Genomic DNA, 60,137 nt, shown 5'->3' with positions numbered 1-60,137 from the left:
GCCATGATGGAGAATGGGGATCAGGTTCACCTGCCAGTGAAACTACCAGAAAAGAGACAAACCAGGGGCTGGGGATACAGCTCAGTTGGTAGAGTGCTTGCCTCACATGCATAGGCCTTGGGTTCAATCCCCAGTACCCCCCCCCACGCCCCCCCAAAAAAAGAGGCAAGTCTTTGAGGCCCTGGATATTGAACAATACAGGACAGTGATTGCAGATAGATGGACATGAGCCCTGTGATTGCCCCAGCTTAATGCCCTGGGAGTTTTCAGGCTGCAGCATGGGAAGGAAAAACTGAAATGTCACCATGAGCACCATGGGCTGAGAGAAGGAGCTAGGAATGGGGAGATCAAGGTGTTGAGTCTCAGGACCAGATAGTAGAGAGGACAGCACTATATAAAGAAAAGCCCCTGGAGAGCTGCCGAGGGTCCCGCTGAGTTCTTGGTAGAATGAGAAGTACTGTATGCATGTGAAGAACCTACCTGAGGCCAGGCAAAGAACCATTAGGAAGGGTGGGCAGAGACAGGGCCTGCTGCTATTCCCGCCAGTCATGGTACTGGGCAGGGTGCCATGGGGATTAGGAGAGTACCCAGAAGGTCTTGCTGCCGCAGTGGCTACTAATTAGCTCCAGAGTGAGCCCTGGGCTGGATATGAAAAAAAAAAAAAAAATCTTGTGAGCAGGGCTCCACAAGATTAAACTATGTCCAAGAAATTCAACTGTATCAGAACAAAGCTCAAAAGAATTTACAGATTATAATAATATCAACACTCAAAAAGATAAAATTCACAGTGTCTGGCATCTAATCAAAGATTATCCAGCCTTGAAGAATTATGCTAAGTAAGGCAGGCATATATGATTCCACTCATATTGAGGCAACTAGAATAGTCAAATTCAGAGACAGAACAGTGGTTAGCAGGGGTTGGGAAGAGGGAATGGGAGCTACTGTCTATGGGTATGGAGTTACAATTTGAGATGAAGAAAAACTTCTGGAGATGGATAACAGTGATGGTTACATATTATGAATGTGCTTAACACCACTGAATTATACACTTTGAAAAAACAGTTAAAATAATTAGTATTATGTTACATTTTACCCCCAAAAAGGTAAAGACATGGAAGATATGAAATAAGATGGAAACAATGTCTGAGATGAAAGATACACTGAGGGATTAATGGTAAATTATACACAACAGATTAATGAATTTGAAGGCAATAGAAACTATATAAATAGAAACTCTATAAAGCTAAATACAGAAAAAAGGATCAAAACAACAACAAAAATGTGGAGGGGGAGAAAAGAGCATCAGTGGGTAGGATATTGGTGGTGGGATAGCTCAAGCAGCTGAACACATGGGTAATCAGAACCCCTGAAGGAAAGAAGAGACTGGAGGCAGAAAACAGATAAAGAGATAATGGCCCAAACTTCCCAAACTTTCTTTTTTTTTTTTCTTCCTAAATTTATTTTTTAGTTGTAGTTTGACAGAATACCTGTACTTTATTTATTTTTATGTAGTGCTGAGGGTTGAACCCAGGGCCTCGTATGTTCTAGGCTAGCGCTCTGCCCCTGCGCTACAATCCAGCCCAAACTTCCCAAACTTAATGCAAATATCCAAGAAGCTCAATAAGTCAAAAGCAGAAGAAACATGAAGAAAACCACACCAAGGCACCTCCTAATCGAATGGCTTAAAATCAGTGACATAGAGCAAATCTTAAAACAGTCAGAAAAGACTTGTTACATGTAAGTAAAAAAGATAAAGACAATAAAGCTGGACACAGTGGCACACACCTGTAATTCCAGCAACTTGGGAGGTTAAGGCAGGAGGGTTACAAGTTCAAGGCCTGCCTCAGCAACTTAGCAAGACACTTAGCAACTTAGTGAGACCCTAACTCAAAAAATAAATTGTAAAAATCAACTATAACAACAATAAAAAAAAAAACTCCAAAGGAATAAAAAAGACAAAATCAAATTTGTTGTTGGAATCAAGTGTTAAAACAGTGCTGGCCAGGCATGGTGGCGCACACCTATAATCCCAGTGGCTTGGGAGGCTGAGGCAGGAGGATCATGAGTTCAAAGCCAGCCTTAGCAAAAGCAAGGCCCTAAGCAACTTAGTGAGACCTTGTCTCTAAATAAAATACAAAATAGGGCTGGGGATGTGGCTCAGTGGTTGAGTGCCCCTGAGTTCAATCCCCAGTAACTAAAAAAAAAAAAAAAGTGGAATAACTTCTTTAAATGATTTAAATTACTAGAAAGAATTAAAAATAATCTGTCAACCTAGAATTCTAGGCCCAGCAAAAATATCTTTCAATGAATGTAGGCAAAATTGAGATATTATAGCATATAAAAGCTGAGAGAGGACTGGGGTTGTGGCTCAGTGGCAGAGTGTGTGCCTGGCATGAGAGAGGCAATGGGTTTGATCCTTGGCACCACATAAAAATCAATCAATAAAACAAAGGTATTGTTTCCATCTACAACTAAAAAAAAAAAAAAAAGTAAAAAAGCTGAGTAAATTCACAAGCAGCGGATCTCCACTATAAGAAATATTTAAGAACATCTTTCAGGTGGATGGAAAATGATATCAGATAGAAATTTGGATCTATATAAAATATTGAAGGCCACTGGAAATGGTAACTATCTGGTTAGGTATGTATATGTAGATTTTTCTCAAATTCTTTATAGACATCTGTGTAAAAATAACAATAGCATATCATGTGGTTTATAATACATGTAAAAATAAAAAATGAGCACCCAAAGGGCTGGAAGGGGAAAAATGTAAGTATATTATTTCAAGTTTTTAATCTTTTTTTTTTTTTTGGTACTTGGTTTTGAACTTGGGTACTCAACCACTAAGCCATATTCCCAGCCCTATTTTGTATATTATTTCAAGAGAGGTTCTCACTGAGTTGCTCAGTACCTTGCTGTTGCTGAGACTGGCTTTGAATTTGTAATCCTCCTGCCTCAGCCCTCTGAATTGCTGGGATTACAGGCATGAGCCACTGTGCCCGGCTCAAGTTTTTTAATGTTTTAAATGAAATGGCATATCACTTGAAGATGGAACATGCTGAGTTAAAGGCATATACTAGAAACTCTAAGGCAACCATTAAATAACAAGTTTTAGCTAATATACCAATAAAGGAAATCATAAGGCCAAGTGTGGTGGTGTATGCCTGTAATCCCAGCAATTCGGAAATCTGAGGTAGGAGATTGCAAGCTTGAGAACAGCCTCAGAAATTGAGTGAGATTCTGTCTAAAAAAAATTTAGGGGATGTAGCTCAAAGTTAGAACACCACTGGGTTTAATCCCCAGGGTCCCTACCCGCCCCCCACCAAAAAGACAAAAAAAAAAACCCAACAACCCAGAAACCCAGAAAGGCACAACATACTTGATTTATCCAAAAGAAGGCAGCAAAAGAAGAAAAAGGAAATAACAAATGGAACAAATAGGAAACAAATAGCAAGATCACAGACCTAAACCTAGCCAAAGCAATAACCACATTAAATATTAAAAGTCTAAAACCACAAAAAGGCAGAGATTTTAAGATTGGATGAAAAAAAAGAAAGACCAAACTATATGCTGCCTATAAGAGAAATATTAGGCTGGATGTGGTGGTATACACCTGTAATCTCAGCAGCTCAGGTGGCTGAGGCAGGAGGATCACAGGTTCAAAGCCAGCCTCAGCAACTTAGTGAGGCCCTGTCTCAAAAAAAGATAAAAGGACTGGGGATGTGGCTCAGTGGTTAAGTGCCTCTGGGTTCAAACCTCAGTATTAAAGAACAAAACAAAAATACCCCCCCCCCCCAAAAAAAAACCCCAACAACAACCATATTTTAAATATAAAAAAAGGAAATAGGTTAAAAGTAAAATGAAGAAAAAGATATACATTAACATTACTCAAAAGAAAGTGAATCTTTTTTTTTTTTTAGTTGTAGTTGGACACAATACCTTTATTTTATTCATTTATTTTTATGTGGTGCTGAGGATCGAACCCAGGGTCTCGCACATGCTAGGCGAGCACTCTACTACTGAGCCACAACCCCAGCCCCGAAAGTGAATCTTAATATTAGACAAAGTAGAACTGATCGAGAACAAAGACCATTACCAGAATAAATTCATTTAAAGGATGATATGTGCCTAACAAAATACATATAGCAAAAATAGAACTATAGCCAGCCATAGCTTGGGAGGCTGAGACAGGAGGATCATGAGTTCAAAGCCACCCTCAGCAACTTAGTGAGGACCTAAGCAACTCAGTAAGACACTGTCTGTAAATAAAATGTAAAAAATGGGCTGGGGATGTGGATCAGTGGTACCCCTGGATACAATCCCTGGTACGAAAAACAACACACACACACACACACACACACACACACACACACACATCCCAAAAAACAAACCCAAAACAACAGGGAGAAACATACAAATCTACAATTATACTCGAGCTTTCAGTACCTGCTCTCACTCACTGATAGAATAAGCAGGTATAAGTACCAAAAGTAAACAAAAAAACTTATGAAAATGAAAACACGAGCCACCAGCTAAGAGAAAAATCTTTGCAAAGCATTAGTCTGATAAACAACTTGTATGCAGAATATATAAAGAACTCTCAGAATAAAAAAACCAAAATCACTCAATAAAAGATAGGCAAAGACTTCAACAGCTACTTCATCAAATAAGTCCATGAAAAGATGCTCAACACAATGTTATCAGGGAAATATAATTTAAAATCACAATGAAGCATTATTATGTTACCCGTTAACTAGGCTAAAATAATAATAATAATAATAAAAACTGGACCATATCGTGTTGGGATGTAGAGAAACTAGAACTCTCATATACTTCTGATGGGAATAGGAAATGGCACAAGCACCTTAGAAAAGAGCTTGATAGCTTTTGACAGGTGCGTGGTAACACTCCTATGAGTCCATCTGCTTGGGAGGCTTAGGAAGGAGGATCACAATTTCAAGGCCAGGGTTGGGGTTGGGCTCAGTGGTAGAGTGCTCGCTTAGCATGTGAGGCACTGGGTTTGATCCTTAACACCACATAAAAATAAATAAATAAAATGGAGTCATTGTGTCCATCTACAACTGAAGAAAAAAAAATTCAAGGCCAGTCTGGGCAGTGACACACTGTCTTAAAATAAAAAGGTTTAGGGATATAGCTCAGAGTTAGAGCACCCCTGAGTACAGATCCCCAGTACAACCTGCACCCTGCCAAAAAATAAAAAAGACCTCAACAGTTTACACTATATCTACCATATGATCTCACCATTCCACTACTTCCCCCATTCACAGCAACTTTACTCGTAATAGCCAAAAGTGGAAAACGATTCAATTGTTCATCAACAAATGAATAGAGATGGGCATGGTGGTGGTTTACATCTGTAATCCCAGTGACTCCAGAGGCTGAGGCAGGAGGATCCCAAGTTCAAAGCCAGCTTCAGTAATTTAGCAAGACCTTAAGCAATATATCAAGACCCTGTCTCAAAAAACAAAAACAAACAAAAAAACTAGGGCTGGGGCTGTGGCTCAGTGGTAGAGCACTTACCTAGCATGTGTGAGATAACTGGGTTTGATCCTCAGTGCCACATAAAAAATAACAAAGATATTGTGTCCATCTACAACTAAAATTTTCTGTTGGGGCTGGGGATGTGGCTCAAGTGGTAGAGCGCTCGCCTGGCATGTGTGAGGCCCGGGTTCGATCCTCAGCACCACATACAAACAAAGATGTTGTGTCTGCCGAGAACTAAAATAAATAAATAAATAAATACATTCTCTCTTTCTCTCCCCCCCTCTCCTCTCTCTTTAAAAAAATAAAAAATAAAATTTTCTGCATACTGTGTGTGTATATATAAAGATTTAAAAATAAAATATACTCTAAACGAAAAAATGGACCAAGTGTGCTGAATGAAGTCAGACCAAAAACAAACACAAACAAAACCAACAATAAACTGCCATTTATTTAAGTTCTAGGAAATACAATCTATTTTTTTTTTTAATGTTTATTTTGTTTTTCAGTTGTAGTTGCACACAGTACCTTTGTTTATATGTGGTGCTGAGGATCGAACCCAGGGCCTCGCACATGCTAGGCGAGCGCTCTACCACTGAGCCACAACCCCAGCCCACAATCTATTTTATAGGGACAGATGAATGGCTCCTTTGGGGTTGAGGGGCTCCACTGCAGGACTATGACTAGGTACAAGGAAACTTGGATATTTTTACTATCCTGATTGTGGTGATAGTTTCCTGGGTATAGGTGTCAACTTATCAAATTGTACAGTTTATGTTCATTACCTATAATTTTGTACACTCCTAGAGGTAAATATAGGTCTTCAAAATAGTGGCTATAGTAGTGGCTGGAAGGACAGGTTAGAGTCCAGCAGAGGATCCTTGACAGCTTGACCTCCACTGGTTGGTGCCTCAGTCACTTTGCCTGTCAAAAGGGGCTAATGATAGATAACTGAGACAAGTTATGTTATTGTGGATCATATTCAAGAGTAAATAGGCTAAGGCATGGAAAGTGGTGTAGCATGATCTGGGACACAGGAAGTACCCCATACATGGCAACCTGACCCCTTCTCACTGCAGATGAGAAACTTGAGGCTAGGAGTAGGGTTTTATGTAACTATTATTTTTGTCTTTGTTATATCCCACCAGGAATTGAACCCAGGGGTGCTCAACCACTGAGCCACATTCCCAGCCCTTTTTGTTTTATTTAGAGACAGGGTCTTGCTGAGTTGCTTAGGGCCTCGTTAAGGTGCTGTGGCTGGTTTTGAACCCATGACCCTCCTCCATCAGCTTTCTGAGTTGCTGGGATTACAGATGTGCACCACAGTACCCAGCAAGAAATTGTTCTTTTCCATCACTCATTCTGATTGAATTCAGGGGTGCTCTACCATTGACTTACATCCTCAGTCTTTTTTTTTTTAATATTTTTTAAGATATTGATGGAACTTTATTTTATTCATTTATTTATAGGTGGTGTTAAGAATCAAACCCAGTGCCTCACACATGCTAGGCAAGTGCTCTACCACTGAGCCACAACTCCAGCCCATCTTTTTTATTTCTTGAGACAGAGGCTTGCTAAGTTGCCCATGCTGGCCTTGAACTTGAGATTGTCCTGTCTCAGCCTCTCTATATATCCTTTTTTTTTTTTTGATGCTAGGGATTGACTCCAAGGCCTTTTCAAGTATGCTAAGCACATGCTTTCCACACTCCCAGCCCTTTGACCTAAATTTCTATTGCTTCATTTGAAGATGCCCTACATGATAGAGGGTAAAATGAGCTGGCAATAAAATATTGGAGCTGGGAATCCAAAACCAGCACTGCTTCCAAAACGCACACCTGATTGCCATTTCCTGCTTGTTGGATCAGAGGGTGGTGCAAATGCTTACAATTTGGTGTGGAGGAGCCGAGCAGATGGCGCAAGACTATGGACTTGTACCAGATAGGAAACAGTGTTGGCCTGAACCCTAGAAAGCCAGAGAGGAGACTGAACATCAAGAGCAACACTGAGTTCATTAGGGAGGCTATCACACATTACACCCCAACCCTTGCATGTGACTTGAGACATCACAACAGGACAATGGCATTTTTATTTACAATTGGACCAAAAAAAGGCATACAGGCATTTAATTAAAAATAATGATGATGATGATTAAAAAAGTCAGAAAAATCGACGATGTTTGAACCCTTTGAGGAGTCCATTTTCCCACTCCCCCCCAAATAAGAATTTCTTAGGGGGAAAAAATGTCAAGATTTGAACTATCAATAGATTCCAAATATCATTCCCTACAGCTTGGTTCCCTTTTCTCCAGCCTGATTCTTGATGGACGCCGCTTGGCACCAAGGAGTTGCTATGTGGTAAGGCTGGGAAGTTTACTGGTTTGACTGATGCGGAGCTGGTAGGGCCCTGGGGGACTCTGGGGTGGAGAAGGGAGGGGTGTATTCCTGGCTTCACCAGCATCCTGAGCTTAGTCTTGTGGTTGGAGCCCAAGGACTGGAGCAAGGGTGAGTGGCTATTACTTAAACACTCATCCCAGGTGGATTTGGTCTCTTACAATTTAAGAGCAAACGTCTGTGACTTCAACAGGGTGGGCATGGGCAAGAAGAGTGGGGGTCTGTGGAGGAGCCAGGCCAGCCACATGAGCAAACTCCTTCCAGCTCAGAGAAACTAAACTTCTTGCTTGTTCCTGGTGGAATTTGGGAAGGAACGACAGAACTTACCATCTTCCTTCTCACAGCAGTTTTCTGGGTGCCCCCAACAAGAACTCAGGTGGGAAGTGGAAGGGATGGGTCCAGCTAAAAGAACTGAGTAAAAACACTGCGGCCAGGGGACGTCAAGAAGGCCTCTGTCCAGCCACCTAAAGGAGGAATGTGAGTTCTCCAGGCTCCTTGCTCTGGCCTGGGAGTGGGGGAGAAGGTCCACCACTACCACATGTGAGAAAGAGTGGCACCCCCTGAGAAGAGGACTGGGGGCAGTCCTGAGGGGTGAGGGCCCCAGCGGCCTCTGCCACCCTTCCCAGACACAGACATGTGGGTGCTTCACTCTGGAAATACTTGGCTCCAGGTCCAGGGTTTCTTGGCACAAGAATAGTTCACTGCTCATCTCTCCTCCTCGTTGGTCAGCGCCTCTGGCTGTTCTTCTCCTGCTGTCTTGGGGAACTGACCGGGTACTTCCAGGGGATCTCCTGCATCCACCAAGGCGTGGGCTTGCTCGTGGTGAAAAGATGACCCAGAGGCCTGGCTGGAAGCCCTGCCTAGAAGCTCTGCCTTGGGCAGCTCTGGGAAGAGGTTGGGAAAGAAAGAGGAGGAAAGGAGAGGGCTGGCAAAGGCTGGTTGGCACTGAGGGTGCTGTCCAGGCTAGAACTGTGCTGTCATGGCATCAATGGTGAGGACAGGCGGCGAGAGGCTTGGAACCCTCACTGCAGCCCTGGCATTGCCTTTTCCAGTGAGTCGTGGGGTGGCCACAGCCCTGAGAAACTGAGGTGGAGACAGTGACCAAAACCCAGTTATCTTGGTGGATTTATCCATCCTGGATCCATTGGTTTAAAAAAAAAACTAAGGAAAAAACAAACCCAAGCCAAAAAGAAATCTGAATAAACACATCAGAGAGTTCCAGTTGGAGGGAACTTTCTTAGCACTGAAGAAAAAACAACCCACTAAAAAAAAGAAAAACAAAAACAAAAAACAAAAAACAAAAAACAAAACCTCATCCCCACAGAACTGCAAGATGAAGAAAAATGCAAGATTTATCTACAGGCCCTCCCACCCTCCACACAGCCCCAGGATCCAGGAACACTGTGCCAGGAGTTACATTCCAAACGAGCAGGAGTTATTTTATTTTGCGTGCCTGCAGTTCCCCACGCAGGGTGGCTTCCTGTCCGAGGATGGAGTGGGCGTGGCCATGGTCCACCCCAATCAGTCAATCTTCACAGCAGCATAGATCTTACGGACAAACATGTAGGCTGCATAGAAGCCGATGGTGCCTGTGAGCAGCCAGAAGGACAAGACCATGAGGGCCGTGTAGCCGAAGTAGAGGAGAGAGGGGATGAACTCGACAATGTCCAGCTGGGGCAGAACAGGGAGAGAAGACAAGAGACAGCGCTTAGGACCAGCAGCATGGCAACGGGTTCCACCCTCTTCCTCACCTCATGGCCAACCGAGCGCCTGACAAAGGGAAGGGGCTCATAGCACAGCTGACCCTCACTGGCACTAACTAGGACTGGTACGTCGCCTGGGCTGCTCATGACCTCAGGGGCCAGGGCCAGAATGTCACAAGACCGAATGGCCACAGCAGTGCTACTTCCTGGTCCTGCACAGACCCCAGCAGAGCACGGCAACACTCCTGGATGGCCGAAGGAACAGGAGGAACTGGGGAGGCAGGCAGGGGAGAGAGCTGTCCACAGCTTCCAGCTTAAGGTCCAGAGCCACCGCTGGCCTGTTTTCTCCCTGAGAGTTCTCATCATTTTTGTTAACATCTCACAGCGTCTTTCATCATAGAGCATTTCAGACTCCTCTGTGAAAGGGACGGAGTTTGGAGGCCTTGGCAGAGAGGATAGGGACTTGTGTTGCAGTGTTTGTTGTGATAAATGAAGCTAATCTGGGGGCCAGCTCATGGGCAGCTACATGATCATACAACTGCCAGGAGCCCGGAAGAAAATAAAGGTCACTGTATGAAATCTTCTCCTACGCCTAAGAGGTGATGGCCAGGTTTTCAGGTTCAGTTACCATCTCTCATCACAAGCACTCTTGTAGCTGCACATGGGGGAGGGATGATGGGGGGAGAGGGGGGCAGGACAGTGTTCAAACCAGAAGAAGGTGAACAAGAAGGCAGGGCTGGAAGGGCCCTGAGAGCTCAGAGGGGCCAAGGCCCTCATTTTACAGACAAGATGACAGGGCCAGAGGAGGCAGCTTTAGACAGAGAAGCAGTCTGAGTAGGAGAGACAGGCGGCAGCTGCCATGAGATCTCTGGCTTTGTTTGCCCAGCACTTAACCATGCTTGAAACGAGAAATCCAAACTTCTCAAACTGTCCAGTTATATCAGCCAGTAGATTCTCTTTTTTTTTGAATTGGGTTTTGGTCATTTGCCACTTACAAGAGATCTCTTCACGTGGGTTGTAGAAAAGGGAGATCCAATTTATTCTGGATGCTCCAAGGACTGTGATTAAGGTCTGAATGTAGAGGTTACAGGGGGCGACCTGCAATCTAAATCAAGAAGGCCCTTGAAATGACAGACACTGTCCAGAAAGAGAATGGGGAGGGTCAGGAAGAAATGTCTTTCTGTTACTGGATGTGCAACAGCAGGGGTCAGCATGTTTTTCTTAAAGGACCAGAATACAATTTTTTAGGTTTTATAAGCCACATGGTCTCTGTGGCAACTATTCAATTGCCACTGCAGTGTGAAAGCAGCCACAGATGATATGCACATGAGAACGGCTGTATTCTAATAAAACTATTTCAGGAACAGCTCTGCTGGTCCATGGGCTGTAGTTTGCTGACCAGCTGCTCAAATTGAAGAGAGAGGCATGGTCACCAGAATGAAAGCAGGGGTATAGCACTGCATTAAACGATCCTCAGAGTCTCTTCTAAAATAGAATTTTTGGGAAAAGGTATTCTAAGCCTCAACCTAAGGACCTACAACTCTATTTTGCAAATGTACTCTGATTGCATACAGAGGACTGCTTGCTTTTAGGCTCTGGAGACCCAAAATACTGTGGTAAGAGTGAGTCTTCAGTGTTTTCCTTGGAGGTGAGGGGCCTCCCAGAGCCTCCTAAACTCTTCCCATAGTCTTTCTGCTTTATGTGTCATGTAGCAGTCTACCAGTACTGTAGCAGTGCCAGGGCCAGAACTGTGGGGATCTGTTTGCATCCTCACTCACGCCACTCAGACAATGAGGTCTGTGAGTCTGCCCTAGTCAGACAGGCTGGGGTCCTGTTCATTAGCCCACACTTACCTGTGTGGGATCCTGCAGAAAGGAGGTGCTTTTTAACTCTCCTATCACCTACTTTTGTTCTTTCCTGTTCTTTTATCTAGTTCCCTGGGAGATACTGTATTATCAGTTTCTCTTACTTCCTATTTAAAAGTGGTACAGGTGACATACTGCCTGTAAGTATTGTCCTGGGGGTATCTTACAGATTTCATATGAAGGCTTGACTCCTACATGTACAGAACACAGATTCTTCTTTCCTAAAAAGGCACATTCTAGAGTAGAAAACAACCCTAGCTGACTGTGGTTCTCCCTGCTCTTAGTGGGAAAGATTCAAACACTGAGATTTCCCCCCAGCATTCTCCTCTCTACCAAGCTGCGTGAGGGCACTAAGGGGATCCCCTCAAGAAGGGTAGTACCTTATTAACAAAATAAAAGATGGCATAGACCAGGACGTAGAATGCAGATCCTCCAGAAACTAGGAAATTTCTCCACCACCAGCGGTAATCCTGAGGAGGAAACAGAGCAGGGGTCACTGCTGTCTCCAGGGCCTCTTCCTGCCACACTGCACAGCTGGCTGAAGGGCTCAAGGCTCACAGTAAGAGTCACATTTAGGTGAGGGAAATATTTTATACCTTTTTTGTGATGGTGGTTACACAACTGTGTACATTTCTAAAAAATGTAGATGTAAATAAAAAGGGTGAATTTTATTATACATAAATTATACCTTGATTTTAAAAAACTCGACAACAGAAAAAGAAAAGTAATAACAATTGATATTTCTTGAATCTCATTAAATTGCTAAAGCTGTCCTCAAACTTGTGATCCTCTTGACTTAGCTGGGAGGTCACCATGCCAGCCTTCATCCCTTTTTTAAATTTTTATTTTGAGAGAGGGTCTAGCCAAGTTGTCCAGGCTGGCCTTGAACTTGCGAACCTAAAGGCTCGCCTATGAATAGCTGGGACTGCAGGCTGCACTATCCAGTTCAGCCTGTCAGGCACTTCATAAGAACTACATAAGAATCAACTCATTCACTACTTACTAGCAGCCCTCCAAGTTAGATCTATTATTATCCCTGTCACTTGGAGGAGCAGCAAAAGACACAGAGGTTAAGCAACCTACTCAAGATCTAGAGCTACTAATGCAGGAGCCAGATTCCAGCCTACGCTGGTAGTTCTAGGGCCAGACTTACCCATTCTGCAAGAGTTTACTCCTAAAGGAAGGGCAGATTACTAATCTGCATCAGATGGGTGGAGAAACTACTACCAGAGAGGACTGGTAGAACACTGATACCATCCTTGTATCAAGTGGAGGGCACTACCTCACACAACTATGCAGTGAGGGAGATATCACCAATCCAGCCTCAAGCTGAGAAATGCAGGCTTGGATAAGGAAGCAACATACTGGTCCAACACTCACGGCCTGAGGCAGGGACCATGGGAAATCCAGACCCAGTTCCCAATGCAGCCTCACTGACCTGTTCCATGCTGGACCCAGCTCCCATACTCCCTGCTTCCTGGCCCCATTCCCCTCACCTCTGCACACAGCTGGAAGTATACCATGACGATGCTGATTTGTGAACAGGACACCACCAGGATGATGAAAACGAGGAACAGGAAGCCAAAGAGGTAATAAAACTGATTCTCCCAGATTGCCTGTGAACACAGCAGAGTAGGCTTCAGCTGGCCTGCCTCTACTCAGCTGTCCCTTCCCTTGGCATCCCACCTCTAACCAGAGCAGTAATGGAGACACCATCGTGACATCATCACAGTCTGTGTGCCTGGCATGTGGCTCTGACTGGCCATTCCTCTCTGGAGTAGGAGGTGAGCCATAATAGTGTTCTTAGGGAGGGGCTAGGGTATGGCTGACTCTGATGTAGGTGGCCCCAGCCTGAACATGGTAGCATGAGGAAATAATCAAAAGTACACAGCAGCCACCGCCACTCAGAGTCAGCTTACCACATTCTGGGTGCTGGGCTCTCTCCTTTATGTTCATCTACAGATACGAGCCCATGTAATCTTGCCTATTTATTTATTTGGTACCAGGGATTGAACCCAGGGGCACTCACCCACATACCCAACCCTTTCTAAAAATTTTTCTATTTTGAGACAGGGCCTCGCTAAATTGCTGAGGGTTGGCTTTGAACTTGTAATCCTCCTGTCTCAGTCTCCCAAACTGCTGGGATTATAGGCATGGATCCCCACACTTGGCAACCTTGCCCTTTTTGAGCTGAGGAAATTAAGGCTGAGCAAGGGTGGTAATTGGTCCAGGGTCACACAGGACAGAATAAAGGGGATTTTCCTGGGAGAGACCTAGGGGCCAAAGGGCAGTCACCTCATCCTCTGACCCTTTTCCTAGGCAGGTCTGGGTGTGCCAGGGTCTTGGTAGGTCTTGGCTGGACCATTACCCTGGAATAGTAGAGACTTGTCCAAAACTGACCACCTGTGCTGGGCACCTGCCCGGCTGGGTCAGCTAGACTTACTGCCAACTTTCCCCCAACACTCCCAGCCAGCAGTCATTATTGTCCCAGCAGCAGCACTTTCTGTATGTCGAGCACCTTGACAGTCCACAAGGATCATGACAACTAGGGATCATTGCCTCCACTTGCCTGAGGTTTTGGGAAATGTTGACAGGTATTCCCGTCTTTATGGGAAAGGCTCAGAATGGAAGCAGATGCAGCAATGCTATTACTCATGGTGCTAGATGATGGAGCATCACTGAAGCAGCTTCCATGTGCGGCACCTTTTACCGCACCAGATGCCATACAGATGTATGTTGGCACATCTCCTCAGTCTTCTGACTTTTAAACTATCCTGACAGCAGCTTTGTGACTTGATTTCAGGGTAAGAATGGGGCTTCCAGAGGTTAAATGACCCATCTGCAATTTCACAGGCAGTGAAGAGGCAGAGTGCTGAGGTGAGAGGGAGGGACCATGCTAAAGAGACAAGGTGGCATGTGGGGGTGGGGACGGGCCAGTACTTACACTGAAGATGAAGAACAGCTCAATGAACATGGCGCCAAAGGGCAGGATCCCAGCCATGAGGATGCTGCAGCAGAGCATGAGTGTTAGAACCGCCTACAACCCAGCCACTGGGAAGCTCAAGCTCCTCCCAAGCCAGTGTGAAGAAAGGGTGGTGGTTCTCAGTCTCCCTGCGCCATTGGGCCACTACAACATTTTGAGAGGGAGGCACGGTGGGCATCATTCTCCCCAGTTCACAGATGGGAAAATGAGGTACAGAGAGGTGAGTGACTCGCTCAAGGTTCAAATGTAGGTCTTAATTTGTCTCATCACACCGTCCTTCTGTCCCCTTCCCTGTCCTGTTTTCTAGGCTGACACTAAGTCTGGTTGCAATCTGGGCCTCTTATCATGGAGTGAAGTTGGGCTTTGTCAAGGCTACTGGTATGGCTGCAGCCACTGCTGGAGTGTAGGACATAGCACCCTGTGGGGCCTTCCTAAGTAGATGTCTCAGGGGAACATTGGCCTTTTCCACCCAGAAGGCCCCTGCCCGAAGACTCACCCCACAAATCGGTTCATGTACCACCGCTGTTCAGGGATCTGCCGGGGAATCTGGTTTGTACGCACAGGGTTGTCGTATGGTTGCTTGCGGAAGCCAAAGTAGTAGCCCAAGTAGACAAGGGGCAGGGAGATCCCAAACCACATACACAGCAGAGCCACCATGGTGGGAAAGGGCACCTGTGGACACAACAGTGTGAGGACCCCATGAGGCCTGATGCCCCATTTGGGGTCCATCCAAGGTGGAAGGTGACCTTTTAGGTTCTAGAGAGGGAGAAGCCACACACACAGCAGGGCTACCATCTTGGAGAAAGTTCTGCAGATGCCCACCCTCTCTCTAGGGCTCCTGGCCAGAATCTCATGGGGCCAAGAATTTCCTGGGGGTGGGGAAAGCAGAGTGCATGTAGCGGGCCATTTGGCTCCCAGTGAAGAAGGAAACTTGGCACCCCAGAAGCTCATTACCCCGGAAGGAAGTGGAGAAGAACAGGGAAGTAAAGGACTGAGAACATAAAGGGAACATAAAAGGGCCAGAATGAGAGGAAATTACAAGTGGTCCATCATATGTAAAGAGAAGTGAAGAAGAAAAGGGAAAAAACAAAAAGCTGCACAAAGCACTTTCAATTTGGTTGAAGTAAAATACCACTAAATGCAAAAAAGCACTTTATATTACTGTATGTACAGCGCTTTTTTGTTACTGGAGATTGAACCTAGGGCTCTTAACTATTGAGCCACATCCCCAGCCCTTTTATTTTTTTCTAAATTTTGAGACAGGGTCTCACTAAGTTGCTTAGGGCCTCACTAAATTGCTGAGGCTGGCTTTGAACTAATAATCCTCCTGCCTCAGCCTTCAGAACAGCTGGGATTACAGGCAGGCATATGCCATGGGCCTGGCTGGACTCCATTTTAATGAAAACATAATATTTACACATATATGAGCCTTTAAAGGACTCAAGCAAAAACTTAACAGTGCCTCCTTGGATGGAGTGTGGGGGATTTTCTTCATCTTCTTTTGTGCAGTTTCATGATTTAAGTTTCTACAAAAATCATGCCAAAAGAAATGAATTAATATACGTAGTATTTAGAATATTATTTATTACAAAGTAAGCACCATATATTTGTTATTATTTTATAGTTTTTAAATTATGTAATTCCATTTAAAATATATCTATAAAAGGAAAGAACAATAAAATAACATATATTAAATATCTACATAATATTTATCTCTGGATGGTTGGATTATGAGTTATTTTTAATTTCCTTAATTTCTCTCTACTTCTCAAAATTTCTATAAGTGTGAATAATATACAATTGGCATCAGGAATAACATGTTGAAGAGAACATAAATGCAGGTATGGGAAAAGAGAGGCGGGCATGACTCTATTTCCTGAGAGCAGTTTCCCAAGCTGCTGGGAAGAACCCCATCCTCTAGCTTCCTGAGCTTGCAGCCTCACCTGGGGACCTTTAACAGGCACCGGCAGTGAAGGGACAGGTGGTTCTACATGCTAAGGCTGGGGTGGCAAATGCCTGACCCCTAGTACCACAGCCCTGCTCTCCTACCCTCCAGAGTCCAAAGCCATACTCAGTGAGCCTCAGTGTGCACAACTCCCATGTATGGCTGCCGGCAACACAACCGATTGGTGCTGGTGGGATCCCCACTCAAAGGATAAGACTACCTATTCCTGCCTACCCTTGCTGCTCTACCTGTAGGGGCTAGCTAGGGCAGGACACCATGTAGGAGAGTCCTATTTTGGGATACTGACCTAGCATATTCATGCCAGGCAGCTCTGCTTTGATTGAGACAAAGGGGAATTCCCCAGCTAGCTGCTGGACCATGAAAACCTCCCTTTAGAGAAGTAAGCTTTGGCCAACTGAGAGCCTAAGAGGCCAGTGCCCAGATACATGCAGAAAATGAGCAGTGCTAGGGAAACCCCAGCCAGCCCTTGGCCCTTAGGGCTGGGAACACAACTCTGGGGACTTAGAAAAGGGAAGGGAAGAGCAGGAAGTTACCCTGGGAGTGGGGCAGAATACCACTGGCCACCCCCTTGCTGGGGAGGGGCTGGGAGGGAGTGGACAGGACACTTACCGCTCCAGATGAGTGCTTTCCCCAGATGAAGCAATTCAATATGAAGCAGATGCCAAAGACCACGCCAGGGTACAGTGTTGCCGTCTGGGAGCAAGAGGGGCCAGGCTGGGGAGCTGTATCCAGGGAGTTCCCACCTGTTCCCAGTGGGGCTTCCTGACTAGCTTCAAATCCTCCTTGTCCTTTGGAACTCAGCTCAAGTATCATTCTTTTTTGAAGCATTCTCCCAAGAATAGTCAGGTCTTGGTGCTATGCCTTCTTAGATCCCTGAAATGGCTCCTTCCTTACTTTCATCCCAGTGAGCAATTATAGATAGTCCCTAAATTACGAAGGTTCTACTTCATTATTTTTTGACTTTATAATGGTGTAAAAGCAACAGACATCCAGGAGAAACCATGCTTGACATTCTGAGGGTTAGGTGTGCTAAACGCATTTTTGAGTTAAGATATTCTCAACTTATGATGGGGTTACTGGGATGTGATCCCGTTTTAAGTCAAGGAGTGCATTTTTGCTACCTGAGAAGGTGCATGCCTGCCTTTCCTCAATAGTGAGTTCCCTGGGAGGAGTGAGATCAGCATGTTCTCTGATGGACTTCCATCACTTAGAACACAGAGCAGAATACATACTCATTAAATAAGAAAATGAATAAACTTTCACAAAACAAGTATGCCTAGGCCCTGGCCCAAACCACCTAGAATGACAGTTAGCTTTGAATCTTAGGGATAGCAAATGCTGGGACAGGCACTATCTCACCCAACCTCACTATAGGTTTAGAAGAAAAGGACTAACATTACCCCCTTTAAAGACAGGGACACTGAAGTTTGAGGGTTGAACAGAGGTTCACATCCAGGCAGTCTGATTCCTAAGCCAGACTGTGGTTTCTAGTCAGTCAGAATCTTCGGCTGTGTGAGTGCAGGGAACCAAAACCTCAGACTTATACATAAGCCTCCTTCTTTCCATGCTGGGGCCAACAGCCAGCCAGGATTTCCAGGCAAGTCACTGACCACAAGGACCACGGCTCCCTACAACCTGGCACTCAACTTCCACTTCCAGTTTCATTTTGGGGCCACAGTCCCTCCCACCTAGTAACCAGTCACTGCTCTTTCATGTTCCTGCCCCTGGGCCTTTATACAATCATCACTTTGGGGTATCTGCTTCCTGCCTAGGCTTCTGCTATCCCAAGGCCCTTACGTGCACAGTCTCTTTCCACCCATACAACCCCAAGAGGTTGATGGAACTATCCCTACTGGAGAAACGAGAAAACAGGCTCAAAGGGCTTCTCATGATTATCAATCTGGGAAAAAACAGATCCGGGACTGGGACTTAATCCCAGAGCCTGCGGCCCTTCTGCTGGCTGCTTCCCTCTGTCTGAAACTCCTCTCTAAGGACCAGCTCAAAGGTCACTTCCTCCTTTCATGTTCTCCTTCAATGCAGGGAATTCCTCTTCTGCCTTCCTGGCTGAAATTTACGGGCTAGGCACTGTGTCAGTCACCAGGAGTATGAACAAGGAGAAATGTTCCATGGAGATGGGACTCAGATCCCCCTAGGTGAGATTCACCCCTAGGACTGCTCCTATTTCTATGATCTTTTCTGTTGCTAAACTCTTTCCCCAATCCCCCGGAGGACAGGGAAAGGCAAGGACCATCCTCACTGCAGAGAAATGAAGGCACCACATTTGGGAAACATGCCGGCAGTCACGTGGGCCTGGCCTCTTCTGTCCTGGTAGGTGATTCTCTCTACTACCCTGTTGGGCATAGTGTTTTCCTATGGCATTGCCAACTGAAATCCCATCATTCTGTGTCCCCTATTTCTTCTCTTGCTTGAGACACTGAACAATGTAGGCTGAGAATAACTGAAATCCATATCCTTACTTTATGAAGGGACAACCAGGGCCCTGAGAGGTCCTTCTGTGAGCCTACAGGTAAAAGCCCAGAACTGCTGACCCTCAGACCTGAGTCCTCCCTGCTCTATCATGCTGCTGTTTAGTCCCTGCCTGATCCCCACCAGGGCCTGCCTATGCTCCTACTGAGGAGCCCAAGAAGGATTCTCTTTGTTCCCATCAAATGCCAGAGGGGGGGTTGGGAAACTTACACAGAAGGCTCCTTTCTTCCATCGATGGCCTTTTAGAGTGCGGTACAGACGGCCAGCAGAAAATCCACCAAACACCCTGTGGGAAAAGGGCAGAGGGGCGCACACCAAGGGGGCCTGTTAGTTAACAGGTAGGAACCTTGTGCCAGCCCATGGGAGCATGCTCACACCTACCCCATAAACATGAAGAGGAAACAGGCTGTGGTCATAAGAGCTCCCCGGCTGGAGGGTGACAGCATCCCAAGCATGGCCACGACTGAGGAGGGAAGGGGGACAGTCAGGGTGGCATATTTGCCAGGTCCCCAGTCCTGCCTTGGGCAGGCTGACAGGATCCTGGGTAGACAGGATTAGGAGAGTCTCCCTGGGCCTTCTCAATATCCCTTCCTCTCTACAGGAAAAGACTAGGTCTTAGCTGGGGCTCACAGGGGTACGGCAGCTTCTGGACCTTGGCTGGCCAAATCTTAACTATAGCTTCTAGTCCACGGATCCAGGTACTTGACTGAGAAATGCCACCTCACTGAATGTGCATTCTTGACTTTGCAAGGGGAAGATTAGTTTCTCCATTTCTCAGATGAGAAAACTGAGGCTTAAAATGATTAGGTGGCTTATCCAAGGCCATAAAGCCTGGAGGCATGAGGCTGAGATACAAATTTAGGCACAGTGACTCTAGAGCTGTTTGTGACTATTATACACTATTATTTTTTGTTTGTTAAAGAGTTCAGTCCAAATCCTGGGTTAAGTGACTTTGGGTCAGTCACTTAACCTGACTGCAAAAGGAAGTCAACCTCACAGCAGTGATATGAGGCTTTACTGATAGAGTGGACATAGTGGGGCTCCATAAATGCAGCTAGAAAGTCATGAGAAGATTACCATTCCCAGGGACTGGGTCTGCTGCTGGGATGCTGCCAGCAGTTGTCTGGCCCAGAGAGGCGGAAACTCCTGCTTCTTGCTGAGTGCTTAGATCACCCCTGGAAGCCCACCCTTTTCAAGGCACATGGAAAAAGAGCTAAGCTTCCAGATCAGGTCCTTGGTCCTCTGGGCCCCAAACTCAGCCTAGTGGCCCACTCACAGATGACGATGAGGATCATACAGAAGAGCTGAATGCCTGAGCCCAGCAGGGAGCTAAGAATCATAGGGTATTGGGGTGGCCTGAAGACGTCACCATGCACCAGCTTCCACCCAGATTCTTCCATGGTATCTTCCTGTAGCAAAGGGCCAGAGAGTGAGACAGGTTTGTGAGGATGAGGACAGCTCCTACTGGAGTCACCCCCAAGGACCCAGGCCCCCAGGACCCCAGACCTGGGTTGAGAGTCCCTCAGGTGTCAATCACTACTGTTCTGACATAGGAGTATAAAGTGATATGAGAAAACGCTTCTCAGAACTGTCATACAGGGAAGGGATGCCACAAACATGATGCTTGTAGTGAATGAAAGAGAAGTCTCCTAATTCTACAAATTTGGTGCATGGAAAAATAATAAAAACATACCAGCACACTGAGATGATAACTTAGTCATTTTTAGGTAGTGAGATTTAGAAGCACTTTATTATTTTTTTTGACTACAAAAGAAATAAATATTTGTGTAAAAAAAAAAAGGTGTATATCTTGAAATTCAAGTAAACAAAAAACAATACTATGGAACAATTTTTTAAAATACAGATAGATATAAAAGTAATGCTCTATACTTAAGCTGTACCACTAAGCTACATCTCCAGTCTGATACCATGTTTTGGTATATTTCCTTTAGTCTTTTATATATGTTTGTGTGCCAAGTATACATATGTTTTAAACATTAAAAATGACACCTTCTGCGTAGTTTTTTATTTTCAGTTGGTATTTGATCATGAGCATCTCAAGTCAATAAACACTTCTTTGAAATTATATTTCAAAGCTGCAATAAATGTTTTCTAGACCAAGTGTTTGGTTCTTTCCTTAGGAAAATTCTACAATTACTGTGGCAAAGCAAGTTGCTATTTTATAGTTTTTGAGAAGTACTATTAAATACTTTTCAGAAAACTACCAAATTTCCCTTCCATGGGAGGAATGGGAAGGTGCTTTTATATTAATCTGGCAAACAATTAGTACTATTAAAAAAATTTGAGAGCTGGGGATGTAGCTTAGTGGAGAGCCCTTGTCTAGCATGTATAAGGTCCTGGGTTTGGTTCTCAATGTCACAAAAAAATCTGTGCCAATTTGATGGTCCAAAACCATTTTCTCATGATTGAATCTGCCAGCTGGGGGGTTATTCCTAAAGCAAAAACAATTTTTCATAAAGCTTACAATTTTTCATAAGCTTACTGGTCATGTATTCCTCATCTATAAATTTGATGTTTAGCATTTTTTAAAAATTTTTTTATATTATTTTAATTTTTTTTTTTTGAGAGAGAGAGAGAGAGAGAAAATCTTTTAATATTTATTTTTTAGTTATCGGTGGACACAACATCCTTGTTTGTATGTGGTGCTGAGGATGGAACCCGGGCCGCACGCATGCCAGGTGAGCGCGCTACCGCTTGAGCCACATCCCCAGCCCTTAGCATTATATTAATGATGTTAGGTTTTTGGGTTCTTTAAAAGAATTCTCTACAATTTGTTGTTGTAGCAGTCTGGGGATTGAACCCAGGCCCTTGAACATGCTAGGCAAGTGCTGTACCACTGAGCTGTATCCCCAGCCCCTCTGTACTTTTTTTTTTTTTTAAATAAATCTCTAAAAGTTTTGGCACCAAGCTGAGCTTTTTTTTTTTTTTTTTAGTTGTAGCTGTACTTTTATTTTATTTATTTATTTTTAAAAAATATTTTTTAGTTGTTGATGGACGTTTATTCCATTTATTTGCATGTGGTGCTGAGAATTGAAGCCAGTGCCTCATGCATGCTAGGCAAGTGTTCTACCACTGAGCCCCAGTCCTGTACTTGTTTATTGAAGTTTGTGAGAAATATTGTTTTGCCATTTCATTTGTTTGCTTTCTTGTATATCTGACATGCAGTTTTAAATTTTTTAATGTCATATTAATCAAGTTTTATTCCTGTGACTTCTTCCATTGCTATTATACTATGATATCAGAAATATCAAGCCCATCGTTTTGGGTGGTTAAAATTTTTGGGTGGGGGGGGGAGATAGGCACTGGGGAGTAAACCCAAGGGCACTCTACCAGTGAGCTACATTCCTCAGCTCTTTTTTCTTATTTTAATATCTTGGTTTTTAGTTGTAGTTTGACATAATACCTTTATTTTATTTTTATGTGGTACTGAGGATTGAAACCAGCGCCCCACATGTGCTAGGTGAGCACTCTACCGCTAAGCCACAAGCCCAGCCCCTTAGGCTCTTTTTTAAAATTTTGAGACAGGGTCTCCCTAAGTTGCCAAGCTGGCCTTGAACTTGCAATCCTTCTGCCTTAACCTCCATTATAGGTATGTGCCACTGCATGTGATGAGGTCGTTTAACACTTTTGAAATTTACTGCCTTAATGACTGTAGTCAGAAATTGTGGGCGCATGCACACGCACACCCCAGACTGCCCTCCCTTTCCCAGCCCATCCACCCCAAGACCTCATACAATGTCATCCTCCTTGTTATAGTTGGCGATATCCTTCCTGAGGGTCCGAATAATAATCATGCTCAGGATGCCTGAAACAGAGGAGGGAGGGGGAGTTTTGAGTGTGGTTAACTGCTGTCTGTATTCTGAGCCCTCCAGCAGGACTAGGCCATGTGGCCACTTCAGCTCCTCCCCTGGGCAGAACTCCACTCCAGCTGACTAGAGAGAGGTGTGTAGAAACGAAGGGCTGCTACGATGGGTGGGAGAGCCACAGGACACTGTTTTTTTATGTCAGGAAGGAGAATATCCCAGCCTCTCCATGGCTTAGTCCTCCTGGCTTCTCTGGCTTCATCTCTCCCAGGCTCGCTCTCTCTCAACACTGAGTCCACAGCTCGTCTCTTCCTCACCTCCATGCTGTACTCCAACTGGGAATAACCATGCTGCCCTGACAGCCTCCTACGCACTTTTCAAGACTCATCCCGGGCACCATCGCCTATTAGTGCCCCCAACTAGGTCATAGACACCTGCTGCCCCTGTCCTGATTTGGCCTTTCTACCTCCCAAGGCAGCAGTATAGCTGTTAGGAGAACAAGCTCTATGATTCTGATTCACTTAATGCTTTTAGGCTTAGCTCATGGGGATGAAGGACTGAGATGTTTGTAAAAAACTAGGATAGCAGCTGGCCCCTTGGCAAATGTTTAATAAATAGTAGCTTGCACAGTCTTTGCTTCTCATGACATTGAAATGATCAGTGTCTCTTTACCTCTGTCCACTGCCCTCTCACCATCGGGCTTCCTGCCAAGCATGTCTCACTGCAGGGCTGCAACCCTGGTTGGAATAATTCTTCCCTGGGTCTCTGAATGGTGGCTCTTCCCCTTCATTCAGAGAAGACTTCCCTATAATAGCCTTCACCTTTTCTTCCACTTTTGAATACTTGATCCCTCTCTTTATCTGCTCCATGAAGCATTTGTTACTATCTGGAATACCACTACTTATTTGATGTTTTGTTTCCTCCCATCACTAGTTTGTAGATTCTGGACAGAGAGGACTGCCTGGTTGGCTTGCTCAATATCTTATCACCAGCATCTGGCACTGCACCTGGTACAGACTAGGCAACAACAAAGTGTTACTGAATTATCAATGAATGTGTGTGCAAACAGACAGATCCAATTTCCTCTAGTGAGCTCTCAGCAGAGACTGAATCTTGTTCACTTCAGTACATTTGGTGTCTAGCATAGATCCTGACCCACACTGGGCCCTGAGGACAAATCAGGAATCCCCCCACTGGGTCCTCTCCACCTGTTGACCCACAGAGCTCTCACCTGACAGGAAGAAGACCACCACAACAGAGTTGATGATGGAAAACCAGTGGATCTGCACATCACTCATGGTCAGGTAGGTATCCCAGCGAGAGGCCCATTTGATGTCACTTTCCTGATAGGCAAGAGGAAGAGAGTCAGGCCTCCTGCTCTTAAATCCAGGCCCAGACTAGACCTTCTCCCCTGCCAGTGAGCTCTGGTTCCTTCTCACCTCCCAGTGCACAGAGTAGGTGAAGTACAGCTGATTCTCCTTGGTGGGGTCAATTTCTTGGGGTGAGGAGTTGGTACCCTCAGGCAGGGTACATGAGCTCTTCTCATCTGCTTTGAGGTCTGTGAGAAACAAGAGACTCAGTCTGTTCCCATGGTGGCCAGTACCACTATCCAAGGGCTCCCCCCTCAAGGCTACTTACTGCTGGGACTCTGGCCTCAAGGGTCTGAGAGCTCAGCAGGCAACAGTGGCTTTTAAAATTATATCCCCTAGGGCTCTGACCTTCCAAAGGGCCTTTGGGGCTGCGAGAGGTGTATGCATGGGGGGAGGGGAGAGGAAGGGGGGAAGAGAGGGGTCCAAGTCTAAGCCCCTCCTTTAGGCAATCAATCTCTTGCACTTGATTCAAACATCCACTTACTTATTCAGTCAGGCCCATTCAGCACACGATAGTGGCTCATTCTATCATGTTTGCTCATTCACTCAGTCGGTCTCCATGACTTTAATCACTTAGGTGCTATCTCCATTCATTTAATCATTTTTTCATTCTGCCATTGCCCCATTCATTCAGCCAACAAACATATGATAGGCACCAAGTATGTGCCAGGAACTGTGCTGGGTGCTAGAGATAAAATGATGAGAAAAGGAGACAGAGACTCTAATCTCAATGAGTCACTGATGGAGCAGAAACCTCAAAATAATCAAAATAATCTTTGAGCGTGTCCATCATGCTCATAGGAGAGGCAGCATGGTGCCCTTAAAGTATGGGATCTGCTTTATAAGGCTTCTGTGTATGACTCTGGCCTGCTGCTTAATTGAAGACCTCCCTGTGGAGTGAGGACTACAGGGGAGGGGGAGCTGGATCAGGTCCTATAAAGCCTGTCAGGACTGGGCTGGGCTCTCAAACCCACATAACTGCTGACCCTGGGCAATTTTAGTCTGTACCAATCACTCACACAGAGAGGAATAAGACAGCTGCTGCCCAGCAGCTTTGCCTGCATCCTTACTCCTTGTACTGCAACCCAGGGTGAGTTGCCTGGTTCTTGTGAAGAGGCTCAACAAAGCCTCACTTGCTGTTTGGTCTCAGCCAAGTTACCAACCTCTCTGAGCCTCTGACTCCTCATAGGTAATCAACACCCTCCTGGGGTTGCTAGATGGTGGTAAGCTGGTGGGTGCCCAGCCTATGACATAGCAGATGTCAACTTTCCCTTGATCCCCACATTCTCTTCTGGGAGTACAGTGACCCTTCTGTGGCTAGACCCATACTTTACACCTGGGCCTACTGGCCAGTTCAGGGGTGAAAAATGAGAAAACTGAGTGGGAAGCACAGGCCCATCCAGCCCTGCCCCACTGGTCAAACCTCCCCACTCACCCTCCAGCCTGATGCTCTGGGGAATCACCTCGAAGCGGACGACGCGGTATGTATGCTCCTGGTCCTCCTCCATGTCCTCCCGGTGGTAGTAAAGGATGAACGAGAGGTGATTGTGAAGGTAGATCTAAAAGAGAGCAACAGAGAGAACAATACAGCTGGCAGCCAAGAAACAATCAGAAGCCACTCAGAGAGACCAGCCCAGGCACTAGGTCCCTCCCCTCGCCCAACATGCCTGGTTGTACCAACCTTCCAAAAACACTGCTTTCTTCCTATCACCCTCCAACTCTGAAGCTCTCCAGGGCTCCCTGGGGCTTATCAGATAAAAGTCCTATTTCCTCAGCCTGGCACTCAAGGCCTTCTACCCTCTGACCCTAACAGAGCTGGCCATCAGCATCTTCTAAGACACACTAGTCCACCTGGCTTCCCCAGCCCCTGCCTGCCTCACAGTCCTCCATTCGCATATTCACTGCAGCTCGCAAGCCAGCACCACTTCCTCTTGGCTCAAGCCTGCCTATTTTCCAAGGCCTACCTCCCCTGTGGCACCTGGTTGCACGAGCTTCCCTGCTAATCAGCCGAGAGGACCCATTGCCTCACACTTCGAATTTGCTCCCAAATAGGAAAGAAATCCTTTGAGGACAGGGGCTGCACCTCAAATGAAATCTTTTTGTCCTTTACTCCTTAAGTAATATGTGTTCAGTTTAGAAAATGGGATACCATGTAAAGAGAACAGTTAGTCACTGTCGCCACTATTAGCTTATTCCTGGGGTCTACATCACAAAGCGCTCACAGATTTACCCTGGAGAACAACCCCAGGGGGTGAATATCATTATTATACACATTTACAGATCCAGAAACCCAGGCTGCCCACCTGCTCATGCTTGCTACATGGCCCTCTTCTGTACACTGAAGAACTTCCAGATTTGTCTGGTTGAATTCTATAAAAACAGATTCTAAAATTTTAGCAACTGGCCTTCTGTACTTTACAGAATTACCAGAGCCTTATCCAAGGCTGCAGACTTCCGACAGACCATCTCCTCTAGAGGCGATGGGAGAAATATGCCTTGGACTGACCCCATCTTTCTGTCACAAGCCTAGAGAGGAATTTATCCCTCTTCTCTGTGGCCCCCAGTGCTTGTGGCTCCCCAGCTCTTTGAACACACCAAAGACACTCTACCTTGTTGACATCTGTGAAGCCGAGCCGGTAGCCATGTTCAAACTGCACATCTTTTTCTTTCTTCTTGTCATCACTGTCGCGGTTGGAGTAGAGCTCCAGCCGGGTGGCCACAGGCAGGTTATCGGCAATGCTGGAAACCCAAGGCCCCACTCAGTCCCTCTGGACCGCCTCTCCCATCAACTCCCTCCCCTAAGTGACTGCGAGGCGAACAGGAGGCAGAGGACAACTTACAGGTGGACATAGTAGTCTTCTGTGATGCGCTCAGCCACCAGCCGGCTCTGCTCCACTGTCAGGGTCACTGGCTTGTTGGCCTGGCTGCACAGAACTTCACACTTCTTCTCACTGTTCATGAGAACCTGGAAAGGGGTGTTGACAATCCGGTCCCCTCTCAGCACCTCTCCTGCCATAAGAGAGACAGATCGAGCTCAGAGTCTCAGCCCTGAGTTTGCTGAGGTCAGCAGAGTCACAAGTCGTGGGACGGCAGGGCAAAATGGACTTCCCAGGACTTCAGCAGTGCCTTGACCTGGTCAATGCTCTGTCTCATCTGTTTGTGCCCAGCCTGCCCATCTTCCTTCCTCCTTTGAGTTCTAGCACCAGCCTTTCAGAGCTCATCACATGACCACACACCTGGGGTGCCATGCCCTGTCCCACATGCCTGGCTACACACTCAGCTTCCCTTACACCCTCTCTGAGATGCCCTTCCTGACCTCATCAGCACAGTGTTCTTTACTCTCCCCCAGTCTCCTGTGCAGAGCAGAGGCAGCATCGTGTACTGAAGAGATAGCTGACTTCAGGCTATCTGCTGTTATGCCCTGCCTCTGCCACTTACTAGGTTAATAGTCTTGGTAATTCACTTAACTTTGCTGAGCCTCAATTTCCTTATCCATAAAATGGGATAATAACAGTACCCATCTCACAGAGTTATAGTGAGAAATGGAGTTACAGCAAGACAAGTAAAGTCCAGACACAGAGCAGGCAGGCCAAGGATACCATTTGTTTTAATTAGTTACACATGACAGTACAATGATCTTGACATATCATACATTTGAATCAGATGGGGTATAATTTCTCATTTTTCTGAGTGTACAGGTTGCAGAATCACATTGGTCATGCAGTCATGTATCTACCCACAACAATAATAATGTCCATTTTTATTCTGCTATCCTTCCATTCCGCCCTTCCCCTCCCCTCACCTCCCATCACTTCTCTCTACCCAATCTAATGTGACCCACTTCTTTTTTTTTTCCCTCACATCGTCATACCTGTATTCTGTATAACGAAGGGGGTCTTCTTCCCTCTTCCATGCAATTCCCCTTCTCCCTCCCTTACCCTCCCACCTCTCTTCCCTATCTAGAGGTAATTTTCTTCTCATGCTCTTCCTCCCTATCCCATTTTGAGTCACCCCCTTATATCAGAGAAGACATTCAGCATTCGTTTTTTTTTGGGTTTGGCTAACTTCACTTAGCATTATCTGGTCTAATGCCATCCATTTCCCTGCAAATGCCATGATCTTGTTATTTTTTTAGTGCTGAGTAATATTCCATTGTGTATCAATGCCACATTTTTTAAATCCATTCATCCATTGAAGGGCATCTAGGTTGGCTCCACAGTCTAGCTATTGTGAATTGTGCTGCTATAAACATTGATGTGGCTGTGTCCTACAGTATGCCGTTTTTAGGTCTTTTGAGTATAGTCCAAGAAGAGGAATAGCTGGATCAAATGGTGGTTCCATTCCCAGTTTTCCAAGGAATCTCCACACTGCTTTCCAAACTGGCTGCACCAATTTGCAGTCCCACCAGCAATGTGTGACTATACCTTTTTCCCTGCATCCTTGCCAGCACTTATTGTTGTTTGACTTCATAATGGCTGCCATTCTTATTGGAGTGAGATGGTATCTTAGAGTAGTTTTAATTTGCATTTCTCTGATTGCTAGCGATGGTGAGCATTTTTTCGTGTATTTGTTGATTGACTGTATATCCTCTTCTGAGAAGTGTCTGTTCAGGTCCTTGGCCTATTTGTTGATTGGGTTATTTGTTTTTTTGTTGTTTAACTTTTTGAGTTCTTTGTATACCCTAGAGATTAGAGCTCTATCTGATGTGTGAGGGGTAAAAATTTGTTCCCAGGATGTAGGCTCCCTATTCACTTCACATATTATTTCTCTTGCTGAGAAAAAACTTTTTAGTTTGAATTCGTCCCATTTGTTGATTCTTGGTTTTAATTCTTGTGCTATAGGTGTCTTATTAAGGAACTTGGGGCCTAACCCCACGTGATGGAGATTAGGGCTTACTTTTTCTTCTATTAGATGCAGAGTCTCTAGTTTGATTCCTAGATCCTTGATCCATTTTGAGTTAACTTTTGTGCATGGTGAGAAATAGGGATTCAATTTCATTTTGTTGCATATGGATTTCCAGTTCTCCCAGCACCATTTGTTGAAGACGCTATCCTTTCTCCATTGCATGCTTTTAGCACCTTTGTCTAATATAAGGTAGTTGTAATTTTGTGGGTTGGTCTCTGTGTCCTCTGTTCTGTACCATTGGTCTACCAGCCTGTTTTGGTGCCAGTACCATGCTGTTTTTGTTACTATTGCTCTGTAGTATAATTTAAGATCTGGTCTAGCGATACCACCTGTTTCACTCTTCCTGCTTAGAATTACTTTAGCTATTCTGGGTCAGATGAATTTCATAATTGCTTTTTCTATTTCTGTGAGGAATGCCTTGGGGAGGATACCATTTTTATCATCAGCAATACCCCTGCACCTTTTCATATGTCAGCAATGTTATTTAAAAAAAAATTTTTTAAGTTGTAGTTGGTTCAATATCTTTATTTATTTATTTATTTTTATGAGGCTGAGGATCGAACCCAGTACCTCACACATGCAAGGCAAGTGCTCTACCACTGAGCTACAGCCCCAGCCCCAGCCCCAGCAATGTTATTTTGTACACTGTGTTAATATATTTGTGATTCTGCCTCTTCTATCTGATCATGAGCTTTTTGAGGGGAGACACTATTTCCTGTTTATCTCTGTGTCTTTAGATCCTGGTTAGGCAGAGAAGAAAGCAGGGTGAAATCGAGCACTTGACATTTTTAGCCAAAACATCTTTTTGCTTAATGAACCAGCACACCCCTTGCAAGACTGTCTTGTCTTCAGTAACCTGCTGCCAGATGTCATACGGACAGGCACTGAGCAGTTAGGGAGGTCACCTAAACTCTACTGAGCTTTCATCCTGAGCTGCTCAACAATTCTACTGTGATGATGTGAAACTGGAGCAAACTGAAGGAGAGTACCCAGTACCAACAGGCAGGACGAATGCCCCCACGTGCACTTGTTCTAACACTTGCGTACCAGTGTGGATCTGCTTGATACAGCTGTCTGCCTTGTCACCTAGTCATTTGTTTCTCCATCATAAACACTCACTTACTTGCCAAGGCTTTGAAGCTATAATGTTAGACAATGTTACGGTATGCAGGAAGTTGGACCACGATCAATAATCAGCAAAATGAGAATATACTATACAACTGCTGTAGAGAGTGGAGTGGGTCTAGGAAAGGCTCCACGAGGAAGTGGTGCCTGAAGTGACTTTAAAGGAAGGGAGGAGTTAACTAGGCAAAGAGGCCTGTGTGGCTGCAAATCAAGAGAGCTGGGGAAGGACTAGAGTGAGCTGGAGAGATGGGTGAGAGATGGAATGGAGCTGGACCCAGAGGGCCTGTGGGCCACCCACAGTTCGATTTTTATCTAGAAAGCAATGAAAGTCAGTGAGGGATTCCTGATATGATGGGGGAGATGTTTATCCGACTCTGGTCACAGAAGACTCGCAGGTTTCTAAGACCAGGCAGAACCTGAAAGCAGGACAGGAAAAACAGCAAACTCAGATGGAAGGTATTTTCAGTTTGGACACACTAAAGAGATATCAAGACTTAAGGCCTAGAGGAGAGATCAGGACAGAGATGGAGGCTGTGAGCGGTTGGTACAAAGGTGGTAAGTACAATGGCAGTGCTCAATGAGCAAGGCAGCACCCTGGCAAATGACACCTCAAGTGTGGATGGGTCACCCCTGAGGGGAAGTGAGAAGGGGAAGCTGAGCCTGGATGAAGGACTCTCCCCCTTGTGTCCTATTTTAGAAGACTGGCAGTACAGGTGAGCCTACAAAGCTCAGGGATGGAGTGACCCAGTAGACAGCAAGGCCATCAATAGGACATCTGCATGGCCACAGCTAAAACGTCATTTTAAAGACTGAGGACCAAACAGGGACAGTGGCTTGCCCATGATCATCATGGAGTTGTGATGGTGCCAATCTCCTGCATTCTCTCCCCACACCCAATGCTACTGCTCACTTTCTTGAAGGTCTAGTAGGGAGTTAGCCTGAGGAGAGGAGAATCTGCAGAGAGAGGAACAGACCATGTAAGCTGGTACACTTCTTGATATTTAGAAATTAAACTGAGAAAGAGGACATACTAGTCTGAAATGATTCATTTCTAATACGGAAGCATTTTTTTTTTTTTTTAAATGGGGGTCTCCCTATGTTGCCCAGGCTGATCTTGAACTCATGGACTCAAGCAATCCTCTCAAGTAGCTGCGACTATAAGTATACCTTGTTCACAATGAGCCACAAGCCATGACATGGACCTGCTAAGAGCAACTACTACCATACCCCAGTACTGCCCCAGATGATCCAACACATATGCCACAATATAAATCGTCATCAACATTGACAGTCACAAGCACAGCCTTCAGATAGCCCTGGTGAACCTTTCTGGAGAAGGCAGCTGGGACAACAGAAATAACTCTGGCTTTAATAAACAAAAAATATGAGTTAAAAGCTCAATTTCTCCACCTATTGGACATATGATACTGAGTGGGGACAATTATACTCAGCTAGCAGAGTTAATGGAAGGATCAGGCAGGACAATGAACAGAACATGGTGCTCAAAGGTGAACTGGAGGGCTAGGGATGTGGCTCAAGCGGTAGCGCGCTCGCCTGGCATGCGTGCAGCCCGGGTTCGATTCTCAGCACTACATACAAACAAAGATGTTGTGTCTGCCGAAAACTAAAAAATAAATATTAAAAATTAAAAAAAAAAAAAAAAAAAAAAGGTGAACTGGAGCCACAGCTCCCAGGGTTCTGTGTAAGTGGCACTATTACTAGGTGGTCTACTGGACAAAAGACTTAGCTACTTTGTGCTTCACTTTCCTTAAGAGATTATACCTCATAGGTATTGTGAGAATTAATAAGGTGAAGCACACAGATGCTTAGAACGCAGTGCTTGGCCTATGCACAGGTGGTATTTAGGGGAGGGGATGCAGCCCACTTTTGGTTAAACTAGCTCCATGACCTGCCTGCAGCTGGTTCAGGAACCTCAAGATCTGGCAGTAGGCAAACTTGTCATCTGGGGGTTCTGGAAGTATCTGAGCCATGAGAGCCCTAATAGAGAAGACAGCTCTTTCAGAGGCCTGATCAAGAACCAGTTCTCTCTTTCTCCTTCCTAAGGTATGAGAAAAGGAAAGGCTCTTAAGGTCCTAGAGGTCAGGGAAAGCATTTCCCCAGTCTTAGCTCCAGGACTTAACACACAAGCCAGGCAGAGAGGAAGCACTAAAAACTGTCCTGAGCAGGCACCTTCAAGTGTGGATAGGTCAAGTGTGGATGCCAAATGGAGAATTACTTAACTTAGAATGAAATGGCTACCATTTATGGAACACCTGTGTCAAACACTGCGCTGGTTACTTCACACATTATTTGAGGCACCTCTTCAACAGCTTAGCTAATATGGCAACATCTCTGCTTGCTTTAGAGCAAAGGTAATCGCTCCCTCTTTCAATGAAAGGCAGAGCAGGTGACAGAAGCCACCAGAGAGAAGGGGATATTTAGAAATAGAGGGAAGCCAGTCTGAGTAGAAGCCAAGTGCTCCAATTCTGAAAAAGACCAGCTGGGTGGGTTCAAAGCTTAGCTTAGCCATTCATGGTACAACCAAAGGCAAATCACGTAATCTGCAAAATGGGAATGAAAACTGCAACTCCCCTCCCCCAAGAGTTGCTATGAAGATTAGATAAGCTAACAGGCACAGAAACTATGAGCAACAGTGTCTAGATAAGGGTCAACTGCTATTATCATTGCAAAAATTGTTCTGGGTTCCCCTTTGGGGCAGGCTGCAGCAGTGTGAGAGAACTTACCCAGATTCTCTGCCTTGTAGGTTATTTTGCTGGGCTGGCAGAAGGGCAATGAGTAGTATTCATAAGGCAGCTGAGTTCGAGAGCTGGTAAGCTTCACAGCCTGGTAGGAGAAGAGAGGCTGTTATTCCTCAACCCAGCAGAAACCAAGATAATTACTCTAAGAATCCTCCCCACAGCCACACATATTCAGTACACTTGGTAGTATCATCCACCAAGCAAACTAACTGTAGCAGACATGAATGTGGCCTACTACAGTGTCCATAACCCTGGATTATTTCACTTTTCAGTAATTTTAGACTGCAGTACAGATTTAGTTTAAAAACCACAACTGATTTAAGACACTACGAGTCTTGAACATTTTACTATCCTTTGAAAAGATCATTTTATTCTGGGCCTCTTTCCTATGGAAATATTCCAGATGAGAAAAAAAGCCCCTAGGAACAAAGAGGGCACTCCTTATTCATACCCACATGGCCTTCTTACTCCCCTGCCTCAAGAATTCATCCTGCTGCTCCTCTCTGACCCTTTCTAATGACTTCATGCATTTTGAATGCCCTCATCTGTGAGTCCTTCCCTAACTAATCCACCTAAAGGAACTCCCCATCTTTCCCAGTTCCAACCCTCTCAGTTTCCTTTACAACATATTAAATAAAAATGCAATGATTCAGCTTGGTGTGGTGGTGCATGCCTAAAATCCCAGGACACCTGTAATGCCAGAGTGGGGCTGAAGCAGGAGGATCATGGGTTCAAAGCCAGCCTTAGCAAAAGTGAGGTGAGACCCTGTCTCTAAATAGAATACAAAATAGGGCTGGGGATGTGGCTCAGTGGTTGAGTGCCCCTGAGTTCAATCCCTGGTTGTCTCACCCCCATCTGCCAAAAAAGCAATGATTCTGTTTTATGAAACAGAAGCTAAGATTTAAATTCCAGGAGGGCAAGAATCACAGGTGTTTTGGTCATCTTGTTAATCCTTGTGCCTTAAGAATAAGGCAGAGTAGGTGCTACTAAATGTCTGTTGAATGAGAAAACCAACCCATCAATAGGCTACAATATTTTCATTCAATTCAATACTGTATAGACATTGAGAATGAGGTATAAGATGCAGGAACATGTACAGGAAATGATGCATGCACACAGAACACAGCTTCAGAAAGTGCACCAGTCACAGAAAAACCAAACCAGAAATAAGGGAATCATCAAAAATAGGGGAGCTGGGGATATTATCTCAGTTGGTAGACTACTTACTTGCACATAAGGCCCTGGATTCAATCCCCAGCACCAAAAATAGATATTAAAATTTTACTATTTTTTTTTGCTTTATTTAATTAATTTATTTATTTAACAAAAATTATCTTTATAATTTGGAAGCTACCCACCATTCTTCATATCATCAAAAAATATAAATAATTTTAGAATTCTAGGTCTATTTATTTAAAACTCTTGCTTTGGAATTAGGCAATTTTTTTTGGACTTCAGATAGGCAATGTAGCATGCATATTTCATGGTCCATGACTATTTGTGAAGAGAAATGTAAAAACATTCATACTAAGTGGGATAAATGATGTGAATAAGTAGCTTCATGTTAGTTGAGGTCAGGTCTTGCCTCCAGTAGCTTAGAAAAACCTTGGGTGTCAGTGGGAGAAAGTATTGCAATGGTAAAGAGATGGGGCCTGAAATATATTCTGTATCTTTCTTAACCATGTGAACTTGGGAAACTGGTTCATTTGCCCAGGCCTTATCCGTATCTATAAAATGTACAGAAAATCTGTAAAACATACTTTGCCTCAGAGCATTCTTAGGTAGGGGACATCCTGAGCTAAGCCAGGCCCAAAACCTGGCATGTAAATAACCCTCAGTAAGTGTTATTTTATTTTTATTGTTTTCTCAAGATATGAGTCTATCTCTAAGGAAGAATACTTACAATATATAAACAATATGAGCAGATGCTATGAGTTCCACAGAGAAAGCCGGTAACTGAGAGGAGGATGGAGCAGATTAAAGAGGGAGTCAGAAATGCCACATAAGAAGAGGCAAGTGGAGTGAGACAAGAGACAGAGATGGACATGGACAGACAGACAGACACACACACACACACACACACACACACACCCACCCACCCACCCATGAGAGAGAGAAGGAGATAAAAGAGATCTGCATGAATTCAATCAAACAGAGAAATGGAGCAAAGCAGAAGCACAGAGAGGTCACTCAACAGGAGAGCCAGAGACACGGAGACAGAGATGAAGAGGCAGGGCAGAATTCCCGGAATGCACGCTCCGGGGCACTCGACTTTGGGTCAGGAAGCATGCACTGAGCTCTCTTTTTCTCAGTGTCAATGGCACTCATCTGTGTTCTCCGTAACCACAGGATGGACACGAAAAGCTCACCACACACTCCAGCCTGACCGCCTAGTGAGGCTCCAAATAGTGCAGAAACATACCTTGATTTCTACTGGGTCGTTCTGGTGGAAGTTGATTGGTGCAACCCCAGGGACGTAGAAGGCGTTTGTTTCACACTTGAGAGAGAAAAGTAGCAGGGACCACGGCAACCATACCTGTTCAGAAGAAAGGGCACAGATGGAATGGGGGAAAGAAGTGAACTTTCTCCTACAGCAGACTACCCTCATGCCTGCTTCCAATGAGCTGGTATCCCTTCCCCTTTGGGAAGGCTGCGCCCTTGTAAATGTTGTCTCCCAAATCCCCAATAATGGGCATGTTAGTACACAACTGTAATGTCGGCTACTTGGGAGGCTGAGGGAACACTCGAGCACAGGAGTTCGAGGAGAGCCTGGACAACATAGTAAGACTTTGTCTCTTAAAACAAAAGAAAAAAAACAAGCTACAAAATGATTCTGTACTTCCAGAAATATGCCACAGAATGGATCAGGTAATCAACATCTGGGCAACACTGCCACACAGGAGCCACACCTCCCTGCTTCTGGATCAGTGGGTTTTTTGTCAGCACTAGGGATTGAACCAGGTACACTTAACCACTTAGCCACATCCCCACTCCTTGACTCCCTTTTTTGAGACAGGGCCTTGCTAAATTGTTGAGATTGGCTTTGAATTTGCAATCCTCCTGCCTCAGCCTCCCAAGCCACTGGAATTATAGGCATGTGCCACTGCGCCTGGCCTAGATCACTGTTCCTTTAACCACTTCATATATATCACTTTCCACTACAGCTCACAGGAAGTAAAGCTCCATAATGTTCCCATTTCTCTTTATATCAACAGCCTCTCCTTGTCAAGATGCTCCTATGTTACCATTTTTCTATGAGCCTTCTCCCAAAATGGAACAGGCCTCATCACCTCCTACCCTCCTCAGCTCCAGCCACAGGGACCCTCTAGCTTACCCTTGACCCCAAGCCCTTCCCCAAGCCTCAGGGCCTTCACCTTTACTGTTTCTTCTGCCAGAAGGCTTCTCCCACATCTGCATGGCTCCCACATTCCTTATTTCACTCAGGTATCTCAAATGTCACCTCCTCAGACAAGATTCTATCTAAAATAGTATCCTTAGAGTTCCCATGACCCATTTCTCTAGTCCCTTACTCTATTATTATTCCTGGATTTATCTACTTGACATGGATGATACAGATTTATTTGTATGTTATATGTCCCCTCCACTTGGACATAATCTCTCCAGCACCATGAACAGTGCCTGGCACAGAGCAGGCACTCAGTAAATATCTGCATGTAGGACATGCACGGGGGAATCCAAAGCAAGCAAGACTAATTTCTGACCTCAATAGGTCTGCCCATCAAAGCTTCCCTTTCCCTCCATTAATATCAGCACTTCACCTGTTCCAGGAACTAGAAGAGTTGCCTCTTTCTGCTCCTCTGCCTGGTCTGAACAAGGAACTTTCATCATCCACACATCTGAGTCACCAGCTTGAAAATTGTTTCTGTATCTGCCTTCTTTTTCCCCTTCACTGCTACTCTATTTCAGATGCTAGTTTCTTCCCACTCAGACACTGGCTACAGCTGACTCATTACTTTGCTGTGGCAGCCCCTCCATCCACCAAGTTATTCCCAGCTCCCAAAGACATACTCATGAATCTTTCTGAAGTCCAGTTTTGCAGGCAGTCACTGACTGCCAAGAACACACTCATCTGTGTCTTTACCTAGACTATAAGTGGAAAAACGATGGCTTTAGAAGTTTCAGGTTCTAGCTGGGGGCAATGGTACATGCCTAAAGTCCTAGCTACTTGGGAGGCTGGGTCAGGAGGACTGCTTGACCCCAGGAATTTGAGGCCAGCTTAGGCAACATAGAGAGATTCCATCTCAAAGACAAAAAAAAAATTAAGGTTCTGAATTCAGTGTACTTTCTGTAGATACACAGCTTGGTCAAAGTCTTAAAAGTACCAGGCATCGTGGCATATGCCTGTAATCCCAGTGGCTCAGGAAGCTGAGGCAGGAGGATTACAAGTTCAAAACCAGCCTCAGCAACTTAGTGAGGCTCTTAGCAACTTAGTGAGACCCTGTCTCAAAATTTAAAAAAGGGCTGGAGACGTGGCTTAGTGATTAAGCACCCCTGGGTTCAATCCCTGGTACCAAAAACAAAAGAACAACAACAAAAAGTCTTAAAAGCAATACATTCACAGTGTTTCTCTTCAGGTTTGATGTGCACTTTTATTAGTATCTAATACCATTATGAAATAAAAGTTTGACCCTGATAAAAATAGCAACATTGGCCAAGATAGGTATACTGTATTTGGTAGTCAGGAGGTAGGCAGAATAGGGAGAACAGAAAAATCTTTAAAAGAAGGTAGAAAATTGATTCAAGGGACAGAATTTCACACTGAAAGGCAGAACCCCTCCCCACCCCTCCGACTGGACCCAGTGGTGGTGCTCTCCCACTCAGCTCCATCCCCAATTCTTTTTATTTTGAGATAGGGTCTTGCTAAGTTGCTAAGGCTGGCCTGGAATTTGTGATCCTCCTCCTCAATCTCCTGAGTCCTGGGATTACAGGTAGTGGTTTCGATCCTACCTTTTATTCTTAAATAAATTTAGATTTACAGAAGAGTTGCAAAGACACTGTGAGTTCCCATGTTATTCTTCACTCGGTTTCCCCTAGCGTTAACATCTTTCATACCGTGGAAAAAGCCATTAAGAAATAACCAGAATTTTGACTCAGTGGCAGAATACTTGCCTCGCATGTGTGAGGCACTGGGTTCGATCCTCAGCACCATATAAAAATAAACAAATAAAATAAAGGCATTCGGTTCATCTACAACTACAAAAAATTTTTAAAAAAGAAAGAAATACATGTTTTTTTAAAAAGTAAAACCTATTCAATGAATAATTCAAACACTATCCATGGGAAAAATGAATCTTCCTCCCATTCCAGCTACCCAGGGACAGCTACCACCAGTTCTTTTAAATCCCTCCAGAGGCATACTATGTTTGCACAAAGGGAAAGTTTTCAGCGCCGGGGCTTGCCTTGACTACAACGACAAACAGGTTTTGATTCTTCCTGACAGTAATGGAAAGCTGGCTTCAATGTCCGATTTTCTCTCCATGGGAAGATTTCCTCCACTTGACCAGCCATCTGAAGATTCCAGTCCTCCTTCTTGAAAGCTTTGCGGACACTCACTCAGTGGTTAGAATGTGTTTCACTTGAGAAATAAACATTGTCCTCCTTTTTTCTCTAATTTCCCTCTATATCTGAATTCTGGTTAGCCAAGATATAAGGAGGACAAATCCTGTGTTACTGGCATAAACTGCCATTCAAAAGTCGCTTAAAAAACTCAATTTTTGAAATTGCAGAAAATAATTGTCACACAAAGATACTACTAGCAAACTAATTTGTCTTAGAGGAAGGATCAAGGGAGGCAAAAAATTACAAAGAATATCTCCGTAATAAACTCGAGTTTGTGAGCCAGGTGCAGTGGCGCACACATGTATGTAATTCCAGGGGCTTGGGAGGCTGAGGCAGGAGGATCGTGAGTTCAAAGCCAGCCTCGTCAACTTAGCAAGGCCCTGAGCAACTCAGAAAGACCCTGACTCAAAATATAAAAAAGGGCTTGTGGCTGGGCTGGGGTTGTAGTTCAGTGGTGGAGAGTGCTCACCTCACATATAGAGGGCACTGGGTTTGATCCTCAGCACCACATAAAGAGAAAATAAAGGTATTGTATTCATCTACAACTAAAAAAAAAAAAAAAAATGGACTGTGGCTGTGGCTTAGTGGTTAACTGGGTTCAATCCCTGGTACCAAAATAAATAGAAAAGATAGCTAGATAAATAGATAGTCAGGCAAATAGAGTCTTTGAATACTTACACTGACAACCAAAAGCAATTCAGAAATTCAGCTTAGAATTAGAACTAATCATTATACTCATGCGAGACCAGCAGTGTTAGATTTTTTTTTAATGTAATTTTAATCTAGATTTTTTTTTTTAGGGGGATGGGACACTTTGCCACTGAAGCCACATCCCCAGTCCTTTTTATTTCTTATTTTGAGATAAGTTTCACTAAGTTGCTCAGAGCCTTGATAAGTTACTGAGGCTGACCTCAAATTTGCAATCCCACTGCCTCAGACTCTGAGTTCCTAGGAATACAGGTGTGTGCCACCACACCTGGCTTAGTATTAGATATTAAAGGTCACTGCCATGATATTCTCACATAGTTGGAGGAATTACAAACTGGAACATTTCTGGAGACAACCTGGCATCTGTATCCAAAAAGCCCCCAAAAGTATATACTCAATTCTATTTCTAATCATGTTCAAAAACATATGGCAAGTAAGACAAAATCTAAAAGGGGTTTCCCACAGCATTATTTAAGTGAATTGAGTGATGGATTTTTTTCTTTCTTTATGTATCTGTATTTTCTAACAAAATTATATAGTATTTATATAACTTCAGAAAAAAATGAGGCCAAAGAAAACGTCACTGCTGTGCATGTTCAGGTTCAAGTAATTTGAGTTTGGCACGAAGAACATCCTCCTGCTGGCCCTAGGACGACTTTCCAGCAGCATCTCCCACCTTTTTTTTTGAAGCCTTGGGGAGATCCAGGAAATGTTCCTGGCCTGGAGAGCACACTGGTGGGCTCGCTTTGTTTTAGACACTCCACCTTGCTTGATCAAGTCCTACCGCCCCGTGGAGGTCCGGACGAAATGTTTCTTCCTTACTTTTCAAGGTGCTTTATAAATATCTCTATGATACTAGAGGAAAGAGAATGGAAACATCACCTGATGCCCAAGTGAACTTTCACACCTATATATACTTCTGAAGATTGCTGCTTAAGTGAGAAATACTCAATTCTCTACTTGTTTAAGGTGCTATTATGACACTTTTCACGTTTAGTTATGGCCATTTCAGTATCTGCCATCTCTCTCCCTGCACTAGTAGCTCTTCTAGCTTTGTTGATTAGGGTGCTCAATAAATCCTTATTAAACACCAACCAAACTCTGATCTATTAAAATATGAAACCATCCATTCACACACAGGCTTAATACTGTGGTTCTTAATCTTCCCTGTTTCCCTCAAAAAAAAAAAAAAAAAATCTTCCAGGTATAGTGGTGATGCTGACATTAATTCCAGCAGCTCAGGAGGCTGGGGCAGGAGGATAACCAGTTTGAGTCCGGCCTCAGCAACTTACTGAGGCCCTAAGCAACTTAACAAGACCTGTCTCAAAATAAGAAAAAAAAAAAGGGCTGGTAAAGTGCTCCTGGGTTCATATCTTAGCGCGTGCGCGAGCGCACACACGCACACACACACAAACACATAAAACGAAACAAAACAAAAACAAAACAACCCACCTCACATTACTTAAGGAATTGTTCACACCTCTTACCTTTCTACTTGTAGAAGCACCTAGATGGAAAATCTCTGAGAACATCATCTCTACACCTTATCTGTGTGTCTAGGATGGTGGTTCTCTACCCTGTACATTTCAGAGTAACCTGGGGAGCTTAAAAACTACATGCTAAGCCAGGTCCATACATATAATCCCAGTTTTTTGGAGGTAAAGGCAGGAAGATCATAAGTTTGAGATCTCAACTTGAGCAACTTAATGACGTTCTTCCTCAAAAAAAAAAAAAAAAAAAAATTATCCCAAGCGCTGGGGACATAGCTCAGTGGTAAAGCACTTGCTTAGCATGTGTGAGGAGGTCCTGGGTTCAATCCCTAGTATCAAAAAACCAAAAAACTACCCATGCCAAAGTCTCATGCTAGATTACTGGTCATCATGATCAATGAAAAGTCAGAATTTCTGAGAGATAGGATCCTGTCTTCAGCATTTTTTTCTTAGTTGTTGACAGATCTTTATTTTATTTATTTATATGTGGTACTGAGAATTGAACCCCAGTGCCTCACACATGCCAGGCAACCAGCCCTGTCTTCAGCATTTTTAAAGGGTCACTAGGTTCTTAGATCTTTGGAGAAGAGTATTACCATTTTCTGGAAGCTTGTTAAAAAATACAGAACCTCAGGCCCTACCCTAGGACTTGAACCAGAATCTACATTTTAGCACGCTGTCCAAGTCAAAGGATCACCACTCTAGGTGATCTTAATGTAGCCAGGGTTAAGAACCACTGCTTAGGTGGCAGTGTCTATCCTAGATGATATACACCCCTTGGAAAGGAGGTGCTAGGTTTCTGTTTCTCTTTGGCCATGTTTCAAACTTCCTGGCTGGGTGCACGCCTGTAATCCCAGCAGCTTGGGAGGCTGAGGCAGGATAATCAAAGCAGCCTGAGCAACAGTGAGGCACTAAGTAATTCAGTGAGACCCTGTCTCTAAATAAAATACAAAATAGGGCTGGGGATGTAGCTCAGTGGTTGAGTGCCCCTGAGTTCAATCCCTGGTACCCCCCACCAAAAAAAAAAAAAAAAAAAAAAAAATTGCATCCTGACAATCAACAGGGAGGTGGCTATCATACACTGGGGAAAGTACTGAGCCTAAGGCCCCAAAATACAAACAGGGAATTGAACCCTATCCTTCAGCTCGAAGCTTTGGGCCATCAACTTTGGTTGGCGCTGGTGTCCTTACTTATTGGGATAGATTCATGCAGAAGGGGGGGGTGTGGAAACGCCATTACCATCACATATGAGACATTATGATCATTATTTCTTGCTAACTAAAAGCATGTGTTCTGAGTTTCCCCTTCTCAGAAGCCTGACACCAGACCTTTTAGCCTTATCTGATAAGTGACTTGAAGCTGGGGCAGAGGATTACAATCTCCTTATCAAGCCAATTAAATCTAAGAAGTTACTTCAGTTCTACCTTCTTTTGAAACAGAATCTTCCAAACTTAGATGAGAGACCCTGGCCTTGGGAACTCAAGGGCTCTCTGAGAGTTCAGGTTGCAGAGGAATGAAAACCAAATTCTGAGAGACATCAGTACACTTTTGTTCCAAAGTCTTAAACAAATGGAACAAGTCCACACAGGCAGGACAAAAACAAAAAGACCACAGTGAGAATAATACTCACCCTAAGGGGAAGACACACCACAAATAAAAAAGAAGACAGTTGCTCAGTACATACCAAGTACAAGGCACTGTGGCAGACATGGTAACTTCCAATTACCATTCACCTAGTCCTGCTGGTTCTAAGTCCTTCACACACACAGTGAGTCATAGCCTTACAACTACCTGTAGATTTTTACCACCATTTTGTAGGCAATTGCCAGTTAACACGAGTCAGAGATTAAAAACTTGTATAACTTGCATAAGGTCATCCAGCCAGAATGTGGAGGACAGGTGAGTTGTAATAGAAAATGAGAATGTAATGATGCTGCTGATAAAAATGGCAGCTAACATTTACTCAATACTGATTATGTATCAGGCACATAATCAGTTCTAGTTCTTTTCATTTAACAATTAATCATCACAATAATCCTATTGGAAAGGGACTCTTATAATTCCCAATTCACAGATAAGGTAACTGAGGTTCAGAGAGGTGACAAATATTGGATGAGCCAGGATTTATACCTAGGCAGTCTGAGCCCAAAGCCCATGTTTGAGCCAGTACAGAAATGAGTTCACCAACTATTTATTGACCACCTACTATGTGTCAGGTAGTACCATGTGAGCAGCCTCACAGATGCCTACAAGGAGCTTTTAGCCTACAGTGGGACAGAGACAAGACACCAGTCAATCCCACTAGGTGTCCAATCCTAGCAGCTGGTTAAGAGGATAGGAATTATTGGGGAGTATACAGCAACACAGCTAGTCTTAAGAGTTAGGGGAAGGCAGGCATAAGGAAGGGAGGAGTGTTCCAAGAAGAGAAAAACATAGGTATCAAAGGCCTGGTGGCAACTGGAAGTTTCTGGCAGGTGAAAGCACAGGCTGTATTCTTCAAAGCTGACAGAGTGGGTAAATCACCCAGCAACCTTGTTAAAATGCAGACTCTGATTCAGTAGGTCTGGGGTGGGTGCTGAGATTCTGCATTCCTAATGAGGTATCAGGCAATGACAACAATTTTTGGTGTATGGATATACTTTTAAATAATCTTGATGGAAAGTTTTCTAAGAAAAAAAATCCAGGAGCTAAAAATATAAAGGACATATAAAGGAAGAAAATGAAAAAAAAAATACACACCACAAAGAAATAAAAAAAATGGTTTAGATAAAAACATCTACAACTCACTTGACAAAAGAGTCATTTCTTCAAGATACCAATAATTTATAATTAATGAAGAACAAATAACTCATAACTCAAAAGAATACAATCAGGCAGTTTAAAAACAAAATGAAACAAAAAGTTCAAATGGCTAAGCACAAAAGGATGCTCAATATCATTCATGATTTTAAAAATGTGAGTAAAAATAATGACATCTCATTTTTAACCTCTCAGAGTCACAAAGTATAAAAATGTCTGGCATAGTTTTTGGGGAGAGCAAGTTAGTCATGTATTCTTAAATGGAAGGCAGAACTATTATTGAAGGACTGCCAATGTGAGTTATTGGAGAGAAAAAAAGTATGATGCTCAGGGTCTATGTATAGCATGGTCTCATTTGCTAAATAGTTTTTTTTTTTTTTGTACCAGGGATTGAACCCACAGATACTTTACCACTGAGCCACAACCTCAGCCCTTTTTAATATTTTATTTAGAGACAGGGTCTTGTTGGGTTGCTTAGGGCCTCACTAAATTGCTGAGGCTGGCTTTGAACTCATGATCCTCCTGCCTTAACCTCCTGAGCTGCTGGGATTACAGGCTTGCATCACCATGTCCAGCTTTAAATAGTTTTTTAAAGAGCAAGTACCAAAACTTGACAAAGACATCACAAGAAAAGGAAGCTACAAATATCTAGCATGAACATAGATAAAAAAGTCTTTACCAAAAAGTTAGTAAATTGAACCAGCAACATATAAAAAGGTCTATATATCATGACCAAGTGGGATTTATCCCAGGAATGGCAGATTAATACAATTTGTTGTAATAAATAGCATAGAAGACAAAAACAAGACCATTATTGCAACAGACTAAAAAAAAGCACAACAAAATCCAACACATGGCAATCATAAAACTCATCAAACCAGGGAACTTCTTCACTCAGATAAAGGGCAACTATGAAAAACCCATAGTTGACATCATACTTAATGGTGAAAGACTAAATGTTAAGTTCCCCTAAAATCAGGAACAAGGCAGGATGTCCATTCTCACCATCTATTTCACCACTATGCTATAAGCCAGTACATGGAAGCAAATAAATTAATTAGAAATTAAAGGCGGACTGGGGATGTGGCTCAAGCGGTAGCGCGCTTGCCTGGCATGCATGCGGCCGGGGTTCGATCCTCAGCACCACATACAAACAAAGATGTTGTGTCTGCCGAAAACTAAAAAATAAATAAAAAATAAAAAAAAAAAAGAAATTAAAGGCAACTACAGTAAAAATAAGTGAAGGGGCTCGGCTTAGTAGTAAAGTGCTTGTCTAGCACATGTGAAGCACTGGGTTCGATCCTCAGCACCACATAAAAATAAAGAAATAAAATAAAGGGCATTGTGTCCATCTACAACTAAAAATATTTTAAAAAGAAGAAGTAAAAAGTGCTTTTACTTGCACTTCACATGATCTTGTATTTAGAAAATCCTAAGGAATCTACAAAATAATTAACTAGAACTAATAAGCAAATTGAGGAAGGTCACAGACCACCAGATCAACATATGAAAAATTAACTATATTTCTACATACTGGCAGCAATCAACCTGAAAAATATAATTTAAAAAAATTCTACTTAGTATCAAAAAGAATATTTAGGAACATATTTTTAAGAAGGACTTGTACATTTAAAATTACAAAACATTGCTAAGAGAAATTAAAGAAGATCTAAATAATTGGAGATATTACATGTTTACGGATTGGAACTCAATACTGTTAGGATGGAAATTCTCCTCATATTGGATTCAACGTGACCCCTATCAAAATCTCAGCAGACTTCCTTGCAGAAATTGACAACCTGACCCTAAAATTTACACAGGAACAGAAAGGACCTAATACATACAAAACAATTTTAAAAACCAAATCAGAGGATTTACATTATCCAATTTCTAAATATTATAAAGCACAGTAATAAAGACAGTATGGTAAGGATACACATACATGTCAATGGAACAGAATTTAAATTCTAGAAATAAATCTTTACATTTATAATAAACTGATCTTCAATAAAGGTGCTGAGGTAATTCAATAGGCCAGTACCACAAAAACAAAAATAAACAAACAAAACAACCTCAAAGTGAACTATAGACCTTAAATAGAAAAGCCCAAACCCTCAAAATCTCTAGAAATATAGAGGAGAAAACCTGTGTGGATTAGGCAAAGATGTCTTACACATGTCACCAACTGTATAATTCATTAAAAAATTAATAAATAGCTGGGCACAGTGGTGCATGCCTATAATCCCAGCAGCTCAGAGGCCAAAGGCAAGAGGATTGCAAGTTCAAAGCCAGCCTCAGCAACTTAGCAAGATCCTGTCTCTAAATAAAATATAAAAAAGGGCTGGGGGGCTGGGGATGTGGCTCAAGCGGTAGCGCGCTCGCCTGGCATGCGTGTGGCCCGGGTTCGATCCTCAGCACCACATACCAACAAAGATGTTGTGTCCGCCGAGAAATGGAAAATAAATATTAAAAAAAATTCTCTCTCTCTCACACACACACACTCTCTCTCTCTTTCAAAAAAAAAAAAAAAATTAAAAAAAAAAAAGGGCTGGGGATGTGGCTCAGTTGTTAAGCGCCCTGGGGTTTAATCCCTGATAAGAAAAGAAAAAAAAAATCATAATTTAGATCTCATAAAAAAATAAAACTTTTATTTTTATTTATTTTTTTTAAAGAGAGAGTGAGAAAGGAGGGAGAGTGAGAGAGAGAGAGAATTTTTAATATTTATTTTTTTTTAGTTCTCGGCGGACACAACATCTTTGTCGGTATGTGGTGCTGAGGATCGAACCCGGGCTGCACGCATGCCAGGGGAGCGCGGTACCACTTGAGCCACATCCCCAGCCCCCCCAAAAATAAAACTTTTATACTTTCAAAGACACCATTAAGAAAAGATAGGCCACAGACTAGGGGGACAATCTTTGCAAATCATTTATATAATAAAGGATTTATATCTAGAATAAATAAAGAACTCTCGTAATAATCCAACTAAAAAACAGGTGAGCCAGGTACAGTGGCGCATACCCGTAATCCTAGCGGCTTGAAAGGCTGAGGCAGGAGGCTCACGAGTTCAAAGCCAGCCTCAGTAAAAGCAAGGTGCCAAGCAACTCAGTGAGACTCTGTCTCTAAATAAAATACAAAATAGGGCTGGGGATGTGCCCCAGAGGTCAAGTACCCCCAAGTTCAATCCCTGGTACCAAAATACAAAAAAACAAAACAAACAAATACCACCCCCAAATAAAAAAACTGGTGAAAGCTGGTGATAAAATACTTGTTTAGCAGGTAGGAAGCCCTGAGTCCAACCCCCAGTACCCCCCCAACAGAAGCTAAAGATTTTTTTTTAAATATTTGTTGATTGACCTTTATTTATTTACTTATTATATGTGGTGCTGAGACACTAACCCAGTGCCTCACCCATGCAACGCAAGTGCACTACCACTGAGCCATAACCCCAGCCCCAGAAGTTAAAGATTTGTATAGACTTCTCACAAGAGAAGATATATAAAGATATATGAATGGCTAATAAACACATAAGATGTCTAGCTGGTTATGGAGGCACATGCCAGCTACTCAGGAGGCTGAGGCATAAAGAATACAAGTTTGAGGACAGTTTGGGTAGCAAGACTCTGCCTCAAAATAAAAATAAACAAATACAGGCCTGGGGACATAGTTTGATAATAGAGCACCCCTGGATTCAATTCCCAGTACTACAAAAAAAAAAAAAAAAAAAAAGTTTAATCTCATTTGTCAATGGGGAAATGCAAACCAAAACCGCAGTGAGGTAACCACACAAGCGCTAGAATGACTCAACCCAGAAATACAGGCAAGCAATATGGACCAGGATGTGGAGAAAGGAACCTCCACATATTGTTGATGGGAATGTAAAATGGCACAGGCACTCTGGAAAGTTTGACAGCATCTTAAAAAGTTAAACTTACCATACTAGCCAACATTTCCAACTCTAGGCATTTACCCAAGAGAAAAATATACTTCCAAAGACCTGTATGTGAATGTGCAGAGCAATTTTAATCACCACATAGTAGTTCCCCCTCATATAAGTGTTTCACTTTCCAGTTTCAGTTACCTGCAGTCAATAAAGGTCTGGAAAATTTTCCATTAAATGGAAAATTCCAGAAATAATCAATGCATACGTCTTAAACAACTTTTATTATAGCATAGTGTTATAACGGCTCTATTTTGTTGTTATTTTTAGTCTCTTCCTATGTTTAGTTAATAAATTAAACTTTATCATAGATATACATGTATAGAGAAAAACAGTACATATAGGGCTCAGTACTAGACGAATATCCACTTGGGAACATCAGAATTTGTTCCATCAAATGGGGAGACTGTTGTAGTTCAACACTGGAAACTATCCAAAGGCCAATTAATTAGTAATGAAGAAACAAAATGTACTATCTCCACACAATGGAATAGTATTCAGCAATTAAAAAAAAAGTACTACTAATACATGTTAAAGCATGGATAAATGTCAAAAACATTATACTATGTAAAAGAAGTCAGATACAAAAGTCTACACACCATGATTCTGCTTCCACGAAATGCCTAGAAAAGGAAATCTACAGACAGGAGGCAGATCAGTAGTTGGCTGGCTATGGAAGCAGGGGTTGACTATGAGGAAAACTGGGGTAATAGAAATGTTATAAAGCATTGTGTCATTATAATGATAGCTGCAGAAGTCTACATTTATTAAAGTTCAGTGAGTGATTTTATGGTTCCAAATTTGCTTCATAAGTCTGAAGAAAAAAATAACTAGCTAGGAAATGTACAGATGAAACTAGTTTTGCAATATAATGATAATTATTGAAAGCTGGAGATGCGTTATAGGGATTAGCTATGTTATTCTACTTTTACTTATGTTGGAAATTTTTATAACAAAAAGTTTAAAAAAGTAGCCATATGCATAAAAATGTCCTGGAGCAGTGGTGCATGCCTGTAATTCCAGTGACTCGGGATGCTGAGGCAGGAGGATTGTGAATTCAAAGCCAGCCTCAGCAACTCGAGGCACTGAGCAACTCACTGAGACCCTGTCTCTAAATAAAATACAAAACAGGGCTGGGGATGTGGCTAAGTGGCCATATGCCCCTGAGTTCTATCCTGAGTACATTAAAAAAAAAAAAAAAGTTCTGGAAAGATATTTTAAAAATCAAAAACTACCTCTGATGAATGGATTACAGGTAGCTCAATGACTTTTTCATTTTATAGCTTTCTAAGAAACTGACACAATTATATATTTTACGATCACAACGTTTTTATATTTTACAACTTTTATACTTTTTTTTCCCACATACATGGATCACTTTGTTAAAAAAATATTTATTTTCTGTTATAAATTATAAAAATACTTATTTTCTGTTATAAGTTATTTCAGTTATAAGGACACAATATCCTTATTTTATTTTTATGTGGTGCTGGGGGTCGAATCCAATGTCTCACACGCGGTAGGCGAGCGTTCTACCTCTGAGCCACAATCCAGCCCACATGAGTCACTCTTATTCAAAATAAATTTATTTGTGGGGGCTGGGGCTATGGCTCAGCGGTAGAGCGCTCGCCTAGCACGTGCAAGGCCCTGGGTTTGATCCTCAGCACCACATAAAAATAAATAAAATAAAGGTATCGTGTCCAACTACAACTAAAAAATAAATATTAGAAAAAACACATTTGTATTTTGAGAAGGAAATGAGTTGCCTCTGAATAGTGACAATTAAGAGTTAAACTTAAGAATGATGCAGAAAGGAGCTGGAGCTGAAGGTTAGTAGCAGAGCACTTGCCTAGCATGGCAGAAGGCCAGGATATAATCCCCAGTATCACAAAGAAAGTAAAGAAAAAAAGGAGGAATGATGCAGAAAAGATTCTGCCGCCAGGTTTGTGGGTAACCAGACAGATCAGCAATTCTTTTTTTTTATTATTTTTTAAGATGTTGATGTACCTTTATTTTATTCATTTATCTATATGCAGTGTGGAGAATTGAACCCAGTGCCTCACACATGCTAGGCAAGCCTTCTACCATTGAACCACAACTCTGGCTCCATGCAATTCTTCAGCTCAGGGAGTACCACAAACCTCTCTGAGAACCTTACAGGAGCTATAGACCCTGCTTGCAGGGAGGTGGGGAAGTTCCAATGTACACAATGTAACGATTCCAGGAGAATCAGGGCCATAGTAGCTTGTCTTCTTTGACAAGACTGTCATACTACAAGCTGTTCCAACTAGGACTCCATTATCCTCTGGAGCCCTGACAGCCTGAAAGGATGATTGACCCACAGTTCATTTCTGTATAGAAGGCAAAGTAGCAAAGCACTTGCTTCTTTGGAAATTCCTCTGTATTTTTCTTCAATTTTCAACTGATCACCTCAGTAACTCCCATTTGAGGTTCAGTATGAAAAGTCAGTTAAGTATTTAGCAAACATCTTTTGCATGTTCAGAGCCATGAAAGGAGGGGGACTTCTAAGAGACATGAACTAGCCCATTCAATGTCACTTTGCTTTATTTGGTTTCCAAGTCACCAGACCACAAAAGCAGCTTGTCAGAGAACAAGGTGATGGCAATCTAGAGGGCCTCTTGTGTAGTAATCGTACACTCCATCACTGGCAAAGATATGGGTGACCTGGAAAGTGATAAAGCTCAAGAGACCCAAGAATCAAGGTCTTTCCTTCCTTGTCGTTTCTTCTTGAGGATTGGACAATCAGAAAAACCCTACAAACAACAAACAAAAAAAGGGCTGCTAGAACAAAATAGCACTCCTTACCCACCAAATTTTGCTCCACCCAGTTTTTTAAAATTTTTTTTTTGTAGTTGTAGATGGACAGAATGCCTTTTTTTCATTTGTTTATTTTTATGCGGTGCCGAGGATCAAAACCAGTGCCTCAATGCATGCTAGGCAAGTGCTCTGCCACTGAGCTACAGCCCCAGCCCTCCACCTAGTTTTAAAGGTGTGAACAATTAATTTACCCAAAGAATAGGAAGTTTCCCTTGAGAACTGAAAATGATTTCGCTCACTCACATTGCTGTGTGACCAGAAGTTAACCTTTTCTTTTCTGGAGCCCTCTGCCTTGCAATCTCCTTTCCCATAAATAGTATCACCCAGCTATACAGTCTGGCCAATCTGGTGGCCCACGCCTGTAAACCCAGTGGCTCGGGAGGCTGAGACAGGAGGATCATGAGTTAAAGCCAGCCTCAGCTACGGTGAGGTGCTAAGCAACTCAGTGAGATCCTGTCTCTAAATACAAAATAGGGCTGGGGATGTGGCTCAGTGATTGAGTGCCCCTGAGTTCAGACCTTGGTAACTGCTCCCCCCCCCTAAGAACAGTGGTTCCTGTTTCTTCCATGCCCTTCCTGCTGCTGAAAAAGCAGCACCTTCCTCACAGGTGGCTAGATTCTTCTTTTTCTTTCTCAAAGATAGTCACCTTGTTAAGACTACATCAGTAACTGCTCCTAGATTAAAGAAAAGGAAAAAGAAAGGGGAGGGAGAGGAAAGAAGAAAAAGAAGCAGAAAAAAGGCTTTGGGGACACAGTTTGCCAACAGTTAAATGAAATCAATTACCCATTCAGTTAAAACTCCCTGAGAATTCAACCCCACATGAATGAAGGGTAATGACAGCTGAAGAACACTTACTAAGAAGCCCATGGAGCTAAAGAACTCATAGAGAAAAAAACAAAAACACCCACAACCAAATTAGCCACTGGGGACTCTGCAAAATGTAGCCTTTATTTCAGGGCCAATAGACACAGAATAGTAGAGACACACAAAAAAGACAAAAATTTACTGAGGGAAGAGGAAGACCCCCAATAGGTTGTGTAAGTCCAGGTGAAACTAACCATCCACATAAAGCAATAGGCAGCCAGAAATGCCCTGCCCTTATCTCCTGCCCTCAGGGCTGACCACAGAACTCTCAGCTTAGAGCACCCCCAAACCATTTCAAACCCTGGAGTAGAGTTACAGAACACCCTCTTTGTGCCAGGCCCTTTTATCTTGTGTATCATCCACACATCACAAAACAGGATCATCACAAAAGGGTCATCTCATCACAACAACCCTTTTGAGCAGAGTATCATCCCACTTCAAAAACAAAAAAATAGATTCAGTATGAGATGACAAAAAAAGTTTGGTGATGGCTGCATAACATTGTGAATTAATGTTGGAACCTTTACACTTAAAAATGGCTACAATGGTAAATCAGTCTCTCTCTCTCTCTCTCTCTCTCTCTCTCTCTCTCTCTCTCTCTCTCTCATACACACTCACACACACACAAGATTAGGAAAAAATAAGGTAATAGGCATAAGGAGGCAAACAGTTTGACCAGTCACAAAACCAGTACAAAGTCACAGAAGTAACAAGAGTATCAAGAGCTGGAATTCTAGCCCAGATTCTTAGCCCAAGCCTGAGAAAGAGATTTCAAACTTTGAGAGCTCGGTTTCATGTGTCAGGCATAGGTAAGAAAGATTGGCACAGAGGAAGCAATGAAGAGGAATGAGATGGAACTGAGAAGTCCTGGGTGTCCCCATTCGTGCTCCATTTGGGAAAGAGTGGTGTCAGCAAATGGTTCAGGGATCAAAGCAGATTTGGAGGTTGGTGGCTCCTGTTATTCGTCTGTGGCCAGATGGCCCTGCTTATCCTGGATCCTTCCCACCATCCTGCCAGTGTCCAGAGATCAAAACTCAACCTTCTCCAACATTCTGTAACCTGCTTTTTTAATGCCAAGATCAAAGGGGAACTTTTGTCCACGTTGTAAAAGAGAAACCAAGAGGCAACTAAATGCTGGCTCTCCCTCCTCTGTACTTCCTGGGGGGATTAAGGGCACTCCTTTAAAGGGACTCCTCAGGGAAACACATTTAACCAAGGCCTAGTTTCAGCACTTCACCTCTCAGAACACCGAAGCTCCTACAGAGTGTGCACCAGGTGGGGCAACTTGAGAGCAGACAGACACAACCAACACAAGACAACCTGCAAAGATCACAAAAACTATGATCATGGGAAAAAAAATCTGATGTTATAGGCATATTAGCAAAAAAAAATCACCTTAAAGGCAAGTATTCTAGACCACAGAATTTTGACTTTTAGAAATCATAAAGTCCAAGTTTTAATTTCACACATGACATACTTGGAAAACAGACCAGTAAAGCCAAAGTGATTTGTCTAGGGTATACAGAAAATGTGATAGTGTTGGAACCACGCCCAGACTGACCCTGTGCTCCTTTCTCAATAGCTAATGCCCAGCCATACATGAGGTCCAAAGGAGAGAGCAGCTCCCCACATCATGACTGGTGGCAGAGTCCAAGCTTCTTGCCTCCTGTTAAGGACTTTCCCATCCAAGTGCCCTATGGTTAGCACTAGATTCCATAACTAAAAACTGTTCCTGTGCTTCTGGCTGGGGGAGGGGGGGGGGCGTGTGCTGGCTAGTGCTGCCTGCACTCAAGAAAACTCTGTGTGTGTGCATGGTACTGGGGTCAAACCCAGAGCCTCCTGCATATTGGATAAATATTCTACCACTAGGCTACAACCCAGCTCTTTTAAATTTTATTCTTTTTAATATTTAGTTTTAGTTTTTTAAGTGGACACAATATCTTTATTTTATTTTTATGTGGTGCTGAGAATCGAACCCAGTGCCTCACACATGCTAGGCGATCTCACTACCACTTGAGCCACACCCCCAGCCCATTAAATTTTATTCTTAAGACAGGGTCTTGGGCTGGGGATGTGGCTCAAGCGGTAGCGCGCTCGCCTGCCATGCGTGCGGCCCGGGTTCGATCCTCAGCACCACATACCAACAAAGATGTTGTGTCCGCCGAGAACTAAAAAATAAATATTAAAAAAAAAAAAAAGACAGGGTCTTAAATTTTATTTTGAGACAAGCTGGTCTTGAATTTACAATCCTCCTAAATCAGCCTCTCAAATAGCATAGACTACATGGCTGTGCCACTGTGCCCAGCTCAAAAGAATCCTGATGTCATTCTATCCATTTCTCTGCCTCTAAACCATATCAAACCTAAGCAACCTCAAAACAGTGTGAACTGAGCCAGCAATTCCACTACTAGGTAAAGACCCAAGAAAACTGAAGACATATTCATGCAAAAATGTGCCCATAAATTTCTATAGCATTATACCTAATAGCTCAAAAGTGGGAACAATTCCAATGTCTGTCAACTAATGAAAAAAATAACCTGTGGTCTACCACATAATAGAACATTATTCAGGCATAAAAAGGAATGAAGCACTGATACATGCTATAAATGGATAACTTTGAAAACATAAGTAAAAAAATTCAGACACAGAAGACCACATATTATAAATTCCCTTTATATGAAATGCCCAGAAAAGGCAAATCCATAGAGACAGAAAATATGTTAGTGGTTGCTAAGGGCTGCAGGCAGTAAGAGTGGGAGTGACTGACTACTACTGTTTCTTTTTAGGGTGATGAGAATGTTCTGGAATGACACCCAACACTGAATATACTAAAACCCACTGAGTTGTACGCTTTAAAAGGACAAGTTTTATGGCATGTGAATTATATGTAAAAAATAAAACTATAATACAATCCAAAACAGTTCGAATGAGAGACAAGTAGAGACAAGTGAGACAAGTAGAGTTTTATTCTCTAAATTCAAGTTTCTAGACCAGAAATGCCTACAAATATACTCAATGTACATTTCCCAAGTTCCACCAAAATAATAATCCCAAGAGCAGTTTTACATAAAGAATGAGATAGGAGCCTGCTTCTCAATTTAGACCTAGCCAGATCAATTCCATATCCTACAACTTTATAGGGTAGGACGGGAGGAAGGCAAGAAAATTTTAAAAAGAACTTCAGTTTATAGGGGCTACCTTCTCCTATGGTGGGAGAAGTCTTGCCCTGCAGGTTCAGAAAACAGCCACTGTGCTAAGACCACCTGGGAGGTAGCAGCCCAACCCTTGGGGAAGAAGAACTATTCACCAAGCTAAAAGAGAGAGGGAAAGGGGGGCTGTGGATATAGCTCAGTTGGTAGAGTGCTTACCTCCCATGCATAAAGCCCTGGGTTCAATCCCTAGCACTGCCAAAAAAAGAAAGGAAAGAAAAAAAATGGGGTGGGGGGAGGGAAGCCCTGCAGCCACAACCTGAATTTTCAAAACAAAAGAACAAAGCAAAAACCCAGCCTGTTCCCATGGCCACTGAATCCACTAGCTCAGTTCCTCTTTGGTTGTATGACCTGCTTCAGGAACCTGTGCACCCCAAATTAGATCCCACACACCCCATCCCCAATGGTTGTGAAACAGTCTATGAAGATGTGGGGACCATTGTGACTTCCGCGTAATAAAGTGCTTGACACAGACCAAACTCAGTCTAATTTTAAGTCCAATTTTAAAAATATGTATTGCTAACTTATAACCTCTTAAAAACCTCTGAACAGGGTAGGAATTTCCATTTTGCCCATTACACATACACCCCTGTAACAACACTTTCATGCTTTCTCCCTACTGCACCAAAGTGTAGGTTTTATGCACTCTTCAGACTGGCCTCTGGGAGTCACTGTTTATATCACATACTCCATTTCTTAAAATCGGCTACGGTTTTCAAATGAAAGTGCAGTATAATATTCCCAGGTGGCACACTAAATCATTGTGCTAAGGATAAAATCTCATTTCCATGGCTTGTCTGCAGCATGAGAACAAACTGGTTCTCTTAATGTATTGTCCTGGAGGGACAGGAAGCATGAACAACTTAAGAGAACAACAATCTATTTCAAAATACAGTCCGCAGACTACAAACTGTAGGCTACAACTCACCCTGATTTTAAGTCTGCTTCTAGGTACACATTTACTCTTGCCTCAGTCCAATTTCATCTTGTGTCATTGTCTCCTACCCCCACCTATCAACATGCTTCAGATCCTCTACCCTGTGTTCCTCAAATGTGCCAAGCTCTCTATCTTGGCCTTTTAGGTTTACCATTTCCTTCGCCTGGAACATTCCCTGCATAACTGATTCTTCCTTGTCAATCAAGTCTCAACTTACATCCCTTTCTCTGAGAAGACTTCTCTAATCACCCAGTCACTCCAATCACTATTACTTCACCTTGCTGTCTTCACAAACCTAACATTATGAAACATTAACTTATTTTTAAAACTGTTTTGTAGTTGTAGATGGACAGCATGCCTTTATTTTGTTTATTTTTATTTTTATGTGGTGCTGAGGATCGAACCCAGTGCCTCACACATGCTAGGCAAGCATTCTGCTACTGAGTCACAGCTCCAGCCCCTGGAACATTATTTAATGTATTTACTTATTTATGTATTAACATATTTACTTGTTCACTGCCTGTCACCTCAGACTAGAAAAGCTCCACAAGGAGCTCAAATTCACAAGTACACCTCCAGTTCCTGGCAGAGAGTAGGCACTCAAATATTTGCTGATTAAATAAATGTGTACCAAAAATATGTATTGCTAACTTATAACCTCTTAAAAACCTCTGAACAGGGCAGGAATTTCCCAGTGCAATGCTATAAATGCCACTTTATTGAACTTTTCCCTATGGTGAGAGGGTGTGACTTCCTGTCAAGTTCTTACACCATCTTTGTTCTGAATGTGGTAAAGGAAAAACAGGGGTTTCAACATATCACTTGGGATTTTCCCCACTTATGGTTCAAACTGAAGTCTGAGACCATGGGAACCAGGTGAAGCTGCAACCCCCCGACCCCCTTTGGTGGTGCTGGGGATCAACCACAGGGCCTTGTGCATGCTAGGCAAGCACTCTACCACTAAGCTACAACACCAGCCACAGGATGTGAAATCTTTTACCTGACACTTGTGATTCTACAAAGAATCCTTCATCAAATAAACAAAAGATAAGTTATCAGTCAGCTAACAGAAGGAGAAAAATCCATTATTGGTCAATAATCTACTGCTGTTTGGAGAAAATCAATATCAAAGAATTGAAGCAAGAATCTTCCTCCGTTAAAGTCAAATGTTACATCCTATTCTCCAGGTTTTCCTTATCATTCACTCCCAGGATGAAATTATCTGCTGAGATAACAATATCCAGGAAGACCCAGGAAATCTCTGGACTAAGTGACTTCAATTTTAGTTCTGAACACTTAACAAGCAGAATGTGAGCTGAACTTTGGAAGAAAAGCCAGTTCTTCAAAGACTTACTCCCAGGGTTCTGTAGGAGAAGCCCGCACAGCTTTTACCCCTCCTTCACCCACACATAGACTTTATCCTAAGGAGCTTCATCATAATGAGCATTTATCCCTAAGGAGCTGTGTGGCTCTGTAGGGGAATGGGAAGGGGAGGCAGCCTGGTGGGGCTAGAAGTGTTTTTCAGAATCTAGTTCACAGATCACCTCCATCATAATCACTGGAGTGCATATAAAGGTGCAGATCCCAGGGCAATGCCCAGCTCTACGGAGTTAGGACCTTTGGGAAGGAGGCTCAGGAAACTGTATTTTAACTTGCCTTCCCACACACAACCTTTTTCTTATGCATAGTAAAGTCTGAGAAACAGTGGGATTGAAGGACGCGAGAAGAGGCAAGGAGCTCATTGAAAAAGACAAGGGGTAGGAAAGGATCTGGGAATGGAAGATAGCGGTGGGCTAGGGGAGGGTGTGCTCTGCGTTATCAGCAGTCAAGAGGTGTGTGTGATGGGGACAGTTGAGGGTGGAGGTGAGAACAGAGTTTAGACTGGGAGGCTGGTCCGAAGCGAGGTCGCAGCAGCGGACTGGCCAGGACGTTGGGGAGGCGGGGAGAACAGGGTCTGGACGTGAGGGGGAGGAGCGAGGGTGGAAAAAACGGGGATTCTTCGGGGGGTGAGGGCTGAAAGGTGAAATTGGGAAGTGGGGATCACAGGGGGCGGGGACCAAAGTAGGGCTGGGAACCCAGCGGAGGCAGTAGCCGAGGTCTTCCTCCGAAACGGCGCCTCTCCTAAAACTCCGGGCCTTGACAAGCCTGAATGCGGGGCCAAGACCCGGAAGGGGGAATTGGGAGGCGAGCCCAGTCAGGAGTAACCTGAGCAGGGGTTCTGAAAATGGCTTGGCACCAGGCATGGGGTGCCGGAAGGTCCTGGGATACCCGAGAGGGCCCTGCCTCAGCTCCGTCTCCCGGAGTCTCCTTCACTCACCATCGCCGCCGCCATCTTGGATCCACGTGTCGCCGTGATGACGTCAGCGGAAGTGGTGCTTCCCTGGTTACGGACTTCGAGTCCTCGAGGTGGTCTATCAATTCCAATCTCTCCTGTCGTCGCGGTCAGCGAAAAGGCAAAGGAGACTTAACTCCTGCAAGACAGGCTAGTCCGAGCAGTCATGTCACTGACGAGGTGGAGAGAGAGGCTGGTGTAACTATTGGAGCCATATTAGCTCCTGGCAGAGACGGCGCCTCCCCTACTCTCGCTGCCTTGTGGGTAATGGAGTGTGCGAAACACGCTTGCTCTCTGAGTGCCATCTTTACTATTGGCAGAAAGACCCGTTGCCAGGGTTACCGAGACCTTGATAGAAGGAGGAGGGTGCTCCCGCAGCAGCCGAACTCTGAGAATAATCTGCAATTATGTGTTTATTTGCTTGACTAACATATATCCTTTCTAATAGACTATCTTCTGCATGAAGTTAGGGTCCTGTCTTTTATTTTACCTTGCTCTACTTCGTTGTCATCTGTAAAATAGGGAAGGGATTATAGTAACTCCATCCTAGGCTTCTGATGAAGATTCAGTCACATAATGTTACATAGGATGCGTTCAATAAATAATTATCATTATATGCTTAGCTACACTCCTTCAGGCCTATAGTAGATGCGAACGGTACACTATGTATTAAATGAATGAATAAATGAAATGCAGCATATTTAGTGGAGGGAGACATCTTTGAATATGGACTTCACCATGTTTGACTAGCTAAGTGTGTGACTTGAGGCAAGTCACTAAGTCTTGCTAAACCTCCGTTTCCAATACTGGTAAAAAGAGACTCAAATCATCATGGTATTAAGATTGAGAGAGCAAGGCCCAGAGGTACATACTTATGATCCCAGCGACTTGGGAGGCAGAAACAGGAGGATCCAAGTTCCAGGCTGGCATCAGCAACTTAGTGATACACTTGTTTCAAAATGAAAAGGGCAGGGGATGTAGCTCAATGGTAAAGTGACCCTTAGTTCAATCCCCAGTACCCTGCCCCCTCAGCAAAAAAAAAAAAAAAAAATAGATGGGAAAGACCTCAAAATTCATTTGGTCTATGCATACCACTGTAAATTGGATATCTTGTTATATTGTTTCAAAAAGTTGTTAAAAGAATAATTATTAGTGATAATAATCAGCATTGACTGAATATTTGTTGTGTGCAGTAGCATTTAACATTATGCAAAAATAGTTCCTAAGACTCTTAGGTATCTAATTCTACCTAAGAGTGGTGAATTTTCTGCAAAGATGGCTACCAACAAGCCCTTTCATCCTTTCATGAGAATACGGTTTCTCCCTCCAAAAAATAAACTATTATCCTCCCATCGAATATGACTGGTCAAATCCCTTGCTTTGCAATAGAATGTTATACAAGTGGCTGCCACTTCTGAGTCTAGGCCTTATGAGGTGTGGCAGCTTTTGCTCTACCCTCATAGGTGCAAAGAAGTCTGACTACCCTGCTGGAGAGCCATGTGGAGAGACACAGAGGGCAGTCAATTCCTCAAGACATTCTGGAAACTCCAGCTGAGCACTACACATGTGCCCACACATTCCAACCCCAGCTGAGCTACCAACTAAATAGAGCTGCATGAATAACCTCATCAGCACCAGGAGGAACAAAAGAACTGTCCAGCTGAGCCTAGTTGTTTTAGCTTTGGGGATTGCTTTATTATGGTGTAGTAAATCATTGAAACTGGTGACCTGCACAACCATCCTAAAAGGTAGTAGATCAGATATTATCCCTAAGAGGGAAGAAGCTTGAGAGACAAGAGGGATTTGTCATTGTCACAGTAAAAATAGATTCCAAACTTGTAACCAGTTCTGGAGCTTGGGTTCTAGAGGTTTCTTCCCATTTCTGGCTGCCCAAAGAGGATTGGCTGATAAAGAACAAAGCTCCATAAATGGCAATATTTCCATGTTTCCCCTCTTCGTGCTTTGTATTTTTTCCCAAAAGGACTTCCATATCCCAGTCTCTTTTGGTGACATAAGCCGTAATATATGATTGTGCAGGAAGAATTGCATAAAGGCGAAAGTCCCTCAGGCCCATGAAAAGCAGAATGCAGCTCTGGTTGGTTGCTTCAAAATGGCCTGAAAGTGGCAGCCAATGTTGCAAATAGGGCTTGAATTTTAGTTTTGTTAGCGAAACTTTTCTGTAAAGAGGCAGAGAGTAGAAAGTTTAGACTTTGTCAACCATATGGCTGCGTCATGACTGCTCAGCTGCCATCTTGCTACAATCCATGCATAATGGGCTTGGCTGCAGCCTGAGAAGTTTGCCAAATCCTGGTCCAGATGTAAAGTGATGGAGAAACTGTTCACATTGTAGATGGTACTTATATTGTGACCAGCATAAAACTGTGACTTTGGAAACTCCTACCTTATTCAGCAATGTTGTTCCTGTTATTGATTAAAGAGTCTGGTTCTGATAGGTCTTATTATTTCACTTTCATCTTATTCATTAATGCAAGTGAAACTATCAAGCTTAATTCATGCTGGAACTATACTAAGAAAGTATGTTGTCAACCAGGTTACCACTCTGG

General features: G+C 43.4%; 1 protein-coding gene across 2 annotated transcripts; it reads right to left on the bottom strand.

The window, feature by feature from the left end:
• Positions 1 to 7,569: 7,569 nt before the first annotated feature.
• On the bottom strand, positions 7,570 to 58,095 carry Tm9sf4 (transmembrane 9 superfamily member 4). Of its 2 annotated transcripts, XM_026402078.2 has the most exons (18): positions 57,559 to 58,095; positions 35,302 to 35,415; positions 32,865 to 32,964; positions 26,931 to 27,099; positions 26,700 to 26,829; positions 25,526 to 25,649; positions 24,160 to 24,278; positions 23,952 to 24,063; positions 22,652 to 22,722; positions 20,173 to 20,305; positions 19,278 to 19,359; positions 19,107 to 19,182; positions 17,019 to 17,102; positions 14,940 to 15,115; positions 14,405 to 14,468; positions 12,957 to 13,076; positions 11,841 to 11,930; positions 7,570 to 9,563 (listed from the first exon to the last, which is right to left on the bottom strand). In XM_026402078.2, the coding sequence occupies exons 1-18, from the start codon at positions 57,571 to 57,573 to the stop codon at positions 9,414 to 9,416; spliced, it is 1,929 nt and encodes a 642-aa protein (XP_026257863.1). In that variant the 5' UTR covers positions 57,574 to 58,095; the 3' UTR covers positions 7,570 to 9,413. The 2 variants fall into 2 exon arrangements, with proteins under 2 accessions (XP_026257863.1, XP_026257864.1); XM_026402079.2 differs by lacking the exons at positions 35,302 to 35,415; positions 57,559 to 58,095 and having other exon boundaries at positions 26,931 to 27,055; positions 32,865 to 32,918.
• Positions 58,096 to 60,137: the final 2,042 nt, after the last annotated feature.

Source organism: Urocitellus parryii, chromosome 6, assembly GCF_045843805.1.
Source record: "Urocitellus parryii isolate mUroPar1 chromosome 6, mUroPar1.hap1, whole genome shotgun sequence".
In the NCBI taxonomy this organism is placed as follows: Eukaryota; Metazoa; Chordata; class Mammalia; order Rodentia; family Sciuridae; genus Urocitellus; species Urocitellus parryii.
Note: the sequence above shows the minus strand (reverse complement) of the source record. Positions and strands in the feature narration are given on the sequence as shown.

Bases quoted from the DNA above. Each gene is read 5' to 3' on its own strand.
- Tm9sf4 (XM_026402078.2), bottom strand. The intron at 25,650-26,699 runs GTAGAGTGTCTT...GCTCTCTTTTAG, and splicing joins GCTTCACAGATGTCAACAAG to ATCTACCTTCACAATCACCT. The intron at 13,077-14,404 runs GTAAGTACTGGC...CTGTGTTCACAG, and splicing joins AGCTGTTCTTCATCTTCAGT to GCAATCTGGGAGAATCAGTT.